Source organism: Capsicum annuum, chromosome 4 (assembly GCF_002878395.1).
Source record: "Capsicum annuum cultivar UCD-10X-F1 chromosome 4, UCD10Xv1.1, whole genome shotgun sequence".
NCBI classification, from domain to species: domain Eukaryota; kingdom Viridiplantae; phylum Streptophyta; class Magnoliopsida; order Solanales; family Solanaceae; genus Capsicum; species Capsicum annuum.
In genome coordinates, this window is record NC_061114.1 from 216,848,831 (window position 1) to 216,920,919 (window position 72,089).

The window sequence follows — 72,089 nt, forward strand, 5'->3', positions numbered from 1 at the left end:
ATCAAGAGGCTAGGATTGATAAGATACTGGATAGGGTGGAAGGCTTGATAGACGGAGAATCTAGCCATGTGCTGGTAAAAGCTCCAGAGGTTCATGAGATAAAAAATCCTGTGAAACAAACACCATCGACTAAACAGGTGCAAGTTTCTGCTGAGGGAATGATCCCGATTGGGCAATTGAGGGAATTTATTGAAGGGACCCTCAAAGACAAGTATGATGTTGTCACCAAGCCTTCCCTTGCATATGTCAAGCCTTACACTGCAAGAATAGATAGCCTCAAAATGCCTGCCGGTTATCAACCCCCCAAATTTTAACAATTTGAGGGCAAAGGTAATCCGAAACAACATGTCGCACACTTTGTCGAGACATATAATAATGCTGGAACTTACGGTGACTATCTTGTCAAACAGTTTGTTCGTTCCCTAAAGGGAAATGCCTTTGATTGGTATACGGACCTTGAGCCTAATTCCATCGATAATTGGGAGCAATTGGAACATGAGTTCCTGAATCGCTTTTATAGCACAAGGCGTATAGTGTGCATGGTAGAGCTCACAAATACTAGGCAAAGAAAGGACGAACCAGTCATTGACTGAATTAATCGATGGAGAAATGCTAGCCTAAACTGTAAAGATATACTCAGCGAAGCTTCTGCGATAGAGATGTGCATCCAAGGAATGCACTAGGGGCTTATCTATATCTTGCAAGGCATTAAGCCAAAATCTTTTGAAGAGTTAGCTACTCGTGCTCACGACATGGAGTTGAGCATGTCTTCTGCTGGAAAGGAAGGAGCGCTTATCCATGACCCTCGAAGGGGAAAGGATAAGCAAGAACCTAAGAGATAGGGTAAGTTTGTCACCAAAAATGATAATAAAGAATCCATAAATGTTGATGTGTCTCCTGTGAAAGTCATCACAAAGGTGAGCAAGAAGCAAAGTGTAAAGATAACTTCTGAAGCACATCCAAATCAGAAAATGTTAAAGGAGATGCAAGAAAAGGAATATCCCTTCCTTGATTCTGATGTTGCTGAGATTTTTTATGAACTCCTTCAGCATAAGCTCATCGAACTCCCAGAGATGAAGCGTCCCAATGAAGCCGGAAGGACCAATGACCCTAATTATTGCAAATATCATAGGCTCATAAGTCACCCTCTGGAGAAATGCTTTGTCTTTAAAGATAAAGTTATGCAACTGGCAAAAGAGAAGAAAATCTTCTTCGACGATGAGACAGCCAGTTCTCATCAAATTTCTATCACTTTTGGCTCACTCGACCCGATTAAAATTTGTGTCAAGGAGCATAATAAAGAGATATTAGAGCCTGATAGGTCTTCGGTTGATGAAGACGATGATAAAGGTTGGACTCTAGTGGCTAGACGCAAACGCAAGAAGATAAGTCTGTGAAAGGAGACGTACGAGCAGCCAACCAGAAGGAAAGTGGTGAAGAAACTAAGGAAACAGAAGTTGGTTGCACTTCCAAAAAAACACAAGGGTGAAGGAGCTTCACCGTCAGAAACCTCGGCATCCGGTAACTTTAGAGGAATTCTTACCGAGTTGGTTCCACAATAAGACTGCCCAAGTCAATCTTGAAGCATCTTGTTTTAATACCGCCAAAGAGGGGGAAAAAGGTGAGAATCTACCCATGGAAGTTCCTTCATCTTCCGAAAGATTGGCTAAAACTCTTGGCGAAGAGGCACATGTGTGTGATACAAAAATCACATTCACAAATAACTATCTTATGCTTGGTGAGACCCCACATAACTATCCCTTATATATGGTGGGTCAAATTATAGGAAAGAAGATCAATAGAATCTTGATAGATGAAGGATCTGGAGTCAATATCCTACCTATCATACAATGAAGGAGCTTGGTATCGCTACTAGCGGACTGGACAAAAGTCATATAATGATCCAAGGCTTCAACCAAGGGGGGTAAAGGGCCATGGGATGTATCAAGTTGGATATTAGTATGGATGATTTTCAATCAAACCCATTGATGCATGTGATCGATGCCAAAACTTCATACAATGTATTGCTTGGTAGGCCTTGGGTGCACGGGAATAAAATTATCTCGTCCTCTTACTATCAATGCTGGAAGTATCTCAAAATGGAGTGGAAAAAATGATAGTCGTCGATGACAAGCCATTCACTGAAGTTGAGTCACATTTTGCTGATGTAAAATTATACTTAAAGAATCATATTATAGATGAGAAAAGGATTGAAGATGTCACCAAGACCAAGTGTGACGATCTTGCATCTAAGAAAGCCGCGGTGACTATCAAAAAATTCATCAACAGGAAGCCTTTCTTCACTTTAAATAAAGAAAGCATCGCTCATACGAAGAAAAAAGTAGCTCATGTTCTTCGTTACGTGCCAAAGCTAAAGAAAGAAGAAGATCACTCACCTGATGCCCAAGATAATATGCTAAAGGGGATAACTTTACCTGTCAGGAAGATTGACGCAATAAATCCATCCTCAAGGCCACTTGGGAATCTGTGGCTCAAAATCTGCCACCAGTTATGGCACTCCCTACGAAGCTTACAAAAGAGGGCTTTGATCCAAATGCATACAAGCTATTTGTAAAAGCTGGATACAATCCTAATGAGCCATCAAGGTTGGGTAAACTTCCATCGGAGGGTAACACCAGGCAAGCACGTGAAGGACTAGGATACACACAGCCACCTCGAATTCGTATCTTCATAAGAAGGGCAGTCAGTAATTACATCAACGTGGAAGAAGAATCCACTGCAGCTAATAAAAGACCCTCCGTATTTGATCAACTTGGAGAATCAACCACAAAAACTTCTGTGTTCGAAAGGTTGGGTCCTATAAATAAGAAAAAAAACAACAAACGTCAAAGAAGTCGTCAAAGCACGATGCTGCACTCTTCATTTAAAATCCAGAAGGATTTTTAAAGTTTGATACCTTCTAAAATGAAGCGCCAGACGGAACTGGTAGTTTCATACAATGAGGTGTTAAAAGCAAAGACGCATACTATGGTTGATACTACGCAACGCGAAGAAGATAAAGAGAGTGTTGGCTCCTCATATCATATTGCGACCCAAAATGAGAAAGATGTCTTGTCTCAAATAAAGATTGATGATGAGATAGAAGATGCCTTCTAGTGTTATCATATATCCGCCAATGACGATGATCCCCAAGAGGAAGAAGATACTGAAGATGATCCATCGCAACTTGAAGAAGGAGTAAAGGCCACAATAGATCTCTTGAAGGAAGTTAATCTTGGAACCGATGAAGAACCAAGACCAACTTACCTGAGTACGTTTCTAAAAGTAGAGGAGGAAATCGCTTATATGAACATACTCAAAGAATATATGGATGTCTTCTCCTAGAGCTATAAGGAAATGCCTGGCTTAGATCCAAAAGTAGCGGTCCATCAGTTGGCGGTCAAGAATGGTGCTCAATCCTGTTAAGAAAGCCCAAAGACGCTTTAGGCCAGAGTTGGTTCCATTAATTAAAAATGAAGTTAGAAAACTCATTGAAGCTGGCTTTATTCGCGAAGTCAAATATCCCACGTGGATTTCAAGTATTGTTCCAGTAAGAAAGAAGAATGGCCAAATTCGAGTTTGTGTCGACTTTTGAGACCTCAACAATGCCTGCCCTAAGGATGACTTTCCAATTCCCATAACAGAGTTGATGGTTGATGCCACTACTGGTTATGAGGCAATGACCTTTATGGATGGTTCATCCGGCTATAATTAAATACGCATGGCACTAAAGAATAAAGAACTCACTGTATTTTATACGCTCAAAGGTATTTATTACTATAAGGTGAAGAACGTTGGCGCCACTTATCAAAGGGCTATGCAGAACATCTTTGATGGCGTGATCCATAAAAATGTTGAATGTTATATAGATGATCTAGTAGTGAAGTCAATAAAGAGATGCGACCACATAAAAGACCTAAGAATGGTATTCGAGTTGCTTCGAAGATATCAAGAAGGGAAGGGAAGGGACGACCCGGTTCATACCTACTCCGTAGGTGTCGGGGAGGGGGGGACCACTTCGGGCCTAACCTACGTGCCCTCACCCCAACTTCGCTGGAGGGGCGTTTCGAACCCCCAACCCTGGCACACCACGGTAAGCAAGATATCAACTTAGGATAAATCCTTTGAAGTGTGCCTTTGGAGTTACTTCGGGAAAATTTCTTAGCTTCATTGTGTGACACCGAGGAATTGAAATTGATCAAGCTAAGGTTGATGCAATTTTAAAGATCCCCGAGCCTTGAGATATTCATGAGTTAAAAAGCCTTCAAGGAAGGTTAGCATATTTAAGGAGGTTCATCTCAAAACTGGTCGAAAAATGTCAACCATTTAGTCGACTCATGAAGAAGGACACTCCCTTAGAATGGGACCAAGCTTGTAGTAATGCCTTTGATAGTATCAAATCATACTTAATGAAGTCACCAGTTCTTGTGGCACCCATACCTGGGAAACCATTGATACTCTACATCGTGGCATAAGAGAGGTCAGTTGGAGCACTACTGTCTCAAGAAAATAGTAAAGGCCAGGAAAACTCTCTTTACTATTTGAGCAGAATGATGACGCGAATGAGCTAAAGTATTCTCCAGTTGAAAAGTTATGTTTGGCATTAGCCTTCTCGATTCAAAAGATGAAGCACTACTTTAAGGCTCATGTTGTTCGGCTTATCTTTAGGCCAAATCCTATCAAGTTTGTAATGTCGAAACCAGTCCTTAGTGACCGACTTGCAAGATGGTACCTTCAATTTCAATAGTTTGAGATTGTGTATGTTCCCCAAAAGGTTTTAAAGGGACAAGCATTGGCTGACTTTTTGGCAGACCACCCGATACCTGATGATTGGGAACTAAGCGATGAACTTCCTGATGAAGATGCAATGTTCATTGAAGCTAGACCCCCATGGAAGATGTACTTTGATGGTGCCGCATATCGAGATGGAGCTGGTGCCGGTTTGGTGTTCGTTACTCCACAAGAAGAGGTCATCTCATACTCTTTTACCCTAACAAATCATTGCTCTAATAATGCTGCTGAATATCAAGCTTTAATACTTGGACTTGAGATGGCAGTTGACACAAAACAACCGCAATTACGAGTCTTTGGTGATTTCCAATTGGTGATCAAGCAGCTTTTGGGAAGCTATGAAGTCAGAAAGCCTGAGCTACGACTATATCATGATTATGCACAAAATTTAATGAGGTGGATTAGAGGAGTAACCCTCCAACATGTGCCAATGAGAGAAAATAAGCAAGTTGATGCCCTAGCTACTCTGGCCTCAACCCTGACTCTTCCAAATCAGACCCAAGTTATTGTCCGCCAAGAATGGGTAGTACCACCGTCAGATGAGGATGTGGAAAACAAAGTTGAATACCTCGTTGTCATGTCTGAAGCTGTAAAAGAAGATTGGCGACAACCTATCATTGATTACTTATGTTATGGGATAATTCCAGAAAATCCAAAGAGAAAGACTGACATTCGTCATCGTTCACCTTGCTTCCTTTACTACAAAGACACACTGTATAGAAGATCATTTGAAGGAGTACTCTTACGGTGTTTGGGAGAGAAAGAATCAATTCAAACTTTGCAAGAAGCACACTCGGGAGTTTGTGGATCACATCGGTCTGGACCGAAGCTCCATTTTCATATTAAAAGGATGAGATATTATTGGCCAACGATGGTGAAAGATTTCTTGGACTATGATAAAAAATACAAGGCTTGTCAATTCCATGCAAATTTCATACATCAACCTCCAGAAGTACTACATCTAACTGTAGCGTCTTGGCCATTCAATGCTTGGGGAATGGATGTTGTTGGTCCACTACCAAAGTCTTCAGGTGGACACTTATACATCTTGGTCGTGACAAATTACTTCTCAAAATGGGCCGAAGCTGTTGCTCTCAAGGAAATAAAGAAAGAAAATGTTGCAAACTTCATCCGAGTGAATATCGTCTACCGATTTATAATTTCTCAATATATAATAACTGACAATGGCAAACCGTTTGATAACAAACTGATGAATAAGATTTGTGATCTCTTTGGCTTCAAGAAGCGCAAGTCTTCTATGTACCATGCTGCTGCCAACGGTCTAGCTGAATCCTTCAATAAGACTTTATGCAACTTGTTGAAAAAAGTCGTCTCCAAATCCAAACGAGACTGGCATGAGCGAATGGAAGAAGCTTTATGGGCGTATAGGACAACTTACCATACACCGATGCAAGCAACTCCATACTCACTTGCTTTTGGAGTTGAAGCAGTCCTGCCACTTGAGCGTCAAATACCTTTTTTGAGACTGACTATTCAAGAAGGGCTCACCGATGAAAAAAATGCTAAGTTGCATCTTGCGGAGTTATAAGCTCTTAATGAGAAGAGGCTGGAGTCTCAACAAAATCTTGAATGCTATCAAGCCCGGCTATCTCGTTCTTTCAACAAAAGGGTTCGCTTAAGGTACTTCCAAGCTGGAGATCAAGTCCTTGCAGTAAGAAGGCCCATTATCACTTCTCATAAGTCTAGGGGGAAATTCAGCTCAAAGTGGGATGGACCATATGTCGTACAAGAGGCATATTCAAATGGTGCTTAAAGCTTGTCGATGCAGATGGCATGGAGGTTAGCCCCATCAACGCCAAGTTCTTGAAGAAGTACTATCCTTGAAGGAAGATGACACTCCTTAAGGCACGAGTATAAACTGCATATACACTCATGTAGGCTCGAGAGTATAATGTTGATCACTAAAAATATTCAATGCAGGCTCTCTTGTAGAGTAGGGAGGCACAACTTGTGGATGAACATCAAAAGTAGGAGCTTCAGGTGGGGGTGGCGCCGTAAAAGCATAAACAGCAGCTGGAGCCGAATATGTGGTAGTCTTGGATTGGGGAGTGAGGAAATGAACATTGAAAGTGGTTGGATATTGTTGCCCTGGAGTTGATCCTGATGCATGTTGTGGCATATCAACAAAAATGGGAAATTGTGCATGTGACACGGGAGGCAAGCTAGAAAGATTTTCTAGATTATCAGTGAGAATTGGAGGAGGCGGCAACCCATTAGCCCAAGCTCGATGCATTTCTATTATTTGCCGTCTTAATTTCCAAATCTCTTCATTATCTCCTACATTCTCATTCTCCGAACTCCCTATCTGATTAGTGACAACTAACTCGGTATCCTTGTTGGCCATAACTTTCTCTGTGACTTGGAGCAATATGGAAGACCAACCAAAATGCCACAAACCAACCACCTTAAACTAACTGGACAAGAGATAGTAAATGGTTAGAGTTCAACAGTTTTTCAAAACCTCTTTTTTTTTCTTGAAAAGATCACCGAACCCAAGAAGGGCGCCTACATATCTCACTCCCGAAAGAGGAGAATCAGGTGTGCGTAGTTCGTGAATTCTTGCCAAAATGGCCGATTAAACTCTTTTTCTTTCTTTTTTTCCTTTTTCTTGAAACTTTAAAAAGAAAAGAAAAATAAAAAATTTTCAAAAGAAATGACGAAAATATTTTTGAATTCTTCGGCTTTAACATCCCTATACAAAATGAAACCTATGATTACCAAAGAAAATCTTTTTGGATTTTTGATTTTGAATTTCATATGAAAACGAAACTTGAACCTATTAAATGAAAAATCTTTTTGTAGTTTTCTCTTAAAGACGTATATGAAATGCCTACTCTAAATGGAGAGTGAAGAAATATTTTTGAATTTTTCAAATAAGATCCCCGAACCAACAATAGACTGCCTACGTATCTCACTCCCGAAAGAGGAGAATTAGGGGTGCGTAGTTCGTCCAGATTGGACAATTAATGATTAACTAATAGATTGACCCTAACTTAAGAGACACAACCAAAGATAAACAAATAAAATCTTCTTTTGGATTTTTAATTAGACACTTCAACTAAAACTGACACCAACAATTACGAAGGAAAATCTTTTTGGCATTTTCACTATATAAGAATGTACAAAGCTCCTATTGAAAGGAAAAAATATTTTTGGATTTTTTGAATTATGAATGCTTACTAAAGAAAATAAAAGGAAAATTTTTTAACGTTTTTGATTTTGTGGGAAATGAGTGCAAAAAGTAAAAAAATATTATTTTTTAAAAATTTTTGAATTGTGAAGAACAAAAGTCGTAAAGAACCCTAAAAACTACCAAATCTTTTTTTTTCTTCACTCTTTTTTTCTTCTTTTTTTTCAACAATTTCTTGCCTACACACTTTGCTTCTAACTCATGTTTTTTCCCAAACCAGTCAGTCAAATAACCTCGTTACCCTCAAAGATGCAACATTTAGCACGTAGAAATGCCTTAGAGGTGAGTCTCCTACAAAGGGCCAAGTGGGCCCTGCTAGGTCTTCAATATGATGCATATAAGTATAACCTAAAGGCTGACCTACGTTGGGGTTCACTAACAAGGCTGTTCGGGGGAGCATATGGTCGATAGTGGATGCTTAGCTTTCCACCTAATCCATACATCCAACGGCTCCCCCCTAAAATAAAGGTGACTCAACTAGAGTTTGGGCACTCCGAGACTTGTTGCAAAAAGAATAACTTGGGTTATGCACATGATGTCAGATATAAAAGCGGTAACACATAGGATAAATACTGTAAACAAAGAGCACAAAATACAAAAAAAATGAAAACACAAACAAAATCACAAACAATGCTTATACACTCGTAATGCCAAACAAAGCCAATACGACTCCAAAAAAGCTCGGATTTTGAAATTCTCCCCAGCAGAGTCGCCAGAGCTATCACACCCCTTTTTGACCAAAAAAAAAGATATGTATTTTAAGTTCGAAAGGATTTTATTATTAAGGTGACAAAAATGAAAAAAAAATTGCTTCAAAAAAAAAAGATTATTTACATTATTTTTTTTTATTCAGAGTCGTCACTTGGCATAATCCGGTGTGCTAAGTCACCTTTGAAAAATCCTTTTTGAAACGATTTGACTCTAAAAACTGATCCGCGAACAAAGATTCCAGCTAAGGAATTCTGTTGACCGAGGGGAAGGTGTTAGGCACCCCTCGATCCCGTGGTTCGACCACGGTCGCTTGGTGGAGCGTATCGGCTAATTTGACATTACAAATGTACAAACCACATAAACACACAAAACAAGAAAACAAATAAATCACACGAAATTCAAAACAAACCAAAATAATGTTCAGTCCAAATTATACAATCCAAAATAAAAGAGGTGCTGAAATATAAAACATATTCTATTCTAAACTAATCCTAAACTAAACTCCACCCGATATTCTGGGCCTTGACACGAGCCTCCTTTGCGTACATGCTACTTCGGGGCATTCCCCGAATAAATCAATACAAATCCTTCGGGGCATTCCCCGGCCAAATGAGTACAATTTAAATTTTTCGTGCAATAAAGTAGAAAGTACCATTCACGCACATATTCAAACACTCCAACAAATCGTTATTCCTAAATTTGCCTACCTGGCCTACGTTTGCCTACCAAGTTCAACGTATCACAATTCTATCATGTTCAACATTATCAATACATCAAACTTAATCAATATTCATTTTCCTCCATTTTTAATCTCCACCCTAATTCATTCTCAACCACGTGATTAACCCATTTCAATACACAATCCACCAATCGAGAATAGCGAAAATTTACCAATCATGCTTAGCACATCACACACCCAAATGTCACCAACAGTTCACATCAACAAACAAACCATGGTATCGAATCACACACAATCACAATCACATAAGAATTAAATGAAAGAGAAGAAAGAATTGGACCTTAAATTTGAAGCTTTCAAACTCAATGTTATTCGAATAAAGAGAGTCCGCACCCGAAAACCTCGAGCCGAACCTTAACACCAACAATCCAACTCAACAAATAATGACCCGTTCACCGTCACTTTTCACGCCGTTACTGTTCACCGGTACTGTTCACTGGTACTGTTCACCAGTTACTGTTCATCGGTATTATTCACCGGTTACTGTTCACCGGCGCCCTTTTTTTTTTTTTTTTTTGTTGTTGTTGTGAGGAAGATTATTTTGTGATTGTTGTTATTGTGGAGAAGATGATGATCAAAGAATGAGCTCCTTTTTTCCCTCTTAGAATTTTTCTTTTATAATGGGCATGGATTTGTTATAATGTGGGAATTTTGGTAGGTCCCCCATATATTCTTTCTTTGTGGACAAGAAAAAGGAGGGGGGGATCACATGGATAGTTAGGATGGTGATGGTGATGTGTCATTTTTAATAGGGAGGGGTTGTTAGAATAAGATAAAATTAGTTAGGAATTGTTATTTTTGTCTTTTTGTGAAGGGGTTATCACACGGGTGAGGGCACACACTAAGACGAGGATAAAATGGTAAGAATGCTTTTGGGGAAGGACAAAATTATGTGTCTACAACATCTTGCTTATCGGGACAACAAATAAGAGAGAATTGATTGATAAGGCATTATTGAGAAATGCTTTCAATTTACCTCTCAAACTGTTAGTTTGAAGTGGAAAAGTAACTTCTTGACTTTAGTTAATCCTCTACTTTTCTATATATCAATGTGTTTTTAGTTTAATTTTAATACATGATTGTAGGCTGGAAAAATTTGAGTTACACTTGAATAAGTTTTCTAAATCTAGAGGGACGTAAATCTAGAGGGACGATATCAATGTGTTTTAGTTTAACTTTAATACACTAATGTGATTGTAGGCCGGGAAGATTTGAGTTACACCTGAATAAGTTTTCTAAATCTAGAGAACGATTGGAAATTAGATTAATGCGAGAAGAATGCAATGGAGGGCACAATAAGTTGAACTTGTATCTTAACTATTGTTCTATAAGTATATTTTTTTTTAAGTGTTTAGATTCTTAACTACTGTTCTATAAGTATATTTTTAAGTGTTAAGATGGTAACATATGTTTGATGTGCAGTTAGATTAACAAAAAGATTTAGTGAAGTTGAGACATTGATTCACACAGCTCGTTTCAATAAAATTAATGGTCTAAAGGCAAACTTAAATAAGAGGCCTTGGATATATAAATATACATACAAAAATAATATTATAATAATTTAGAATTATTTTTTTGTTATTATATATTAATTTTTTTTGGTGTAATATTTTAAAAGACAATCTTTAACTTCACATATAACATGATTTATAATAAAAGAAAGATTCATTCTAGTTAATAAGATGTTAGCCATTTGTTTGAAATACATTAACTTGGATGTTGTTGTTTAAACATTAATTATTAATTTAAAGTTTGAATTGTTTAATTCGAAATTCTAAAATATTTTTAGTAAAAATTAGGTATCTCTTTCTTTTTGTATTTTTTAGGATATTTTTTTAAACGTATTTCACATTCTTTATTATTATTTCAAGTGAAATTGAAATCATGAAATTTACTATTAATTTTTTTGAGGCTTTAAAATTTTGAGGTCTAAAGCAAACGCTTCACTAGTCTTACCCTTGAGCCATTCTTGCGTTCAATAATACTTGTCCTCTATTCTAAAAGTAGATGTCCGATAATAGTTGTCCAATTTGAAACATCAATGAATAATTTATCATTTTCTACCCATTCTATCCATGCTATTAAATACTAATAATCACTCAATGCATTTCCTACAATATTAAATTTATTATATTTTAAAGGGTGTTATAATAATATTATCTCGATTATTTAGTACTTCTAAATATGTGTGTCAAGTCAATAATAGACAATATTGTTGGACGGAAGGATAAGTAATGTTGTAATTATTTTTAATAAAGCCTTGTATAGTATACACCTGTTTGTTTGGTAAATTGTGAGTATTAGTTTTGTGTTACTAGTACGTTATCTTATTTAGTATACTTTTCAATGTATTTGATATAGTTATACATTCTATTAGGTATTAATGAAGGTGGTTTAATATAATTGATGGCCTAAAACCAAACTTCAAAACGAAATCTTAATTTTGTTTTTCAAGGAAAAAAAGATTATATAGTATATATTGTTATAAATATATTACACTTTACCATATATAGCGAATGTCTACTTTACCATATAGTAAATGTCTATTTATGGAAAAGTTAGAAACCAAAGGTTAGTTTTCCCCTATAAATAAAGGAGTTTCTTTCATTGTAATTAACCCATCAACAATCCTCATGAGAAATAATAATATCTCGCTATTCTTTCTCTTTTCTTCTTGTACTTACTTTATATTTCATAACACGTTATCAGTACGAGTCTCTAATCACCATCTCTAAGGTAAGCAATATTACATCTAAGGTAAGTCAATTGTCGATGGATGTTTGGTTTCTACTAGGTGAGCTATATTAAATCTGCTTTTTATAACGAATGCCTCGATTTTCTCCTGGAGTAGCAATATCATGAAAGAGGTTATAAGCTAACAAAATTTGATAGACTTAAGGTGCGATTATATTCTATTTCTGGGGGATGAGAATTTTGATTGTTTCAATACAAACGTGCACTTGATTGTGGTAGTATCATAACTCACCTTCAAAAGAAGCAAAATAATTGAGAAGAGTTATTTTGAAATCTACTTCTGAAGTAGTAAATTTGAAAATTGATTCATGTAATGGTAAATCTGAAATTTGCTAAAGTAAAAAGACACATGTCATGGTAAACTTGAAGTTTACTAGTATAAAGGTTCATAAATTGACATGAACGATTGCTACATTCCAAAAATGTGCATATTGAGTATTAGACATTTGTTGAAGAAATAGAAGAATACTGTAGTCGGAAATATTTTTCCGACAAGCTATATTCTGACTACCATCAAGTAGTCGGAAAGTAGTCGGAAAGTAGTCGGAACTACCTTATCTTTCGACCACATTCCGACTTCATTGGCCGTCGGAAATTTAATATTTTCTAGTAGTGTGTTTATGTTGCTTGTTCTCATGACAAGTTGATTGGACCAACTAATGTTGGGATTTGATCCCTCAAAATCTGAAAAATATAAAAGGTGAATATAGGCCCGTTCATCTTTCATGTGATCTATTAAGATGCATCGATATAAGAGGATCACATGTAAGTTTATTGTCAACCTATAGTTTGGCATTCATAAAGTTGCTTGCTCAATAAAATTGAGTTAAGAGCATAATTTTCAGATTGTGTAATCAAGACAATTCATCTTGACGATGATGGTTTGGCATTGAATACCTTTGATAAATAGTTAAACCATTGTTAATGAAAGTAAAATTTTATGTGTTGGTCCAAAATATGATATGTTGCATACAATAGCACTTGTATGCATTAGACCAATAAATTATAATTATTTTTTTCCTCTCAATTGGTTCAAGGTCAGGAACCAACTATTCCATCTAATAATTTGATGTGCGGTATACGATTCATGAATATATCATGATGTACAAAGATGGATTTCTCAAAAAAAATGTAGGATGAATGTTAGTTTTCCTAATATAAGGGGGAGATTATAAGTAGCTATGAAATATGTTAGGAATTATCATCAGATCCTCATTCAAAAAATGATTCAATTCAAATATCGAAAGCATCTGTTGACTCAAATTTAGTATCATATTTAAGCTACAAGTGCTCCTATTTTGCATTCTTAAAGAACAAAGTTTAAGCATGCATGAAGCGTGGTAGACTAATCGGTTTCAAATTAAATAATCTTGAAAAATAAGGAGCAAATAATCATAATAAGAAGGCAATGTGCTCTTGAAGAGCCTAAGACATAACACTTCATGAAACCTTAGGAGAGGTTCAGGTACCTGAAAATAATGAAGTGATGAGATCTCAAAATGTTGTATCACATTGTGAACCGATACAAAATGATATATCATCGATAATTTCTTTGATACAATATTGGCGCAATAGTGTAAAAAATTACGAGGATCTAAATTCTATGTTTATTTAAGCATGTTGACATAGAAATATTTATCAAGTACTATGAAAGGATGCATCTTGCTAAGCATAAATCTTATTTGATTTGTAGTCCAGACACTTGAAGATGTCACTCATGTAATGTTGAATATTATCACTTGATAAAATTTACATGAAATTTTTTTAAGGATTCAAAATGTTTGAAGCATTTAAAAGTTTCTGGAAAACTTATTTATAATCCTTATATTGTAGAAACTTATAGCCTGAAAATTGTTGAAACTCTTGAGAGTTTTCAAAAGCAATAAATGATTTGCTGAAATGAGAAATATATCTTAATGCAATTGGTGCACAACACAAATGTATTTTGCAAATATTACAAGGCCCGATATAGCCTTGTCAATCAATTTATTATTAAGGTATATTTCTACTCCTACAAGGAGACATCGAAATGGGACAAAAGACATGAGCTTAGTTTATTCTAAAGCTTGCGGTTCCGATCTTGTTGATTATGCTAATGATGGGTATTTATTTAACCCGCATAAGTCTCGGTCTCAAATATGTAATGTGTTCACATGTGGGATACTGTCATATCTTGGAGATATACAAAGTAGTCTATCCAGCCACTTTATCGAATCATGCTGAGATAATAGCTATTCATGAAGCAAGCCGAGAATGAGTATGGTTGAGATTCATGATACATCTCATTTGAGAAAAATGTGGTGTGAAATGTGATAATGTACCCACAAATTTATACGGAGATAATGCAGTATGCATAGCACAACTTAAGGGAGGATTCATAAAAGTAGATAGAACGAAGCACACTTCATCAAAGCTTTTCTACATACTTGAGCTCAAAAAGAACGGTGATAACAGATTCATTCAAGTGACAATGTGGCTAATTTATTCACCAAGTCTCCTTCAATTATAACTTTTAAGAAGATGGTGCACAAGGTCGAGATGCAAAAGTTCAAGGATGTTCTCATTGGGGGGGTTAATACGCGTTGTACTTTTTTTCCCTTACGAGGTTCTGTCCCACTAAATTTTCTTTATAAGATTTTTAATGAGGCAGCCTAAACGCGTATTGTTAGAGATGTGTACTCTTTTTTCTTTACTAGATTTTTTTCACTGAATGTTTTCTAGGAAGATTTAACGAGGCACATTTTCTATCAATTAGACATTCAAGGGGGGTGTTATAAATATATTACCATATATAGTGAATGTCTACTTTACCATATCTAGTGAATTGTCTACTTTACCATATATAGTGAATTGTCTACTTTACCATATATAGTGAATGTCTATTTATGAAAAAGTTAGAAACTCTAAGATTAATTTTCCCCTATAAATAAAGGGGTTTCCTTTATTGTAATTAACCCATCAAGAATCCTCATAAGAAATAATAATATCTCTCTCTTTTTTTCTTGTACTTACGTTATATTTCATAACATATAGATGTTTTATTTGAAGTCTAGTTTTATAATTTTTTGAGATAAAAAGTGATAATTAATTTTATTTTATAATCGATTTTTTTCAATAATTTCATTCAGTTTTTCTTGAGACTTTGTTGATCTTAGTTAAGATTTCATCAATTGTAATTTCAAAAACTTTTGCCAACTGAGACAATTGTTATAAGAACTCTATAAGCAATATATGCATTTAAAAAAAAAAAGTTTCTTCGACTGAAATATTTCTTACTTTTCGACTCCCTCCTTTTCACTTTAATTACTATTTTAATTATTTCATATTCATTAAGAAAAATAATAAATACAAGGTATAGTTTACTAGTAAGTCATTCCTACTGATTAGATATTTTTTTAGGGTTAGATCACTATTAAAAAGAAATCTTCGTTAATACTAATGGTATAATTAAAAATAATTGTCAAAATTCTTTTTGAATTTTTCAAATAATAATTTTTTTTTGAGCTAACACCATTAATTTGAGACGAAGAAAATATTCAAAAGTATTACTCAGTATTTTCTAAAAGAAAAATTTTAACTCTAAACCTATAATTACTATTAAAAAAAATGAGTCCCAAATAATCGAATGCCTAAAGCCTTTGCTTTAGAGGCTTCATCTTAAAATCGGTGATGAGTGCTCCCCATAGATAAAAAAATTTCCTCAAACACATAACAATTGGTGAATCGCGATCGACTATAAACATCAAAATTCACTTGATACTAACTCTGATACCATGAAAACAAGTATTGTTCATTGATTCACTCCTGTTCCATTGCTATGGAACCTTTAGAGAGTAGGAGAAAATAGAGAGAAAGCAGGAAAAAGATGAATAAGAAAAAGAAATTGTTGATTTACAAAACTAAAAATATCTCGTCTACTCTAAGATATATATACTAATAAGAGGAAAAGAGGAAAGAAAGAGAAGCACACAACTGATCGTCAACATGTGTACTTCAGTTATATACTTATACAATGTAGTAGTTGCTTTGCCTGATGGTCTGACGCTTGACATTACATGTATAAGGTCTCGTGATTGAGCCACAATTGCAGCAACTTTTTATACTCCTTTAAATTTTGCACTCTTCTAAAAATTGAATCCATTAAATTTTATTTTTTTTAGTTTTAATTTATTTATGCATATTATGACTCTCTAAAGTTTTTATTTTTATAAATATTTCAATAGTCAAAAATCTTTTTCAAATAGTTTATAAATTTGAAAATACTGTAAAAATTACTCTAAATCATAATAATTAATAATTTAAAAAATTCCAATTAAAAAAAAGTTGTTTGACTGTCAAGATTTCACTTGTTTCACGTAAATTAATGTACAAAGTAACGTAATTTCTTTGTTCTAATTTTTGTGGCACAGTTTAAACCTCAAAGTTAAATAAGTGTATTTTCACTTGAAATTTGAACATGAAATCTTTTAATTTTTTAAAATAACATCTCTATATTTGAAACTACATAAAAAAAAAATACAACAAGAATAATTAACAATTCAAACTATTAAAAGATATATAAAAAATTATGATCGAAGAGAAACTTGATAAAATCACAAAATTTGAAAGGTGTCACATAAATTGGACAAATCCCAACTAAACACTTATACTTTGCACTATTTTAAAGTGAAATATTTACCACCCTAAAAGTTCATGTCCAGACATTGTTTCAAGCAGTGAGCTGCACTCGCTGCCACGTCATCGTCACATCATTTTTTCTTGCCACGTTATTTTTTCTTTTTTTACTCTAAAAAATTAATTATTTAACTTTTTTCATTTCCTTTTCTCTTTCATTGCACCACTTCTATGGCTATTCTTTCTCAAAAAGTTCTTTTCTTTAATTTTCATTTCACTTTGTTTTACTCTTTTCTTTAATTTTCATTTCACTTTGTTTTCCACCCATTTCTTCACTTTCCACTCTTGCTAGTTTCAGAACTTCAAAATGGACCACTCAGTCATGGTGACCTCATCTGACGAAAATTAGAAAAATGTTAATCTGCAGTGGATGATGCTGGGCAAATTGCTTCTTTTTGGAAATTTTTTCGTGCTTTTCCTTTCCAGTGATCAATTGAAAAGGAAAGAGAAGGTTTTACGTTGTTTTGGTCAATTTTACGGGGAAGAAGGAAAATTGCAAAGTTCATTATAGATTTTTCTTTTCAGCCAAATTCTCGTAAACGCATAGCTCGTGTTGATATCTTCTTATCTATTGTTTTTTCTTTAATTTTTGGCTATGATTTTAACTTTACTAAAATTAATATTTTCAACTGCAATCCATTCAGTTGTTGAAGCAGCAGTTTTAATAGATGCAGTAGCTAGTAAATTGCGGTGACCTGGATAGGAAAAGATGGCTTTTGGGAGGATTTACTGCATGTATCATATCTGTGTTGCTCGACTGGTAGAGCATTCTTTTTTTTTTTTTTTAATTTCTCAATTATGAAAATTGATGTTGAATTTATGATTGTGAAAAAAATTTGGTGTTGATTTTGATTATGGTGTTGATTTGATTGTTTCAATTTCAAGAAATGTGGATTTGAATGATGGTTTATAGTTTGAAATTGAAAATTTAATCGATGTAAAGTTAACAGATTTTAAGATTCCACAAAATGTGTATAGAGCATTATTGAAAGTTTATGTTTCATTTCATGAGAACGATGATTTTTGGTATGGTAATTCGCTTAATGAGTATGTAAGTTTGATAAATTAATTTTGAATTGGATGTCATTGTTGAATTCTTGAAGATGTCATTGTTGAATTCTTGAAGAAGAAGTCATTATTGAGTTCTTGAAGAAGAAGAAGAAGAAGAAGAAGAATTAAAAATTCTTGAAGATGCCATTATTGAGTTCTTGAAGAAGAAGAAGGAGGAGGAGGAGGAGGAGGAGAAGAAGAAGAAAATGAATAAAGAAGAATAATAATTAAAAATGAATAAAGAAAATAAAAAAATATTTGATCATGTCAGCGTTCTCACTCTCTTTAAAGAGAGTGAAACACACTCTCTTGCCATGTCAGCGTTCAGGGAGGTAAATATTTCACTTTAAAATAATTCAGGAAGGAGTCATAAAACCCCCACAAAGTATAAGTGTGTAGTTGGTATTTGAAGTAAAGGTTGGGGGGTATTTGGCCATTTTCTCTTTACAAATACTATTAACATTGTACTCTTAAAAAAACATTTCTCCTATCCGATTTCATATTATTGGATTCATGTCTTGCATGGGCATCTCGCAACTAGTATACACACATAATGCTAAGCTGACTCAGTAATCAAAGCTACCTCTAACTCCACTAATTGACTATAACAATTTAATAACTAACAGCTAACAACTCCATTAACTACTTGACAGCTATCACTAGCTGTGATTAAGTGCACCTACATTATCCTCAAGAAATATAAGATTGAACATCTAGAATTAGCATATGCAATTCAAAAGTAGAGACCGTACACCCTTTTTATGCAAATCATCACAACTATTAGAGCAGAGAATCACTACTCCAACTCAACAAAATTGGCTAATTAATTAGTTGTGGGATATGATTATCAGGGGTGAACCTACGTGGGTGCCAGGGAGTTCATTCGAATCCCTTCGACAAAAAATTACGTTATAGAGTAAAAAATCTATATATTTGTACATATATTAATTTTGAACCACCTGAAGCAAATATATGAGCCGACCTATTAGTACTGGGCCGCCCAACTTCAGCCACAAGTACTAGCCCACTTCCCAGGTTCAATCCTCACTGAGCGTGCACAGATTGCTTATTTTTTTTTGAAAAAATTACCCATTATAGATAAAATAATTTAATAATTACATGATATGGTTAATGTTTTAAAAATTACAATTCATAGTTAATAATTTTTAATACATGGTATGGTTAATGTATATATCAAAGGCAACTAAAACTTTCTCTCTCATAATTAATTTTTGATTTTATCTCTTGGCTGATTGGAGTGTTTAGCGGCAATAGACCATTCTTTTATTGGACGTTTTAGCAGCAGTATGTATTCCTCCTAATCCAACAGATCTCAACGTTTATTCTAACATATATCAAAGAATATTTTTCTTTCTATTTCTTCTTCCAAATTTTCTGATAGTTGTGTTAAACTCTATACATTCGTTATATTTTTCATAGAAAATTTTCTTAATTCAACTAAATTGTTATCAATTGTATATTATATGTCAATTATATATGCATAGATGTATAAGTTGTATATTAATTGTATATATGATGTAATTGTATAAGTTGTATATGTATAAGTCAATTATATAAGTCGTATATGTATAAGTCATACATGTCAATTGTATATGTCAATTATATAAGTCATATATGTATAAGTTGTTAACTGTATATGTACATCTAATTTTTTTTTTTTTTTGTATATTTGAATGTTTGTATATTATCATAGTGTATATTAAATAACTATATATCTGTATATATACATTTTGCAGAATGTATATTGAGTGTATACATATATATTTTGCATAGTGTATATACAAATATACAAATTATTTTATTTAATTCAATCGTTATTTTCTTAATACAACAAAATATTTATCAATTGTATTATTTATTTATTTATTTATATATATATATATATATATATATATATATATATATATATGATGTAATTGTATAAGTCGTATATGTATAAGTCATATACGTCAATTGTATATGTCAATTATATAAGTCATATATGTATAAGTTGTTGATTGTATATGTACATTTAATTTATTTTTTTCAATTATATATTTGAATGTTTGTATATTATCATAGTATATATTAAATAACTATATATCTGTATATATACATTTGCAGAATGTATATTGAGTGTGTACATATGCATTTTGCACAACGTACATATAAAAATACGATTCTTGAAATTATTAAAAAATAAAAGAATGAGAAAGAGGGGGAGCGAGATAGAGGGATGGGAATGGAGGAAGGGGAGAGAGATGGGAGAGAAAAGGAGGAGATAGGCGAGAAAGAGGGAGAGAAAGGGAGGGATTTAAGGTATATCTTAGGTTTTGTAATTATACAAATTTTGATCATGCCTTGTAATTATGGACTAAAATTTACCTATAACTGAATTTTTATCAATTTTTTTAAATTCTCTGCTACAAGTATAGGCGTATAAAACTTAAAACCCTTTTCCTTTTTGCAAACCCCGTAGAAGGAAAAATCTTGAATCTGTCACTAATGATCACATTATGTATAATACAAACGAGGAAGGAGAACCTATTATCAAGGATAAAAGAAGATATTCAGTTATCTAAAATTAATTAACTGTTTAGCGAGTCAGTTCAATTGCAAGTAATAAGCACTATAAAATATGTATCTCTAAATTTCTATGTACATATCATTCGGTAATGCTGGAGTTCCAACGACATTCGTAGACATAAGAATGCAGAAGTTATTTCATGAAAACTGTAGAAATAAATTGAAGAGTTGTTTTAGAGATAATAGTTTCAGAGTTAACACTATAACAGGAAAGCCAATATTCTTTGGCCAAATATATAGAATATTCATAGTGTTTTCATATTCCTGTGATGATTTCTGGAGTTGCCTTCAAAAGTCTAAGAGACATTGTAGGATGGACAAAAATCAAATGCCAAATTTCAGGAGAAATTTGTCGTAGGCTAACTCACGGGTCTTATCTTGATTTCCTCCTATGCTCTATTTAAGTAATATCAAAGATATTTCTTATATGGAAAAAGAAAATATAGCAGGATGTTACAGTCATCAATGTAAAATTAAATATGTGATTAGAGGTGGCAAATAGACGGATTAGATTGAATTTGAATTGATTGAATATGACTTAAATGGATGATTGCATCCATTCATATATTATATGGATAAATATGGATTTTATTAAATATGAATTAGATAGAAATGATGTATAAATAACATAAATTTCAACCCTATTAAACATAATTACCTTCTCTCCCATCTTCTTAATTAATTTGTTCTCTCTCCCGATTAATATATATAACCCAGCCGTTATATGCATAAGACTATGTATATGAAAATCTAATTAGGACGTTTTAATAGGAAATTAACTGATCTTCCTTCTATTTAGCACATAGTTAAGACAACAATATTAATGATGAATTACTGTTTTTCTTAATTTCTGTAACAACTATACTATTTCAAATTTTTAAAACAACAATACATTAAAAAAAAAATCAATCAAATCATAGAAATCACAAACAATGTAATCATTTATTTATGATCTCTTTAAAAAAATGAATTTATTTTTATTCAAGAAGATGAATATTGCGATTCTTTTGAGACACTCTGGTGAATGAAAATTCGAAACAAAATATGTTAAGTACAAAAGTGAAGGAATTGTTGTCGCATAATTAGTAACGTATTTGAGGTTGATTTCGACAGTTCCTGCTGAATTAGACATTGACGAAGCTTGAAAATCAATTGATGTACGTTATGGTGTCGACGATAATGAATCATCTATTCGTATTCAGAATGATAATAGCGCTAATTTGTATGTCGAGTTGAATCATCTATTCATATTAGGTAATGAATCATCCAGTCGTATCCGAAATAATAATTGATATGTATATATTCTATTTTTAAAAAGTTGTATCCGTAATATACATACGTATTAATCTGCTTAACGACTTTACGACATACTTCAAATTTTTGGATATATTAATCATATTACATTTTTATTTTTCAGTTATATACTCCGATGTTATAATGAGGATTGTAAATGAACGTTGGAAGCATCTACTTATATGAAAACTGATGTTTTTATCATTCGGGGGCAAAAAACCTTCATCAATAAAATTGATGTTACAATCAAGCGAAACACTGTCATCAAGCATAAATTGATGTGGATGATGCAGACATGCCGGTCACAATAGGCGTTTTTTTTTAAACTTTTTTTCAAAGGAGAAATGAGCTATAAATGACTCTACATACAATTTTTATTCACTCGTTTATCATTTAGTAATTATTTGTATTTCTTTTTTGAATTGTTTTAGTTGTTTTTTACTACAAACAGTTGAATATCATTTTTATTTAGTTTACCGTTTTATTATTTTTGATATTTTTTTAATGTGTAAATCGCTAATGTTCTACTACGTTATTCTTAATTTAACTAGTGTCTTTAACCGCAAACTTATGTAAATTAAAGAGTTTTGTTTCTCAGTTTCTTTTTCAAGTAGGTATGTATGTGCATGTGTTACACATACATATAACAATATACAATTGCTATGCGTTACTTCAATGTATGTATTCACAAATAGTTTGGATATTCACTCTTATACATAACTTCAATGAATATGAAGTCCTATACTTATGTATATGAAAGTGTATGTATTAGTCTTACCTGATTCAACCTATTAGATAATCTTATGAAATTCTTATATAACTATTATATACCATAAATTTATCAGTATGGTGTTGTTACGTATAATTTCAATCATTATGTATGTGAATACGTATACATTGTCATTCTATGTACATGACTATACATACATTGTAAGTCTATGTTCATGACTACATATACATAGTAATCCTATGTATATATATGACTAGTTAAACATAATAATTCTATGTATATGACGACATCTACATTGTAATTCTATGTATATGACAAGAAATATGTTGAAATTATGACTGCTCATGTGTATTGTTATATGAATTAGTTATTCATGAACAAATATACTTATGTATTGATAATCATACAATAATTATGTTAATCAAAAAGTAGGTATATGATATTTTTAACTTCAAGGTATAAATATATACATAAAATATACAGATTTCTTGTCTTTACGTCTGCTATATGTATGTTGCAATGAACCTAAACATACTGATTTAGGTTGCTCAAGAAGTTGAATTTGCTATTGTCATTATTTGAAATATAAATATGGTGGTGTGATTTTATATTTTTGTGATAAATTCGTGCTTTCATTACATTGAATAGTTAAAATATGAAAATGCATAAGCTAATATAATAGGTTGAATTAGATTAATAACTTGAAAAGAGAATATCCATAAATCAATTATATATATAATTACATAAACATTTTGTATATATTGTTATCATTTCTATAAGATTAACATATACTAACTTTTATAACACATATACGTACGTTATAACAAAAAGTAATAGGCACAACACACAAGATTATGCAGAAAAACAGTTTAACTAATAATCCAAAAACATAAGTTAATATGTTCTAATAACTTTGTACATACAAAACACCTAAATTAGTTTAATAATCCAAAATTCTAACAAATCCACAGAAGAAAAAAAATCTTCACCATAAGCATCTTTAAGACTATTCAATGCTAACTGTTCTTGTTTCATCGGGTATGGGGACAAATTTTGTCCTTGGTCTTGGTAACATAATATTTTTTCACTTTTTATAAATCGTAGTTTTGAAGAAGTGACGCGTATCACATACGATGTTATTCTGCTTCAAAATTAAGTGAAGGCACAATAATTCCTTCTCTTAAGTATTCTGCATACCCAACAACAAACACTCCACAGTCCCATGCATGCAAACAATATACATACATATTTAATGTTATGTATATAGACTGACCACTATTAAAGCACAGTCACATTAATGAAAAAACACAAATAACGTTGTCCAACAATCATATTCAAACATAAAAATAAAAAAAATAAAAAACTTCACATTACTGAAAAAACGTTAATATGCATATTGCGTCAAAAAAAATCAGTCAAAGCATACTCCAAAACAACTTAATTCCATAGACCTTTTTGTCATAAATTATTGAATATGCATATCAATATCATATATGCATAACTTCTGATATGTATATTGGTATAACAAAATCAAATAATTCCTACAAAAATTATAAAAACACAATACATAAAGTTTGTGATGTATATGAACAACATATCATTATATTTCAAATACGTACCAGTAGTTATGTATATAAGTACTGATATGTATATATACTGACAACTACTAATGCATCATCAAATTCATGAAAAACCCAACATAATAATGCAAAACTAACAACCATATTCAAAAATTGAAAATCAAAAAACCTTAAGTTGATGGAAAAACACTATATCCCAGTACAATAAACAATCATCTCATTATATTTTAAATACGTATCAGCAGTTAAGAATATGTCTATCATATACATAAGTATTGATAAGTACATACACTGACAACTACTAATGCACCCTCAAAATCATGAAAAAACCCACATAATACTGCAAAACTAACAATCATATTCAAAACTGAAAAATACAAAAAAAAACTCACATTGATGAAAAAAATAAAAAAGTCAATAAATTAAAAAAAATCAAATAATACTCCTCCGATTTAATTTTTGAATTTCGATCAGCAGCTTTCTCGAGCTTCTTCATGTTAATGGGGTCTTTACGATATTTTGATGTGTTTTCAACAAAACTAGGATCCTCGTAATCAAATTCTCCGAAAACGAACCCAATAACCCAATTTGTTGGTTCACAATGGTCTAACTGAGTTAATTCTAAACTAAATGACGAGTATCATTCATTTACTAAATAATAATGAGTAAATGGAGTACATGAAAGAACTTATTCTATATATAGAATTTTAAATTTTGGTAAAATAGAAAAAGAAAATCTTACTCAAAATCGAAAAAAAAAGTTTGACTTATTCTATTGAATGAACAACATGGAAGAAATTGTTCAATCAGAATCTATTATTTTTTGGTAAAGTCGAAAAAAATAACCAACCTCAGATCTTAAAAATTACAGAATGATGAAAATAACGTTTTTGTTAGCATTGAATGCAATTGAGTAAAAGTTTGAATCAAACATGGTAATGAATTCAAAAATGAAAATCGCTACATAATGAATTCTTGATTTTAGGTTTCTTCCAAAAAAAACAAGTTGTACAAAAATTAGTAAAATGTATATGTACTTTTAGAGAGAGAAATTGAAAAAGTGAGAATTTTGTAATATGTTTTGAGAGTTGAATTTTATGTAATAAGTGATACTTAACTTGTGGCTTTGTGTAATTTTTAGAAAAATGATTAAAATTCAGTTTAACTCGTAAAGCCTTAAAATTTCAGAACTTCTACATGCATATCAACTGAGTTTTTTTACCCTCCGCCCACCTCCAATTTTTTTTTTTTAAATCATCACCCCACTCCCAACCCTCCCCCCTCCCCCCTCCCCCCAAAAAAAATCTTATGCACTACCACCTTTACTCCAACCCTAACTCTCTACCAGCTATCCTCCCATCCTACCCCCACCCTCCAAAATTTTTTTACAAAAATTATTTTTTGAAAATTTTCAAAAATTTTATCTTACCTCACCCCTCCGACTCCTAACCCCACTCCCTACTAAGCCCAATTTCTCCAATTTTTTTTTTAAACTATAGTAATAAGAAGAAGAATTAGTTACGTGGAGCGATCAATGTTAGGGTTGAAAGATATTATAGCAAGTTTGCATAAGGCAGAGAACATTGTTGCGTCGCAAAGATTTATAGGTAAGGACTAAAGTATATTCAGCTTCATTGAGGCAGTTGCAGATATTCTGGCAGTCCAGCTTATCAGACGCTATGAATTGTCTGTCAAAATATTGTGCTGCAGTGCGACAGGCAACATTAGGGGATACGGCTTATCCGACCACCAAAGCACTCCTACACGGACCCCCACTCCCATATGTCATACTCACAAGATTGTCTCGAAAAAATATTTGTAATCCAATATTAAAAAGTAAATTTGAAAATCTAGAAAACACTAGGAGTAGGTACATTTGGGATGCTAATAGGTGATGAATAAGTGAATAATGTTTTAATTTACTTGAAGGCGTCTCAACAAATTTGATGGTTTGGAGTCAATTTTCTTAATAAAAAAGTTTAAAGTATATTCAATAATGTTAGTTTCTGTGTGCATCACACGTGTATCTTGTGTGTTATACGTGCATTTCATGCGATATACGTGCATCTTATGTGTATTTCTTGTGTCATATGTGCATCTGGTGTGATGTACGTGCATCTTATGTGCATTTCACGCCCCATACTTACATCCTATTATCAATATGTAAAAATAAATTAGAATCATATTATCTTGGGATAATACCCACGAAAATACCTGAACTTTGACCGGATTTTCAGTTGAGCATACTGAACTTTGCGGGGGTCCTATTACCCCCCTAAACTTTTTTTTTGTATTGTAATGGCATATATCTGCCAACTTTTACATGTGCTTGTAATCACCGACTTTGGGCGCGCGATAGTGATAAAAAAAAAATTTATAAACTTTATTTTTTGGTCAGACATCCCCTCAATTTATTTTCTATTTTTTTCATTAAATTCTTTACCTCCTTTCTTCTACTCTTCTCCCATTTTCATCTCCATTGTTGAAGGTTTCATCTCCAATGTCGAAGGTAGGATTTTTTTTCGTTTTCTCAACAATTTTCTTCGAAATTAAATAAAATTAAGGCAATGATCGGTGCAATTTTTGATGAGCTATGATAAAGTGAAGGACATCAAAAATTGTTCAATCAGAATCTATGATAAAGAGCACACCGCCACACAAACCTCAGCGGGACTTTGGATTAAAAAGGGCTTCCAAATTGTTCAATTAAGTGGAGTCCTCCAAGTTTTTTAAATTAGGTGGGAGGGATAATTTTTTTTTTATATATTTTTTTAAAGTTTTTTCATCTCAACAACTTGTTTCAGTTGTAGAACAACTTTGCGAAATTATTCAACAACTATCAAAGTTGTTCATAACTGCGTAAATTGTTCAACAACTAGACGCAGTTGTTCGACAACTGCAACAAGTTGTTCAACAACTACACGAAATTGTTCAGACAATTAATGTAATTATCCAACAACTATTCCAATTATTAAAAAAAACTTAATTTTTTTTAACAAATTTGTTGAACCCATTATCTCCTTTTCTTAATTGAAAACTTGAGGCTCTTTTGACTCATTTTTCTCTACCTCAACCCCCACTCCTTAGTCGTATCTTCTTCGCAAGAAAAAGAAGAGCAAACCACCAATCCTCCCCCCACCCCCACCTCCTTAGTCGTCCTCTTCTTCGTAAGAAAAATAACTGCCCCCCTCCATCATCTTCTTCCTTCAAAATTCCGTAAAAAAAAAAAAGAAAAGTTCCTTTAAATTTCATTCTTAGGGAAGCCTTGTTTCTTTTGTTCAGATACAATTTTCAGTTGAACATTTCTTGCGATTTCATGTGTTGATTCAAATGTTTCATCATTTTAAATTTAGAAATAAGTTTGTTCTTTTTTGGGCACTTGAACAATTTTCATAGCTTGTATTGGTTGTTCTACGGGGTGCATTCTTGAGGAATTTTTCAAGGAATGCATTTTTCGGCGAGATTCATCGAAAAATCAGAACTGAGGAAATATATTGTTACTGCTAAATTAAAAAAAAAAATTACCAAGAAGGAGCGATTATTGTTGTTGCTAAACTTTCTACAGTGGTTTGTGAAGGAGGAATTATTGAATTTTAAATGGGGGAAGAAAAAAAAAAGGAAAAAGAAGGAGAATCTGGGAAAAGATGGATAGGAAAAATGGAGGTGTGTAATTACAGGGATTTCCAAGGAGGAATAAAGGGGATTGGGAGTAGGTGGGTTCGAGCGGGTTGGCGTGGGAAGCTGGGTGTGGGTGGGCATAAAATTAAGATTTTTTTAATTAAAATTAGGTAAATATATTTAAAAGATATTTTCTAAGAAAAAATAGCTTAAAATTTATTTTTAATAATTATTTGGGTCTACACGCCACATGTCATAAGTTTATTTATTATTTTTGTTATAAGACCTGCGTGTGAGTCTTACTCATTATAGTTTTTGGTTTCATGGTCATTTTGCATTTAATAGGCAAACATTTCTTATTATTGAAGTGTCTAATAGAAAAATAAATCAGTTGAAGAATCCAAGTGAAATTTTGAAATAAGTTTAAGGGGCTAAAATTTTGAAATAAGTTTAAGGGGCTATCGATGACGTAAGCCAAATTAATAATACATGAAAAAAATAAAAATACCATGTATAACGTATTTTGAGAAAAAATAGGGCCCCAAAGAAATTGACCCCAAGCAATTGCTTTAGTGGCTTTATGATTGAACCAAATACATAAAAATTCATAGTATTAATAATGCAAGGGATTTTAATGCATGCATTAGCATGGCTAAAACACAATTGCCCCTCAAAATTTTTCCACATCCACAACCTATAATATTGAATAAGTGTATGATTTTCTTTTTAATTTTATGACAGATCAAAAGGAGTAAAAAGAAATGGAATATCCTTAAACCTCAAGAATTACAAAGCTCGAGTGTAGAACACTCGTATAATTTGATCTAAGCACAAAATAAACTAGGAGAATCTCTTCTTTTAACAACTAAGCTCACAAAAAGAGAGGCTACTAAGCCCCCTTAGTAGTAAACTAAGTACTCAGCCTGAATCAAAGATGAAAGAGCCTTTCTTGACTCAAATATAGTGTATAACTAACAATACCGTAACTAATACATATATTATTTCATCTTATACATCCTACCAAACTACCCCTCATCAAGTTCTTTAGGTTGAAGTCAGTGTTGTGATACAAGTTTGGAAGTCTGAAGTTGAAAAAGATATTAACTCTGTAATGGCAATTGTAACCTATAAGCAGAACTGATAGAGCCATTTAACATAATCATCACTGAACAGTACTTTGATACAAACACAAGTTGCTTCAATAAGAATTGATTCCACTTTATGAGGGACAGAAAATTTCAAAAGGGCAACACATTATTTTCACTACTACTAAAGATACAGTTTGATTAACTTCCACTTTACATATAACACCCGTAACCAGTTCAACTCATCTCAGAAGAAATGGATTCACATATTAACTACTTGTACAGACAGAAATTTTAGGCATATAATTATTGCTTATGGTAAGTTCTTTGACAGTGAGAAAATTTAGTGATTTGATATATCAGTTGATAGATGAAAGGTAAAGCCTGCCGACGGCGTTCTCGGTATTAGTGCACTTGAGTCTGCTAGACTTTCCTCTGGAAAAGAAGTGAGCCTAATAAAACAGCAATGCCTGTTATCGCGATTGTAAACAGAAGCCGCTTTTTGGAAAATTCTTGTGGCTGCCTTCTGGGAGGACCACGTTCTCTTTCAGTCGCACGTGCGTTCCTAAAGAGAAACCAAAGAGCAAAGAAATGAAAAATAAAAAAGACATACAACAAATAAGTTATGATACCGATAGTTCACTTGAGTGTTCAAGATTTGGCTCCCCGTGATGGAAATTCATTTCAACAAATGAACTACAAACTAATTGCACTATTCTGAGCAAATACGAAACAGACACATGCTAAGGCCTTGGAACTTTCACATACTGTTTCAGAACTTTCAGCATAGACCATTGCATGATTCCACAACTGCTTCTTGTTTTATTCACTATTTTACACTAACACCAGGTTTCTTATTTAATACACTAATAAGACCAGTGACGAAGAATCTGAAGCCCCTATGTCTTAAACTTGAATTCTGAATACACAGCATTGTCAAGCTTGAGAGTGCCGAATCTAAACGTGTGAGCCATCTTTTGTATAAGAAAGAAATGGAAAGACTCCCTCCTGATGAGTTCATAAGTTATTCAAAGAGAGGATAAGGTTGATTAAGGGTAGAAAACATTTATCTTGTTGATTTTATGGGGCTTTGGCGGGTTAATGCCATGGATCATTTTAAGGGCTATCCACATACTAACAAAGGTTGAAATAGTTATTTGAGAGTTGAAATATGGCAATGGGTGACACTCCGAAATATATTGGAAAGATAATTTCTAGTTTAGCTGGAAAAAAGAAAAACAAGACTTCTTTAACCAACATAGAGAGGAAAGATGAAAGACTGATATCACCGTGAAAGATTAATTCGTTATTAATCAGAAAAAAAGTTGGAAGCTCAATTGCAAGCTTTGGATACTTTGGAGTTTATCTATGCGGGCAGTTAAGTAAACAGAGTCTATACATTTTTATATCTTCTGTCATTAACCTTGCAGCATCAGGGATGAGATGGACATACTGGCTATTGTATCAATAAGAGAGGAAAATAAGACATTAGTTAAGATGACAGAAGATGCACATTTAGGCCAAAAAAAAAAAAAAAAGAAGACAAAAGAATGCCAGGTAATAAGTGGAACTTGATCTAAAGAATAATACAAACAATTGGATCTTCCACATCTATATTAAAAACGACCTTGATGAGAGAATATCTGTGAAAAGCCAATTTAACAAATACTTTGTCGTTAATACCTGGAAGATTCCGCAATACTACTTATGATTCCATTGCATGTACCCTCATGAGCATCTCTTTCTCGCAGTCTAATATATCTGCTACAAAGATGGCATAATTCTGTTCGGTTGCCACATACTTCCTGATCAAGGCAGAGCAAATATCACATCAAAGAGCAAGATGCTAAAATCCAATCACTCTCTATATAAAACACAAAAAGATATCAGATCTTTGATAATTTTTATTACCTGATGCTCGAATAAGTCAATCGCAGGCAAAGGAAACTCGCAATAATCGCATGTCACTATCCTTTTTGGGCATTTTTCACCTTTATGAACAGCTAGAATCTCACGATCCATTGTCTCGCTACACAGAGAACAGGCAACCTAAAAATAAACAAGCAAAGTAATAACGTCAAATAGGTTGAATTGGACTAAGGTGTTACCATCTAAACTACAAAAAAAGAGGAAACAGAATATTATTCCTGCCCCACGGTAACCCCACCCCGCTCTCTCAATAAAAATTGAATGGAGGAAAGGTGATAAAACATTTAATCGGTATCTTCTACATATGTAAATCCTTGAGAAGAAAGAAAAGCTTTAACCAAAATCCAGTACTCTTAAAGATTGTTCTCCTATTCTATCCCTATTACTTATCCACCGCCTATTGGTAATTCTTGAAAAGCACAAAGAACGAGCGGAGACATCCTGGATTCTCTAAAGCCTTACTACCTCTTATTTGCTCAATAGTTGCTAGCAGTTTGTTCTTAAAGCAAAATTTCAGAAGATATATTCAGCTAAAAATTAAATCTAACATCACAGGTTGTAAGCAAGAAAACAAAATTATACTTGTTCAGTTGCTCTGCAGGCCTTACTACCTCTAAATAGTGTGATGGATCATAGCAGTCCATACTTAAAGCAAATTTCCGAAGATATATTCAACTAGTTAAAGCTTATCTTCACTTGTTGTAAGCGAGAAGACAACAAAATAATACTTGCTATGCAGGCTTAACACTGTAGACTATTAACAGTCTCAGTATGTTTGATATAAACCCAATGTGAGGAATCACTTTGGTTTCAGCAATGGCACAGCATGCTAAAGCTTGAGATTTTGATGTGGCTAGGGGCAGCTTAGGTGTTCAACCGCATATGCAGTTTACCCCTACCTCTTCATGTTGTTTATCACTAATAAAAACCTCCTACACCATTTATAAATAAACCTAGAAAGGATCACTTGCAACACACTTTCACGTCCATGCTCTATACAACGAAATCAGTTACAAAGACTATCACAACAACAAAAATGAGAAAGGGTCAAAGAAACCTACGCACTCCGTTGATTTAAAAAACAGCAATTGAAGTCAACAGGAAAATCCACTTTTTAAAATTTTATTAAAAAAAATATTTATTTTGATAAATAGGCAAATGCACATAGATGACTTGAAAAGTAATGATTAATTAGAGTAAGACTAATTGAGCAGTGGAAAATCCCACTCATTGAGCTTGTCTTTCCAGTCAGTTCGTGAAGACTTCTATAGACCCTCTTTATGCCATTACAACTTGAAACTCGACTATGTGGTGTATGAAAATTAGTGAGTTCTAAGACCATATATCACCTAAGCATAACTACTTATATCCCCAACTAGATATTTCTTGTTTTTCCAACTTATAGGATTATACCACGACTGATGCAAAAGGGAACGAAATGGAACCTGTGGGCTAATGCTAGATAGATACATATATCATGTTTATAACACATATTTCTAGTATTCTTCTTCATTTATTTTCAATTTGTATAGTTCTATATTGTAGTCGCCAAAATAAATCCCCAAGAGTCAGCTGGCTCACGATTTGAAACTAGGTTGATAGTGGCCCTGCTACTCTACCCTTCTCCAATCAAGACCAGGCTTTAGTCTGCTATTAGAATTTGTGCCATGCACTTAACCTACACATTGTGCATTGTACTCTTACCAGCAAAGCAAAGCCCGAGGGAAAAATTATTGATGTAGGAATAAACATAAATATAAAAAGAGAACCTATATTAACACGTGTTTACAAACATATATAAATAAATAAAATGATTTACAAATGCATTCATGTAACAATATCAACATGATGATCAGCACATGGATTGAACATGAACTAATGAATTTAGACATCTATCTTCAAATGAGTAACATCTATTGGAACCACAAAATACAATCATATTCTAGTTGTGCACTCCTTGCATAAAAAAATAGATAATAAGTAAAAGATAACAAGAAAATAATCCTTTTTTGTATAGTAGGAATACTAACCAATCCAATCACTGAAAAGGAGTACAACAGGTCAAACAAATAAGGTCACTTACCGGAGCATGAGTGCTCAAGTAATGTTCCTCTGCAAATTTTCTAGGAACCATATCCTCACAGATTTTACATTTTTCAAGATTCCGGGAGCAGTGAGCAAAATGAAGATCGAGATTGGTGGAAGGAATTGCTCTGTCACTGTAAACATTACCATTGAAATTAGCAGGTTATGAATGCCACAACATCAGAAGAAAACACAAGGATGAGCAGTCAAATAACCGAAACATACATGATAGAAAAAGCATAATGCTAGTAGCCATACATAAATGGCAATATTCCCAGAAAATTATATGTATTAAAGATCCTTTTCCAAAGAGTTTTACACTGATTTCTACTATTACGTAAATTATGTATAGTCTTTTAAAAGCGTGGATTCTTCAGTTCCAATGGAAGAAGCCGAACAAATTCATATATTCTATGTAGCTACACCAACTAAACCAAAGATAAGATTATTCTTCGTTACAGAATCAAATCTAAAGGTAAGATCATAGTAATAATAAGTTACATTAATCCACTACGCTGAAAGAAAACCAATGCTCATTGTTCTCTATTAGAATATAGGGCGGTTCGAAGTAGCCATAGTAGCCATATTAATCTTCGTTGCAGAATCAAAATATAACGAGTAAAATTGTACTAATAATAAGTCACATTAATCCACTAAGCTGAAAGAAAACTGTTCCTCATTGTTCCTATTAATATTAAATATAGAGAAGTTAAAAGTAGTCATACGAACGCTTTCCTATTAGTTGTCATGTTTTCTTCACGGCCTTTTTTCTTTACATTACTACTTTGATTTGCTTCTCTAGAGCTGAAGGATCTTTCTAAAACATCCTCAGTAAGGTCCGCGTTCACTCTACTTTCCCAGGTCTCCATACCCCACTGTGTGTGATTTCACTAGGTATGTTCTTCAACAACAACAACAACAACATACCCAGTGTATTCCCACAAAGTGGTTTGGGGAGGGTAAGATGTACGTAGTCCATACCACTACCTCAGACGAAGTAGAGAGGCTGTTTTCGATAGACCCCCGGCTCAAGACAAATAACAGTATAAGAAAAACATAAAAACAACCAACAAAAAGGGATACCACACCAATAGCAAATAAAAGAAACAGGACACCCATAGAGTAATACGATATACACATAACACTACGACTACATGCATAGCAGCAAACAAAGCATGCCTTCCTACTAGACAGGACACACTCCTACCCACTAACCCTCTACCCTAATCCGCTTCCTCCACAACTTCCTATCTAGATTCATGTCCACAGTAAGTGGTAGCTGCTCCATGTCATGACTAATCCCCTCACTAGAGGTATGCACTTGTTGTGAAAGTACTCATAGGAAAAGCAACTTCCCTTTTTCTTAAAATTAACCGTAGTGCGGGCCAGTCTAATTCCACGGCCACCAACAATATCAACAAAAGATAGCAGGTAACTTTCAAGTAATATAATTTTTGTAATTAAGCTAACAACTACAACGATCAATACATCCTTCTCTCTTCCAAACTATATCTTCAGCAACAATAGTGCATCAAATTATACCCAGAAACAGACATCATTTGAACTAAACTTCCAATAATTCTCATCAAGCAACCATAAAAAAGGCGAAAAAAAAAACGAAAAAATAAAGAAAAATGAAACGAAAATTACCAGTGAGTGCAGATGCTGGTGGCTTGATCAGAAGCTACAGCCATTACTCCACACCAAAAAGATCCACGAAAATCTCTCCCTTCCAATTAAAATCTGTAAAAAAATTGAATTATTAACAATCAATTATCATGAAGAAAATTAAATACATATAACGGAGTTAGGTAAGCGAATCGCGAATCCAAATTAGGTAAACCAATTTACAATTTATAATTAATACAAAAGAATAGATGATTATTAATGGTTAAATTAGAAAAAACAACCTAAGATTCAGAATATTGGAATTATCGAAATGATGATTGATCTGAGAAAAGAGAGAGACTGTTGGTCTCCCTTTATTTTGTTTTAGCTTAGAAAAACAAATAGAGAGAGTCCACTTTGACGACGATTATGTTGTTTCCTTTTCACTTAAACGGGTCGGAGTCCTATCATTGATTGAGAAACTCATATGTTTTCTCACGCTCCCTTGCTGCGCGTGTATGCACTCGAATTGAGACGACAAAGTGCTCAATCTCGATGGAAGGAGCATTTTGACGCTTACAATACCCCCGATGACTTAGTTATCCATTTTCTGGCACTTCCTTGCTGCACGTGAATGTAATCATATTAAATTGAGATGATAAAGGGCTGAATCTCGATGGGATGTATCGTGATGGAAATGATATTTTGATGCGTCATTTGGTTTGATCATGATCATTTACTTCGTTCTAAATTAATTTATAAGTTTTAACTTGATATGAAATTTAATAAAATAATTTTCTTTTAATTTTATTGATTTTAAATTAAATAAATATCAAATGTATCAAAATTTTCATTATTGTGGTCATAAGTATTTCATAAAGTTAAAATAAAATAGATGCTAAAAATGAATGAGTCATTCTTTTTTAAAAATAAATTAAAAAAATAGGTCAATAAAAATATAATAGTCTAGAAAATACCTCTGACACAAAAAGGCCAAAAAAAGGACAAGACGAAATAATTGCACTATACAAGTTATGTTTATCAGGTAAAAAAAAAAAAAATTGCAAGGTAAAATTTACGAGGCACAAGTGATGTATGCCTTACAAGTTAAAAATATGAAAAAATGAAACAGCATAGAAACATAAGTCCGTAATTATTATCAGATCAATATTTAAAACAATTACCATTTAAAGTTATCTATAACTCTAAGTTTAATCATATCTCTCCCTTTTTCTTTTCCTCTTTCTGTCATCTCTCTCTCCTTTTTAATCCATACAATTGTATATTAATTTCATATTCGTATATGCTTCATTTGGCAAAATTGTATATGTATGCATTACGTATATGTATTTGATTTCAATTCAAATATATAATTGGCATATGCAGCAATCGTTATGTTTTCAGTTGTATGTGTTTCAATTAATGTTTGTATATGCATCAATTGTATATTAACTTAATATTTGTATATATTTCAATTGTATTCGTAACAAATATAGTAATCTACAAATGCATGTGCAATGTCAATTTATATGTTTTATAGCTATAAAAGTCAAATAAGTGTATAGCTATATAAATACATTTTATTGAACGTATATTAATATGTGCATATAATTTTGCATAATCTATGTGGATAGGAAACTAGTTTATATAAATCATATCTAAAATCAAATAAAAATATCTATAAATATACAATTAATCCTGAAAGTATCTTTTTTAAAAAAAAAAAAAAAAAAAGGAGAGAGAACGAGAGGGAAGGGGGGGGAGGGGAGGTTAGTGAGACAACAGAGAGGGAGCAGGCGGGCGAGATTGTGAGAGTGGTGAGAGAGATGGAGAGGTATACCCGCTATTTAAAGGCATAACTATCTTTTGTAATTATATTCAAAGTTCAACCATGACTTGATAATTTATAAACTACTACATCTTTATCTATTTATGAATCGATTCGGAGTCCAATGATTGAGGAACTTTCTTGGTTTGCATTTAGTCAAGATGGGCTTGATTGGGCTGTTGGGTGTATAGGGCCAATATTTTTTGAGTTAAATGGGCTTGTTTGTTCTAGTTTGGTCAGCTTTATATTTAGATGTGGTACCATGCCCAAGTTGAGCTAGGGCTGTCAAGTGGTCCGGGCCAACCCGGAATCGGTCCGTTAAAATTAATCGGGTTGTGGGCTGGGTCGGGGTCGGGTTGGGGTTAAGTGAGCCGGACCGGTCCGGGCTCAACAGTAAAAATTTTAAAAACAACCCTAACCCGGCCCACTTAATCCAAACCGATCAAACCCACTTAAATCCGGTCAAATCCAGTCAAAAAAAAACTTTTTTTCAATATACACAATATATACCCACCTATATACATTTTAAATACGTTAACCAATATATATAGTATATACTACATTAGAATTTAAAAAATATATACACATATATACGCACCATTCAATATATACGACTATACGTACTACTTTAAATAAAACATATATTACAACATATATATGCTACAATATATATAAGTATATATACAGAGTTATATACTAATATATAAAACATATACACATGTATACATTAAATATACACGTCTGTAGAAGATATATACACAAATATACGCACCATTCAATATATATGTACTACTTTAAATAAACATATACTACAATATATATATATATATATATATATATATATATATATATATATATATATATATATATATACACACACTACAATATATATATATATAGTTATATACTAATTTATATAACATATACACATGTATACCTTAAATATATACGTCTATAGAAGATATATACACATATATGCTACAATATATATAATTATATACTAATTTATAAAATATATACACATGTATACATTAAATATACACGTCAACAGAAGATATGTACACAAATATACGCACCATTCAATATATATGTACTACTTTAAGTAAAACATATACTACAATATATATAGTTATATACTAATTTATAAAATATATACACATGTATATGTTAAATATACACGTCTATAGAAGATATATACACACATATACGCAACATTCAATGTATATGTACTAGTCTACTTTAAATAAAATATACTACAATATACATACATACATATATATATATATATATATATATATATATATATATATATATAGTTATATACTAATTTATAAAACATATACACATTTCATGAGGAGGGGCACAGATGCCCCAGTTCGTAGATATGAGAGGCTGGCGTTAGATGGTTTCAAACGGGGAAGGGGTAGACCGAAAAAATACTGGAGAGAAGTGATTAGACGTGACATGGAGCAGTTACAGCTCACCGAAGACATGACCCTGGATAGGAAGGTTTGGAGGAAGAACACTAGGATAGAGGGATAAGGTGGCTGTTTGAATCATAGTCAATAGTTAGGTTTTGTTTGGTGTCTTTTGTTTGTTAATGTACTTTATTTTTGTGTTTGTCGTATCTATGTTAGTTTTATCACGTTTCTTGCTTTGGAAGTTCTGGTTTATTGTCCTGTGTCTTGAGCCGGGGGTCTATCGGAAACAGCCTCTCTACTTCTTTAGAGGTAGTGGTATATAATGCGTACATTCTACCCTCCCCAGACCCCACTAGGTGGGAATATACTGGGTTTATTGTTGTTGTTGTTGATACACATGTATACGTTAAATATACACATCTATAGAAGATATACACATATATATATACGCACCATTCAATATATATATTGTACTTTAAATAAAACATATACTACAATATATATATATATATATATATATATATATATATATATATATATATATATATATATATTATATACACTGCAATATATATACAATTTATAAAATATATACACACATATACATTAAATATACACATCTATAGAAGATATATACACAAATATACAAAACATATGCTACTTAATATAATAAATTATTAATAATATGTGATAGTAAATTAATAATATATTAGAAGTAAGTTTTTAATTTAAACTAGAAATTCAATTTAAATCATTAAATGAAAAAAATTACGAAGTAAGGACTAAGGAAGGAGTGAATGAATGTTGAATTTTATTGATTGCGAAATGATCCAAAATTTATAATTTACATGAATGAAAAATCTAAAAATTATACATCATTTTTTCCAACTCATTCATGTTAATATTAACGGGAACTTGCATAGGATAGTCAAAGTCAACGGGGGGAAACCATGCATTGGACTTGATTCTGCTGAGTTCTCCCGTGAAGACATAATTTCTTCAAGTTTTAGCTCTTCGTTCAACTCCGGTTCCATTCCTTGGTTTCTTCTTCTGCTCTAATACTTGGTTTCTTCTTTCGATCTAATCTAATCTCTGAGGCAAACTAGAACATTCATTGCATTACTTCTCAATGAATGTCGGTTGTCTCCAAGCTGCTATCGTCCCTAACTAAAGGCGCTCTCTGATGCAACGGTTGACATTGAAACATTCAAGATATCTCTAGCTAATCTTGAAAGCACAGGATATTGTGTTTCATTACTCTTCCACCAATCCAACATGTTGATCCGTTGTTTGCGATCCTTTGGTAGCGATCGAAGGTAATATTTCAAATCTTCCCGATAACTTGATGTGTAAGTTCTCTCATCAACCTGTTCCAACAAGGTAAATCATAAAAGGAATAAGGAAAACCACTATATGCCAGACTTTTAGAAGATGATGGCTCCCCGAGAGGATGAGGAGCAACAATTGAAGTGATATTTGTAGGTGCAGCTAAGTCAAATAAATCAGCATAGTGATTATATAATTTTTCTATGTATTCATTCGCATCACCCATAGCCGTCCACAAATTAGGTTGTACTTGTTCAGAATCATTGTTAGTATTTATTTTTAAGTTAGTATAAATAATAGTACTAAAGTGGTACATAGTATTATATTTGATGCACGGATTTAGTATAGCACCAACCAAGTAAATAGGGGAATCGGAAAAAAATATTTTTAAAATTTAGTAAACATAACACCAACAGTTTCTTTATAACCTTCTTTATTTTTATATTCTTTGAGCAAACCAGAAATATCGGCTATATATGCCAAAATATTACAAACAGTAGGATAATAAGCACCGAAAAATTCAACCGTAGCTACATAAACTTTTTCTAAAAACTTAAAAAGATCATTAATTACAATCCAATCAGAATCATGTAGCATGCAATCAGCAGAATCAACAAATGAACCGCAATGTTGGTTAAAAGCTAGTGTAATAGAAACTCTATATTTATAACAAGTTTTTAAAAAATCATACGTAGAATTCCATTTAATATCAATTTCCTCAGGCTTCAATATCGGTGCAAGTCCATTTTCTTGACATTTAATTTTAAATTCTCTAATTCTTTTTCTTCGATTTCCTTGAATAAAACCAACAACAAGACGAATCTTTTCAATATAAAGCTCAAAAAAACTCAAGACCATCTTTTACAATTAAATTATATATATGACATGCACACTTAATATGAAAAATTTCAGGCAACGACGGAGATAGCTTAGATTTTAATTTTTTTAATAGCAGTCTTGTTGTTAGAAGCATTGTCAAAAGAAATGCCATAAAATCCGACAACTTTAACAATAGAATCAACAATAAAATCTCCAGTATGTTTACGATCTTCATCATATAAAAAAGCAAGAATACGTTTTTGCATCACAAAATTACTATCCATCCAGTGGCAAGTAACGGTTAAATAATTATTTTTATTTACAACACGACCAAGATCAGAAGTTAGGGACAATCTACATTGAATATTTTTTAACAATGTTGATAAATAAAAATAATATTGTGAATGAACTCTAAAAATATCAGATCGACAAGTACTTCTAGGAGCACCATTAAACATAGGATTATAAATTGCTTGAATATAATGAATAAAATCATCAGAAGAAGGAAAACTAAAAGGCGAACAACCCACAGCTACCATTTTAGCTATTTCTTCCCTGTCCCTCAATTTATTATACTTTTTCGTTACCTGACCGGTTGCTGGGTCTATTCTAGTTTGCGTTAGCCCACCAACATCCCCATCACCTCGTGCAATATTTAACTCTCTTTCGTGAGCATCGCCTATATGTCTCATTAACGTACCCGTACCTCCTTGCTTGCCTCCGCTTTTATGCTTATGTATTTGTTGATAAATATTGCATTGCACCTCAGTATCTGATATACGTTCAAAAAATTATCATGCAATGCTAGTTGTTTTATGAGGTCTTGGGGCACGGGATAGACGGAAAGGGAAATTAACCGATTCAGATGTAACGTTAACATTTTCTACTGCGGGTGTCTCACCAATATTTTTATCATCTTCGTCTAAATTAACCGCATCTACTTCATTTTCTTCTTCTATCCTGTAATTTTCCTGAGGTTCTACATAATCCATATCTTGAGCACCTATACATATTTCTTCCTCAAAAGGTGTACCAAGTGGTACCGGAGGCGAAGACACACGGGTATATCTACTACTTGAAGTACCTCTACCGCTAGTAATTCGCTTTTTACTACCACTACCGCTTTCGGGACAAATTTTTTTAACACCTTTAATAGCGAGGTTTCTAAATTTATCCATAGTATAAATTAAATTAAACTAAACTAATTCAAAATACACAATTATAATAAAATTAAATATTCAACAATTAATACAATAAATAAAAATTAAACGTAAGAGATGGAACGACAATATCAAATTTTGGAAGTATCCGAAGGTTGTGACTTTAGAAAATTCCACTCGTACTTTGTAAACGCAAAATTAAAAAATTAAAGTGAGCACTTTAGAAAATTAAATATATTGAATATTTGAGAATTGAGAATTGAGATTTGAGAGAGAATGAGATTTGAGAGTGTGAAAAATGATTTGAAGGTGTAGGGTATTTATAGAATTTTTTTTGGATTAAAAAATAATTTTAAAAGTAATTTTTTTTTTAATATTTGGGCCCAAACTAGCCGTTTGGACCCAAAAAGGCTATATAGTCGTTGGGCCAATGGCTAGTTTGGCCCAAAATCCATTTTTTTTTAAAAACAAACATTAAACCGGGCCGGGCCGATTAATCAACGGGCCCTAACCGGGTTGGGTCCGAGTTGGTTTAACCGGGCCCAAATTAAAAAAAATGGCCCGGTACCCGATACCCTAAAGCCCTTGGGCTTATTGGGCCGGGTCAAACCAAGCCGGTTTCATTAAGTAGGCCGACCCGACCCACTTGACACCCTTAAGTTGAGGGGAGTGAGCTCTTGTTAGGAAAATACACATTAGAAAAACATTATATGTGAAAAGCATTTTCCTTCATACCAAACACACTCTAAGTTATGTCTTCATAGATATATCAATAAGAAATCCAGTGAGACTTCTCCAAACTTTTCTCTTTCATTCTAATTTCATTGTTCCATTGGCATGACATATTTCAAAAATATAAGAAATATAGTGATCATGACACAATATATACATCGACAGAGATCACTACCGATTTGAACTTTAGAACCCTCTCTTACTTGTTATTGTTAGGGATAATTCAACAAAGCAAACGACTTCTCGCTATGTTGTGTCTCATAGTACCTGAAGCATTGACATTGAAAGAAGTCCCCCAAGCATTTAAAAAAAATAAAGACAAGAGTTATACCTATTACTAGTCTCATCGGTTACTCAAATTCAACTCATAAACAGAAAAGGAAAGAGATTGATACTTATACGAAAAGAAAAATAAACATTGGCCAACACTATAAATTGTAAATTGCAAATGAATTTATGACAACATTTGTTTATAGATTTCCTGTTGGTGTTGATGTTACGTGATATGTTGGTGTTGCTGTTAGTGTAAATAATAGTAGTCAAGTTGGGTTTTATTTTGGGCTTTTGACTGAGTTTATTTAACCCGGCCCAGCTTTATATTTCTCCTTGTATATATATTTATTCACCTGTACACTGTCAGCATAAGTAGAAATATAGAAAATATCTTTTCCATTCTCTCTAGAAGGTTCTCTTCAGTTCTTGTGTAAATCGACCCATCATTCTCGACATGGTATCAGAGCCAGGTTATGCAATGGAGTTATTGAGTTCATACAGTGTTTTTATCATCTTTTCGGGGGTTCTGATGACGGGCTTTTGATGCGAACACTGTCTTCCGGCGATTTTAGTGTTATCAACGATTTTCCAACGGATGCAATAGCTGTTTTTTTGGTGATTTCGGCCATTTCCGATGATATTTTTCCACTCTCTCTATATTGCTAGTGTTTTTTTGGCTATCCTTTGTTATTTATATGAATTCGAGTTATGTTTCTACGAGTACTACTACTAGTGCCCTATCTTCTTCTTCTCCCTTGTACTTACTGCCCTTTGATTTTCTGGAAACTATTTTGGTCAATACGATTTTTAATGGTATCGGTTATGAAAGTTGGAGGAAGGGAATGAAGTTAGGTTTGTCTTGTAAGAACAAATTAGGGCTGATAAATGGTAGTGTGCCCAAACCTCAACCTACTTCGCCGCTTTTTGAGCCTTGGAATCGATGTAATGATATGGTAGTTGCTTGGATTTTAAATAGCCTAGATAAGGAAATTACGGAAACAGTGATGTACACTGAATTTGCTGAAAAATTCTGGAAGGATATAGAACAGAGATTTGTTCAAGTTAGTGGTCTTAAAATTTTCCAAATCCGAAAAGATATTTCTTCCATTACCCAGGACAACTCTAATATCGCCTCATACTTCAATCGAATTAAGAGGCTTTGGAATGAGTTGTGTTTTTCCATTTCATATCCTGAGTGTGAGTGTGGTTGCAAAGAGGCTTTTCAGAAACTTGATGAAGAACAGAGGGAACATCAATTTTTAAGTGGCCTGAACGACTCTTACTCTACCATTAGGAGGAATATCCTTTTGATGAAGCCTCTACCTGATGTGGACAATGTCTTCCATGCTCATAAATGATGAGAGTCAGTCTGAATTTCAAAATGCTCCTGTAGCATCATTCAGTGCTGAATCTGTCTCCTTCTCCACAGGCATCCAAAAGCCTTACAATCACAAGATCAACTTTGAGTCTTCTAATAAAGGCACTTTCGATTTGTCCAAAAGAAATAACTTGACCTCTAGATATTGTAAGCCATTGAACAATGCTACAAACTGCATTGGTTTCCACCAAATACTAGACCTCCCAAGTTCAAAAGGACTGCTGCATTTGTTCAGGTTGCAGATTAGTCCCTTGGAGTGTCCGAGTCTTGCACTTCAAATGCCAAACCTATGTCTTTTGAATCCGGAGGCACTAATATTTCTCAAGAGCAATTTACTCAGTTGTTGAATTTAATTCAGCAATATAAATTGGTACCTCTTGCTCATGAAATTCCTGGAGGTTCATCTAACTTTGCAGGTCTTCTTAACTCTCCCACTTTTAACAAGCATGAATTCATGGCATATCATTTTTCTAAAGTAGAGAATAGTCCCTGGATAATTGACTCAGGTGCAACAAATCACATGAATCCACACTCCTCTTTTCTCACTAATATTAAACCTCTTATATTTCCTTACCTTAACAATTTACCTAATGGTTACAAGGCAAAAGTCACTAACACATGAGTTTTTGTTGTATCTAATAGCGATATTACTTTTTCATTTACAGGGGAGATATGAAGAGACAGTCAAGGACTGCACTAAAGCATTAGAACTAAATCCTACATATATTAAGGCTCTGGTTAGAAGAGCCAGAGGCACATGAAAAGCTTGAACACTTTGATGAGGTTATTACTGGTAGTGGTAAATATCGGGTTCTAAATTTGTACCATGTTTATTTGGTACAATGTCATTGTGACTGGTACTTCTTAGCTGCATCATTAAATAACTAGTATCCATACTCGCATTTACGGAGCGACTTTGTGGAAATCTTGTGTTTTCCAGTCAGGCTCTCCTACACCTTCTCCTTGTTCCCACTCTCTTACCTGAAAAAAGAATTTAAAAAAAGAGTGCTTGTATGTTACTCATTGCCTCTCGTAATAATTCCACACCACTCAAATGGTTTATGTTATTAGTGAATAATTAAATTACTGAAGTTCTACTTTGTATATCGGAAACAACCTCTCTACCTTGTAGGGGTAAAGTTTGTGTACACACTACCCTTCCAAGACCCAACTTGTAAGATTACACTGGGTATGTTGTTATTGTTTGGAGTTCTACTTCGGGTTTTTATGCTCTTATTCCCTTTGGTTTTTAAAAATCTTGCAGACATGACAAAAATCTTGGAATTGGAACCCTCACATGACCAAGCTAGGAGAAGTGTGATACGTTTAAAGCCATTAGCTGATGAGAAACGAGAAAGATGATTGGTGAGCTTAAAATCTCCTGTCTTTGCATAGACTAATCATCCATATTTTCTTTTCTAATGTATCTCTGTAAATAACAGAAATTCTTTCCTATGCAACTATTGATGGTTTGGCATTTTGTCCTCACTTATTTATGTTAGTCAGCAAGAAGGGTATCTAGTCCATGTCACTCACATGGTTGTGGACGACTATCTTTTTGCACTCAGATATTCTATGTTGCTTCTCCGGCTAGTCGTTTAGGAAAGTCTGAACATGCTGATATGTTTTGATATCAAATTAACCTGCCAGCTTTCGGTACATCAGATTACTTAGCATATTTTGTGCAGTCATAGATTTACCTACAACCGTCTTAATGCGTCTAACAGATTAAAGTACTTTTCTCTTTATTTTTATTCTATATTTCTATTGATAAGATTGCAAAAGTAAGAATCTTTACTGATTTTGACAATGAATGATTTTCTTGATTTTCTTCAGGGGGAGCATAGCCGAAACTATTGCCATTCTCTGTGGCTCTCGGAATCACCTTGGGGGTATTTTTCATTTGTGGTATGTTCTGTTAAGATGAAATTAGTTCTTGTAATCCTTGTTTATGTAAATTTTGATCTACGAAAGCATTCCTTATTTACTTAGTTTATTAAGCTTGTGGTGTAATGTCTAACTACGCACCTAAAATCCATAGACTTCTTAGATGTAATTTCATGACAAAGTTGAAGGCTTTCTTGACTGTAATTTAGTTATTTAATCATGTGTTAAGAAAAGTGAGAGTGTTAATTGCAAGGAGATGGAAATAAATAACTGAACAATATATAATCATTCTCTCTATTTTGCAGACGAACATCATTAAGATTTATTAGTGAGCAAATTAGGAGCTGCTATGACCACGGCTGCAAAGTATTGTTTGTTTTCTGGGTTGTGAAGCTTCATATTTGAGATGATATTCTACATATCTTCACCAGCACATTGTGTGTACCGACTCTCCAAATCTAAGGTAAGCTCCTCTCTTTGTTCTTTCTTTCTTTATATGTACGTCTGTCTGAAATTCCGATTTCCTGAGATGTAGCACAAACTTTCTGATGTGTACTTTCCTACTCTATTTGATGATCTTTGTTTGTGTTTCTGAGTCCACCAGGGAAACGTCTTTAGGTGATTGTTGGAGCTTTTAGGACCTCATAAGTGTTGTTTCTGCATTTCTCTAAAAAAGACGTGCAAGTTTTAAGAAATAACAGAAATTAAACACTCATATAGTAAAGCTTAATAACATATTACTTTAAAAGGGAAAGCAAAATATATCCAAGTAGATTAAATGTAGAAGAAAATAGTTACCTATAAATTAGAGAAGACTTCTTTATACACTACATTTGTAGTTTCATTTGTTATTTTCTCATCTTCATTATAACATAAGATCTTCAGCCTTTTTCTAGATGTTACTCGAGAAAGGGCAACATATAATTGTCCATGAGTAAACACAGACTTCTTCAAAAATAATTCCACATTACATAATGATTGACCTTTACTTTTATTGATGGTCATGGCAAATGATACGATCATTGAAAACTGCCTTCGTTGGAATTTAAAAGGAATTCGTGAATCAGATGGAGTAAGTGACATTCTCGGAATAAAAACCTTATTGCCAGATTCTTTTCCTGATAACACTTTCACTTCAATTACCCGATTTTCGAGTCTTGTGATGATTAATCTTGTGCCATTACACAAACCTGCTGATTGATCTATATTTCTTAACAACATCACAGGAACACCTACCTTAAAAGTGATAGAGTGATTTGGAATACCTGAGCTTTTAATACTATTTAGGAATTCAGGTGTATGCACATGTCCTAAAGATGTAAATGAATGATCAGACATGCAAACTGTATCGGAACTTAAATATGACTTCTCCTGTCCATAGTTGAGAGAAACCATGTAATCATTCACCAATTCCACCATTTGAAGAGTAGGTGCAAGAATTGCTCTTTCTTGAAGGTATTTCATTTCAGTAGAATGTTCCAAATAATTGAAATATGTACTTTCTACATTTTAAGATATTGGATCATCACAATTATCTATGAGAATATTGTCGGGTATTTTTACTTTCTCAGTGCTATCCGTGGAAAATCCCATCCTTCCATCACCTATTGCCAAAAGCCAATCAGAAAATTGTTTTAACTCAGTCACATCTGCATCAAATCGACTATCTTGCAATTTCATATTCTTTGTCAGCTTTAGAATATGACAGTGCGTCCACAAATAGGAAGAATTTATTGTTGCATTAACAATATCTTGCCTAGTACCTTTAGTAATTACCAGCAATATTTGTCTAAAATCCCCTCCAAAAACAATCGTCTTTCCTCCAAATGGCCAATCTAAATTTGATGGATCTTTAAATCTTAGAATATATCTTAAAGTTTGATTAAGAGCTTCACAACAGTACCTATGCATCATTGGTGCCTCATCCCAAATGATAAACTTTGCCTAAACCATCAACTTAGCTAATGGTCTTCCTTGCTTAATGTTGCATATTGAATCTTCAGTTATATTCAGAGGAATCACAAATCTTGAATGAGCTGTCCGTCCTCCTAGTAACAACAAAGATGCAATACCACTTGATGCAACGTTTAGTACTATATCACCTTTAGAGCGTATGCTAGTAGACAATGTTTTCCAGAGAAAAGTTTTGCCTGTTCCTCCGTGACCCTATAAAAATAATAATCCCCCTTTGTCTTCGTTCACTGCAGTCATGATTTTATCATATGCATACTTCTGCTAAACTGTTAATTGCATTAATAGTTGTTGATGTTCTTGTGCCAAATTGCGTCTATTATAGCGCAATTCCTCATTGATGAGTGTATTGGTACGATCAACTTCTTCATGACCATAACATGGTTTTGACACTGTTGGAAATTCGTTAAAACTTTTTCCACAACTTCTTAAAATCTTGTCCAACTTTTGCAAGCAGCGATTTTTCAGTTCATCATCTGTTAGATCTGCTTCTGAATGACAAAAATATTATAATAATAAAAAATAAAGCACATAATCATGTATATAAGTCAATTAAATAGTTTTATTTATATGTAATTTATGGATGTTTGCTAAAGTTTATTAATTTTTTATAGAATACTACTATATATTATGGATAAGTAAACTACACAAATTATTCTAAATCCGAAGTGAAATATACATTTCTAGATGCATGTTAAAATATATGATTCTAATATTATTAAAATAATTTATTGTTTGGAAGTGAGACAACTCAATGAGATGTAGTAATAAAGTTGTTTCAGGTATTAATATGAATTTCTTGTTTAATCTGTATAGCAATTAAATAAATATACTTGAATTATAAATAGAAATAATTTTAAAATATTTTTGTTTTATTCAATTATATTATTTGTACCTGGGTTATCCAGTAATGTTCTTTCTTCACAAAGGATATCTTCTTAAAGTAGCTGCCATGATGTTTGCCAAACAACTTTAGGTCGTGACATTAAATTAGCTATCAATAACATGACAAACAATTGTCGAAGATAAGATGGCATTCCCCAAGTACTTGCCTCCTTTATAGCATCGATGTATTCTTTGTCATCATCCAACAAACCAAGTGCATAACATGCATCTCTAAAAGTAGCATGGTCATTGTTATTGATTCTTCTAAGTTCTGCATAGGAAGTTGACCCTTTAACTACATTCAATAACAACCTGAGATAATATATCTCTCCACTCCCTGAAGTAACAAAGAAGATCCTCCCAATAGAAAATGCCGAATTTTTTCTCTTTTCCCATTTTTTTGAACTTCTGTCCCACCAAAATTTAAGAGAGAATTTTGCGTAAGTCAAATCTCTTGCTTCCGAAAACTTCTTGTTAGCCTCAAACCAACATAAAAATTGAGATTCCCTAACAGTTGGTTTATTGGTAACATTTTCAATTGGATCCTCATCAGAAAAAAAGACACATTGTTCATCTTCAAGATGGAATGATAGTCTTTTCACTGGTGGTTCTCTATGGTGAATTGGAAATTTAAATATTCTTCAAGAAGCTTTAAATGGTGATATGTAGCGACAATCATAATACATGTTGATTTTATCAACAGTTGATGAACTATCAGCATGTGTATTTTGTGAAAAAACAGCAGTCGCACGGTCATATCCTTTATTAACATACTTGAATAAATATTTAATAGATCTTGATTGGTTGCACCATTCCACGGTAATATGAGCACCATATATTAACAACAACTTGCGATTGTGTGGAACCACATATTTGCTATCCAAATAAATACCATTTTTCTCAATGGTTCTATCATTATCCCTTCTTCTGTAAATAAGATACCCTTCTTCATCAACTGTTGTTATGTGAACAAACTTTTTAGGGAAGTGCTTTGTACATTTACAATTCTGTATTCACGGTGAAAATTTGCTAGTAGAACCACACAGGCCATGCATCATCATATTTTTCACAGCATCATAATAATGAGGATCATTGAATTTATCTGGTATTTCTGCTGAAATTATTCAGTCAATATCTGATGCACAAGGAAATTTATTGCTCTCATGAAGAAAAAATAATATATGGCATGAGGCAATCCTCTTTTTTGGAACTCAATGGTATATATCACTGCATTATAAATCAAGTAAGTTTATTAGAAATAAATTGTTAGAATAATATATATATATATATATATATATATATATATATATATGTATATGTATATGATTTATGAGTGTCCTAATGTATATTCAAATAAAATAGTAAATATGACAAACCTGTTTTTACTTTTTCAAATACTTGTTTGGACTTCAAATTCTTTATCAAGTGGTCCAATTTAATTTTAAATATCCTACGTAGAATATCTGGACAATCTTTAGGATTCAACCTCTTTCGTCCTACAAATCTAGTGATCTCTGACCACTTAGGATTGCAAGTAAATGTGATAAAAAGGTCAGGATATCCAACCCATTTGCATATTACCATAGCATCTTGATAATTCTGAAGCATATATCGTGCACCTTCCATGAAACTTGATGGTAAAAATACTCTTTTACCTTAGGATGAAGGATCAGTGTCTCCATGTAAAATTGCATCTGATAGGACCTTATAAAACTCAACTCTAAATTGTTCTTGATGAGTCCGAATAAAATTCAGCCGAGAAGATTCTATCATTGTATAGGCATCAACTAAAAATTGCTGTAATAATCTTCTTGAAGCCACAATGGTAGGAACTTCACCTTTTCTTTCTTGAATTCTGTAAGAAAAAAATTCACGCATACTAACACGTTGCCTTCCCTTATCACCTGAATTTAAAAGAATGTCCTCTCTATACCCATTTTCACCATAAGGAAAAAAGTAAAGGATATTGTAGGCCTAAGTATGCAACATTCAGTTTATTGATCCTTTGCATCTGTCCATATTGTGTTTCTATAATGATATCACGGTCAGATCTAGAAATATCAATATCTCCAACCACCAAAGCAGCTACTTCTGGTATTGTTGGTAGGTTGTATCTTCTACCATCAGTACCTCTTTTTCCTATTAGTTTTAACTTCACATTGGAGCAGTCATTTTCTTGGAATCTATCTCTCACCATTCTTAAAAGTCTTGGCCAACAAATTATTGTCATCAAGCATTTGTTTTAGATCAACAACAATTTCAACATGAATCTTATTAACATCCTGTCCATGACTACAAAAGACATATAATATTAAAACTTTATCTTCTAAAAAAATATATTATATTAGTAAGATCTTTAATGTAATTTTTAATTTCATAGGATTATATAATGATGTTACAATACTTACCCGACTGCATTCCATTTGAAACTCCATTTTTTGTATCATAAATACACAGCTTTGCAAATTTTGGAGTAGATCCTTCAGGAGGTAGTAAGCTACCAATTTGATGATAATTTTATCCAAATAATCTAAATGTTCTTGACCCTCGTGTCTGATTGATTGAGGCATCCATCTTTCCTCCCATTGATGTAAATGAGAACATAGAATTATAACTTCTTATTTTTTATCGAAAATGACTACATTTAGGACCTATAGTAAAAAAAAATTGCATAATGAAGAAGGTTAATCGCAAAGTCCTCTTCCAGTTTGAGCCTTAGAGCGTATTCAGTAAAGCAGAAATCTGAGTCTAAAAGTTTCAGAAATATCTTCCTAAGTATGAAATACTTTGAATCGTGTGGAATTTTCCTAATTTATACTCTTTGTCATGTAGAGCATTGAAATTGTCATGTAGTGAGACAGTGTGCCATCTAGCACTTTAGCACATCACGGAGCTAGCTAAAATGGAAATTGTCAAAATTCAGTGAGCCTCCGTAATTATGGTGCGTCGCGCCAAGGCTTAATTTTAGAATTTGTCAATTTCTAGGGAGCCTCCGCGATTCCACCGCGTTGCGGTATAGTTTCAGTTCGTAATCAAGGGGGTAATACGATTTCCACGCCGTCGCACCATCGTGCACTTTCCCAATTGTCCAAATTCCTGTGAGCTGGCGTGATTATGGCACGTTGCGCCAGCATGTAAAATCAGAAATTTTCAGTTTAAGTCCAAGGGCGAAAAGGGGCTTTTTCCAACCCCTATATATACTCTCTTACATGAGAGTTGGCCTCATTTTCTCTCCTTTAACTCCAAAAAAAAACTAGGGTTTTCAAAATCAAAACCCTCTCTCTTTCTTCAACAAAAATCAAGAGAGAATCAAGAGGATTCAAGAAATCTTTCCAAAAACCTTCAAGAAAAGAGTTTCCCCACGTATGTAGATGTTGATTCTTGGATCCCTTTCATCCAAGAAGCTCAAGTACCCTTTTATAAAACTCAAAGATTTTATGTTTATGAGTTGTTAATGATTCATGTGAGTTGAAATTGATGTTCCATGTGTTATTGAATTTTGATTCATGTTTGTCTACAAGATTTATGAACTTGAATCCTAGTATGTGAAATTCTTGTATTGGTGGTGATGAACCCTAGTATGTGGAATTCTTGTGTTGGTGGTGATGAACCCTAGTATGTGGAATTCTTGTGTTGGTGGTGATGAACTATAGTATGTGGAATTCTTGTAAGGGTGGTGATGAACTTTCTTAATGATGCTTCGTATATGAAGTGTTTATGTTAAATAGGAGTAGAAATGGTTGAATAAGAGAAGCATGTCCCACATAAGTTTGATAAAGAGCTTAGGTGAAGCATAAGGGCCATTATAGTATCTTGAACAAGAAATCCCCCAAATTGGGAGCTAGTCCATGCATGCCTAGTGTTTGATAAAATACCTTAGTGAGTGAAATGTTCCATGATAGTACAAAATCCCCAAGCAGGTGTAAACCCGTACTTGCTTAGTATTGTTGAAAGACCTTAGTGAACAAGTCGAGACATGATAGTATGAAGTTTTCCCCAAATCATGTGATGTCCAAATACATGTCAAGACTGATTTAGGTGTGAAGTACTTTAGGTAAGACCTTGTTGAGGGAAGTATAATCTAGTAGCATGTTTCCCTACGCTAGTATATGTTGATGTTTCCTAAATGCTTGACGAGATGCCTTAATGATTGTAAAGATGAAGGTATGTTATGTTTCCTAAATACTCGAAGAGATGCTTTAATGATAATAATAATGAATGAATGACTGTGATGATGAATGAATGATTGTGATGATGATGATGAATGAATGGTTGTGATGATGGAGGAATGATTATCCTTTATTTTATGTTATCGAGTCTTGAAGGTATTTATACCCGACAATTTAGCTGTTGTCTAGAGTCCGTGTTAGTTTTACAATAATTCCAATCGAGACATGACTCTCAGAACTCAGTAAACTATAGAACTCTATATCCTCAGACAGTTATGGAACTCAAGAAAACTCAGTAATCTCTATAATCTTCGTATCGCTAGTAATCTAGCCTTAGCTCTGTACTCAGCTCAGATCTAACAGTATGCAAGTGTTCAATTCTAATCTCGGTAGTGATTGAATAATATATTCAATCTCTATCATCAGTCAGATACTGTGATTCAATACCATTTCCATTAGATACGAAACTAAGTGATCTTAGCGTAGCGTAGTCAGATCTTTTGATAAACATGATCAATATCAGATTCAGTTCAGTTGTGTTTAGTTTAGAATTCAGTTAGAGTCTTTCAGTTGGGAGTAGAAGCTAGCATCGAGCGAGGGAAGAGATAGCGACTCCTTTCATCAGTGAGAGAGAGGTCGGAGTCGTTAGTAGCAATCTCTAACCTCCAGAACTACGTAGCCAGTGCAGGATACAGGAGTCACCGTCAGGAAAAAGGCTGTCACCTCCAGAGAGAGAGTATTTGACTATTATATTACCTTAGGTTGACTTCCCGGTAAGGGTCATCCGCTAGAGAGGATTGACCAGAGAGAGGTTTTTACCCGTGGCACGGTATTGACACCCTTTCAGCTGGGGTTACAGGTTGGACCCCACCTGTGGTAGGTTGGGGCATGTCGGTTAAGTAACTACTTCCTACAGTTTTATTTTTAGTTTCAGATTCAGTCTCAGTATCAATCTTCAGAAATCAGGACTGTCAGATACAGTCATCTATCTCTATGAAGAAGTCAGATAGTTTCATCAATTCATGGACCATCCGTCAGATAGGCTTGGTCTCATATATAGTTATTTGATATCATATTCAGAGATATGCCACCAGACAAGCTTGATCACAGTCTCAGATTCTATTGAGTATTCTTGTTGTCAGATTCAGATATGATCATTTTCTTACCATTGATAATAGCTTCCTTAATCATCCGTTAGAGAGGTTGATCTTTAATCTTGTCATTCAAGAGAAGTAAGCTCAGAATTCAGTCATCAATATTAGATGAGTCAGTGTCTCAGTATCTCAGTGTCAGTAGTGAGTTCAGTCTACAGTAAGGCAGTATCCGAGTTTCAGTCTCTAGAGTTGTGATAATTGTGACTATGGTCTATGCATTCATGTATGTGTATGTGTTATCGTGTGGCATTTTCATGATTATTTAGTTTAGATATTATGCATGCATGAGCCCTTGCATTTAACCTACCTCGTCTACATACTCGGTACATTTATGTACTGACACATTTACGCTATGGTGTTCTATTTGACACCATATGTTCAGAGGTACAGGATCCAGAGTTTCCTCAGCAGTTCAGTTCCAGCCAGCAGTAGTAGCCATAGCCGTGAGTCCTCTTCTTTTGAGGACGAATCTCAGTTTACTATTATTGCATCAGATTTTGTTTACTTTCAGTTGATAGAGTTAGTTGGGGACATGTCCCATCAACTCCACAGTTCAGATAGTTTAGAGGCTTTTCAGATGGATGTATTAGTATTCAGTTTTCAGTTTTGTGTATTCATAGATGTGTTGAACCTTATGGCTAGTTTCCGTATTTATTTCAGACATTATGCAGTGCACAAGTACATATATCAGTAAAAGGGTTAGCTTGTGGTCCTTCGGGTCATAAGCACCGTGTGACATCTCGGGATGGGATCTTGGGGCGTTACATTAATATAGATAGACATGAATATGGTGATATTAAAACTGATGATTCTCTAACCTGATCCAAACAATAGTTGTTCCAAAATTTGAGGAGGGTTGTTGAGGTATGGAAGCTTTATTTTTCCTTGTTGACAGCACAACGTGAAAATTATTTTTTTTTGATTTGTAATGCTTGTGTGTTCTTTCTTCATACCAAAAAATAGCTCTACAGTGTCCACATTCATATGTAGCATCTCCTATATCCCAATATTCTATAATTTCAAGTGTATATAGTTAAAGACATAACATTATAGGTTTAATTGATCAAATTATTTTATCTTAAATGAAGAGTTTTTCAGAAGAACCTTCAATGCAAATGTCGCCACATTCAATATCAACATCTATAGAAAGTGGTGGCAAAACTAATTAATATGTTTGAATTTTTGATATTTATCAAGATAGTTTTATATCTAATTAGTAAGAGAAGTAAGAAAAGTATGATTGTCATACCTGGATACTCTTCTTCTTCTTCATCTTCTATGTTATGTTGAAGTTGTTCTGTTATGTATATAAATTTATGATTGTATATAGATGTAAATGTAATAATCTTTTTGTAAATTAAAAATTGTTGATTCAAAAACTCACTTCTAATATAATATAATTTTTAAAGATAAATAAATATTTTTTAGGAACATACCTTGTACGACAGTATTTTTTATTGTTACCTTGATTTTTAGTAAGAATGATACACTAATTAGCTGTATGTATTGCAGTGTATATTATTTTTAACTGATAACTTATGAGAACTTAAAATACTTACCTTCCATTATTGGAGTTTCATTTAAATCTGGCAGAGAATTATGTGTTTGTACATCTACAAATTAAATAAAATATATTACTATATTATTTGCAAAATCATATTGAAGTAACAAAGTTTTAACTTAGGATCTAGTTCAGATGAAAAATTTTAAGCACTAATAAAGTTGTATTACCTTCAGGTAATACATATAGATCAGACAATATGTTATCACCATGCATACCTATATAAGAAGAGTATTAGAAAGTAAGTTTTAAATTATATTAAATCAGGAATTTTATCACTCACCATTTGTTATATCAGCCAATGGTGCTAGTATTTCTTCACTCTCAGCAGAATGATTTCTGTACTTTGAGGATTCACCTTTTCCTGTACAAGATATTTGTATGTTATTTTAGTTCATCCCTTAAGAAAAAATCAATTATTTCGAGCAATATTAAAATAATTTCTGATGATGCATATAAATTAGAGATGTGAGTGGTAATCAAAGATGATACCTTTGTTAAAATTGCTTTGTCTGCATCGTTTTTTATTCTGTATGTTGCATTTGATTAGTGCTGAAACAGATTTTATTTTATCCATGTATAAGGACTTCAGAATTTTGATTTAATGTGCAAATTGGAAAGATTTTAAAAGAAAGATGAAATATGGTGATAATTTTGATAAAGGAACCATAAGTAATCTGAAATATCAACTGTTATTGACACTTCCAAAATAGGTTATTACTAAGTAACTGCCATTTTTAAACTTTTAATGAATAAAGTTTGATTTTGTACTATCGGTATATCAGTTTCATAAGAGTTCACTTAGAGGATAATAATAATAAGTTTAATACAGTAATTAAAATTTATGAAAAAATATAAGTACATGAAAAAAAACAACATGTCATTGCTCTTACATATGGTAATGTCTACATAGTTATAACGGTAATTATTTAGAGTGGGCCTGGAATGTATTAGTTACACCGTTGCTAATATTACTGATGTATCCATATCACAATGACAAATATCTATGACAAAAAGCTTAGTAGTTGCTTAGTCCAAAGTAGAAAATATGGCAGTGGGTATAGCATCTTAGAGGTTGGTGTTTATTGAGGTTGCAATCAACAACATTTATTTGTGGAAAATAACAATAGGATAATTTAAGATATTTCCAAATTCCAAGTAAGAATAAAAATGATAAGTTGAGTTTCAAAGTTTAACCTTTATCTGTAGATAAATAACTTTTACATGATCAGTAAAATTCAGTCGACTGGCTCTTATTATGGATGATTATCATCAATTATGTACCTTTTAGATGATCCTGGAGCTGCGGCTAACCATGGATGTTGTGATACTAAATGATTAGGAATGACCCCCTCATCCATACCCACACCCACACCCACACCTACACCCACACCCACATGCACACCCCCTCCACACCCTCATATAGAAAATAAAAAAGAGAAGAAAAATGCATTGTTCTTATTCTCCTTTGATTGTCCTTGTTTCTATGCCCACAACATTCTATTTTCTAGGGTTCCACCAGTTGGATCATGTACATGGTATGCCTATTGCTTCTTCACCTTGCTTGGGATGACAACCTACCTTCCACCCGGATAAATTACGATTCTGCACCCATATGTAATGCATCTTCCTCCTTTACCATCACATGCTCCTCAGTCTCATGTTGGACATTTTCACTCAGTACATACTTCTGCCAAATCAATAGGTAAAGTAGAGAATTTTGGTCTAGTTCTCCTCGTTACTTTTTCTTAGTAAAGGTTAATTGCTAATTCTATGATTTTCAAGGCTGCACCAGAGGGTTCACAGATCTCTAGAAACAATCAGTACTCCATGTAATCTCAGTCAACCTTGCAAATATCGGATTCTCAGTATGATCATGAAACAGTTATCAATGGACAAACTCTTCGTTCAGATTACAGTGATGTTAATGTAAACCAAGGAATTGAAATATAGAATGCAGGGTTCTAGCTTCAAGTAAGGAGGGACAAGTTAAGCAACCAAATTTATTGCTTATAGTTAACTGCAATTCTTCTCCTATTTTGTATCCCTAGATTTTTTATCCACCATAATTTTGTAGGAACTTCAATTTTTGAATAAGAATTACCTCTCGGATGTGCAGACACAGTAGTCTTTGTATCAGATTTCTTCGCAAGTCAATGGTGCTTTTAGATTGGATTCTCCTGGACATAATAATGAGACAGAGTACTCCTCTGAAAGGAAAATTGTTCCTTTTTTTCTTGGTTGCTACTTGTGTTTGCATTTTTTTAGGGAGTGGGTCGATAAACGATATGAATAAGTAGACTCATGTTGAACAAATTGCCAATACTGTAGGTGAACAATGTCAACTCTTCAGCTAATTACATGTTAGAAGCTCAAGAGCTGCATATGGGAGAATTTAGTTTGAATGCTGATAAATCATCAATCAAAGTTCCAAATAATAGGCGTAATTCAACTGAGTCAGTGATGGGTACTGTGTCAGACATTGTTTTGATAGAAAGTTATGTTGCTGAAAGACATAATGCATATGCAGTTGGTAAATCAGTAGAGGTTATCTCCTGGATGAAAAGGCATTACTGGTTTGCAAAGTCCACACAATTCCACCTGGAGGATTAGTTCTACGGTTAGTAATACTTGAATAGTGTGTAAGCTGTTTTTGGATTCTGTCACTTCCTCCTCCTAATCTATAGTCATTTTTTTAATTTGGTCTATTAATTACAGTTCCTAATGCGCCTCAGAATCATTCCATCTATCATTTATCTCATCCATAACACTGTACAGTTTGCTACATTGACTTATGTGGATACATCAACTTATCAGATAATGGCAACTTAAACATTGTCACTCTGATGAGTGTGGTTTTATTGTATTGCTATAATGGTTTAGTGATTTTGAATTATCATGATGCAGGTTTGGTTGTTCTGCTGGATGTGAATTTTAGTCCCAGAATGTGAATTCAAAGTTTGGTTATTTTGCTGGATGCAGGTTTAGATATGAATTCACCTATAACCTTTTTAATGCATCCAACAAATTAGAATGCATTTAATATAGAATGCTTCTCTCTTAATCTCCAGATTAATGAAATGAACTATTATATGGCTATCCTCTTATTTCCTTTTCAAAAAATTCTCATAATGATCATTAATTAGAAAATCTCTTCAAAATTATGGATGATCCAAACTGAATATCTACTTTCTGAAGGAACTTCTGAAGAGGGCATTGAGTGGGTATATTTTTTGTGTAGTAACACCTCTTGCATGATAGTTACTTCTCCATTTTATCTGAGATTTTCCTCATTCAATCATTTGTCATCCTACGGCTTATAGTATCCAAAGTCTTGCGTTAGAGAGAGATGCAAAACTCACCGTATCCTGAGATAATGATGGATTGGAAGAGAGTTCATTTATACTCAATTCCATCTATCATTTATCTCATCCACAATAGTGTAGTTCGCTACATTAACTTATGTAGATACATTGACTTATCAGATAATGGGCAACTTAAAGATTGTCACTAAGGGAATAATATCCAGGTGATTGGTGTTGTCTTTTCTACCTAGTTGTCCTACCCTTTTTTTACTTCTTTTCATTTAACATCAGTTCTTTATTTACTGTATTGAAGTAGGTAAAGTAAATTAAGAATCATTTTTTGATATTTTAGGTTGTTTCTTAAGAGTTAACCTTACAAACTTGTAGTGGATGGCAATTGTACTTTTGGCTGTTGGAACAACCACAAGCCAGGTGCTTATGAAATCTCTTTGTCTATTTATTATGATTTGTAAAGTAGTAACTTAGCGTGCCAAATCATGTCATACATATAAATTGGAGATCCGACCTGAAACCTAACCATGTATGGTGTTAGAACTGGCATGCAAAATTAATGTGATCTATGGAGTTATTTAACTGAAAACATTACCTGTTCATCCTAAAAGATGGTTATGCCACTGTGGTTGTGTTGTGTTCATAGAAAGGAGAGATGACTGGCATCTCCCCTGACAGGGATGGGAACAGCCTTCGGGTTTTACTTGTTATCAGACACTATGATTGCTCATATAGATGTTGTTCTATGAGTATGTAACAAATTGGTTCAGTTATAGGATTAAGATTGGCAGTGAACTACCTGATGGATATACCAGTTTAGTTTGTGCTGGATAATTTGTGTCATTCTACGTAATATCTCAGAAAGGAGTTCTTTAAAAAATATGCCAAAAAAATTAGTTATGCGAACAACCTCTGCACTATTTTCCTGGGGCAATCATATATCAAATTTGAGAGCCATCTTGACGAAATATTTTTGATACTGCCTGTCTGCATTATATTTCAAGCTTAATTTAACGACTACTTTCCTCTCCAATACACTTATCTTCAAGTATGCATATATAGTAGAAATTATAATTTTGCTTCTTTTGACACCTTTTCAAAGAAATAAAGTGTATTCTCCATTCCAACGTATGGAACACTCCATTTTGAGATAACAAAAGATTTGACCCTAATATGTTTCTGAAAACAAAGTCACAACTTTCAAGAACTCAAATTCTTTGGACTGTTGAAATTACTTTTAAACTTTGATGTGATGTTGTCTCTATCACGGTAGTGTGATGTAAATACTATGATGATTTATTTAAATATTTTGTTCAGTCACTAATACTAATATGTATAGGTTAAATTTAAATCTTTTGCCTGTGTTGAACACCAGGCAAATGTGAACACACTACAAGTGAAAGGCTAAAGGGTGTGGAGAGGCTTCTTGTGACTCATTCTTTTCATCAACCATTCAAGGATATTTGCTTGGTGTTGTTTTTGTTTGTTTTTTAGCACTAATAGGCGTTAATACTGAGTTCTTGATGAAGAAGAATAATGACAGTCCGTACTGGCAAAATGTCTAGTTATACATGTGAGTTCTCCTAACCTAGCAGGTTTCTAGTTGAATGCTTATTTGAAGGTGCAAGTAGGGATGTTTATAGTTTGTGATTCTCTAGTTTGTATAGAGATCCTTATATATATGTTATTTGTGTAAGTACAACATCTATTTTTTCGTGGTTAAAAAATGGGGTTCTTAAAAAATAATTTCACATAACACAATAGTTGAACTTGTTTTTTTTATAATTATATATTTGATTGATGCTAAGAATATATTCAAAAGCACATAATTCTACAATGGGAGCAAGATTTACAAAAGATATTCTTGAGAACTGACTGTGTTAGTTTCTTGCATAAAAAGAATGCATGGTGAAATAATAGATTGAAATTTTTATATTTGAAAAGAAGGAAGTGATATAGTTATAAAATATATTACAGTGTCATTGATCTTGATACTTCCTACACCTAGTTGCTATTTAAGTTTGCAATCACCAATGCACCATGTATTAAAGTTCGTTTGTGAAATTTTTCATTGTGGATCCTCATTCTTCTGTCTATAAGATTTCATCCTATATGGTTAGTATGTAGAGGACAATGTTTTTAGTTAGATTGAAATGAAAATAGATTTCATCATAATGATTACTGTTTTTCAGGAAATTGTTGCATCCGCCATGAACTATGGACTTATGACATGGTCCAGTAAGGGTTCTTAGCATTGCTTTAGTTGCTTTATACAATCCGCTCCAACCTGCTGCATCAACAATTTTGTCTAGTGTTTTTCTTGGAAGTCCTATTTATCTGGAAAGGTTAGTATTCTGATTATTTTGGGTACACATCATACTTGTAAAGCAAAGTCCACTTTTATATCCGTGTGTTCTCATTTTTTTATTTTATACTCGGCATGAGGGTGACACAAAGCTCGCCTGCTAACAAATTATAATTTTTTTGTTGACTATGAAATATTTCACTTGCTGAGGGTATATGATCTTTTGAAATATCAACTGTTATTCATAATTAGATACATATCTTATTCTGTAGTTTACATATTATTTATAGAAAGGCATAAATTATCAGATTCATATAGTTAATTGATTAATATTAAAAAATATCCTTAACATAAGAAACGAAAAACCTACATATGATAGTCATGATTCTTAAAAGAAATAAAACAAAATACAAAACTAAATTACTTTAGGATCATACCTAAGTTTAAGATTGCTAGAAAGTTAAAAAAATGTATCTAAGTTTTGAAAGAAAAATTTAATGGGATTCTTCTTATAGGGATTCTTCTCCTTCTTAATCACCTTCTTGGCCTTGTTACTGGATAGTTGGTCAAAATCATCATTAACTTCTGATACAGATCCTCCATTTTTCGGTCTACCTCTCTTTTCAATATAAATCTTTTTAAGAGACATCTTCTCATTATCATATGCAGAAACCTAAGAAAAAAAGACGAATAGTGAAGGTTTAATTTTTAGCAAAAAACATAAATATTGAAATATTCGTTATCAATTTTTATTTTTAAATCATTAAAAGAGGAATACCTTGTTAGCATCTGTGGCTTCTTCAACATTGAAATGAGGTTTTTCAACATTGAAATGAGGTTGTTCAACATTGAAATGAGGTTTCTATTTTTAAAAAATAAACAGAATTAAAATATCCCTTTTAATGGTAGAATTAACATGCTAATAAAAATTACTCTATTTGCCAATAAAATCATACATACAGTGACTGTATTTTCTTTTATTGATTTGTTGTACTTCTTTATCAATTCAATGTTGTCACTGATCTTCCCAACTCCATAAACTCGATCACGTGATTCAATATTTTCTTGTTTAACATTCACTCTAAACATGATGATTCTATCAAGAAGAATATCCAGCTCGATCGGATTGGAACACTCGTAAGGTGAATCAAAAATCTAATATCATATTAGTTTTATTAGTGTTAGGATTCATAAAACAAAGTAAAAACAAAATAACATACCTCCAAAGGGCATTCTTTTAATTCAGAAGCGGATTTTTCAATGAGTGTGGTTGCTTCGTTGTCCCAAAGCAATAAAAAGACAACCCCAGTATCATCCATCGCCTTAATTTGAACCCTATACCTAATATCGTACTTTTAAAATATAAAATCGTGATAAGATTTCTAATGTTAATCAAACAATAGTAATGTCAAACCTATGAGTAGCTGTTTGATAATCATGACAATATTTTTTGCAGTGAAACACATTCTTGACAACTTCATCAACACCTTTCTGGCACTTTGTGCACCCCAGATATGACCAACTATTTTTAAGTTTTAAATTCACTATTTTTGCTACAATCCACAAAGATCCGATCTATAAAAATGAAATAAAGTAATGTACAAAAATTTGATGTAGGCAACATATAGTTTAAAATTAATATAGAAAATATTTCACCTGAACAAAATCAAGCAATTCTTTAGTTGTTTTAAGTTGTACAGTTCCTGTAGCCAATTCTTCAGAAATAGAAAGACTACATTGAGAATTTGCTTGACTTAGCATTTCAGGAGTAGCTTCAGACACACTTCCTAACCTGCACTTTGTTTTATTAGTGATGCACATGATTTTTATTCTAGTATCAACATAAATATATTATACTATAAAAAAACCTGAATTTGAAATCATTTGCTTGGGGGAGATCTGGATTAATCCAAAGCTTGGAGGAGTTTCATGTATTCTGTACAGAATATACCCCTATAAATGTTAAGATAGTGTTAGAGTAATAATTTTTTTTTAATCGAATACGATATCTGAATTGTAAGCTAGACAATTGAAAAACCTTGAAATTTATGCGCTCTAACAAGCAGCATAACTACGATGACAGGCTCATCAGTCAAATTGTGCAAGTGGGGCATGATCTTATCAACAAACTCGCTCCAAAAAGTTGCTGCAATTGTGTTTCTTCTGCATTAGTAAACAAATATTAGAAATTAAAGTGGTAGAAAAATATTAAAAATTATTAATTGAATTACAATCTTACTCATGATCTTTGATAACAACATTCAAAAATTGACTTGTTGTTCCATTTCTGAGATGATGAGTTTGTTTTTCAGCATGATAAATAATTTGTCCAATCACACCTGCAGAATAATCAGAAAAAAAATTAAAATAGTGATATCTTGTTAACAAAAAGATTCAATTAGAGTAAAGAAAAAAAAATTACCAAATAGTTGAGTTTCATCAATGTCAATGTGATTTTTCAAATTCATAAAAAATTAAAAATTAAAAATATTTAACCCAAAATCTGAATCAATTGTCTCAACAGCATTAGTTTTGGGTGTAAACTCCAACTTAAAGTTATGTGCAGTTTTTTTGTAATGCATGTTGTTAGGCTCAACAACGAATGTATTCATAATATACAATCCCATTTCTTTCATTGCATTTTTTTCTCCTCTAAAACGATGAACAACGAATCGTAGAATTGTTACACGAATTTTTTCTCCCTGCAAATAAATAAGTGAGAACCTAAATTCATGATTAATAAGTCAGTATTGATGCTGAAGACAGTAGAATATTAAATAATGTTAAATACCTTTGCATCTTGAAGAACTAATTCAATTGATAGAAGAAAATTTGATTTGTCCCTTGGTGTAGCATGCCACACACACACAACTCTTACCTTCAAGTTTCAATCCATTTTCTTATTTGATATTTCACTGATAAAATCAACTCTTATCATATTTTTGAATTTGTATTTGCAGAAAATCATATGCTTTGAGAAAAGTTTGTAGTGTTGGATATGTATTTATAGAAAAATAATTCTAAACATTAATTAAGAATAATAGGAATTTAGATGTTTTAAAATCTATCTATATAAAAAACTGCTTGAAAAATTATCTTGCAGTTTGCTTGACAATAGGAATGTGATTTATTTTAAAAAGGTTATTAACAACATATTTGTTGTGAAAGTGAATGTGTGTGATAGGTCACTTAAAAAGGTGGATATAAGTATCACATACTTACGTGTAAAATGTAAAGTATCTTTTTAATTTCTGAATGTAATTTTTTTTAAATTAAATTATTGTAAATGTTAAATAGATTTTTTTATTTTCACAACTAACTATTGATATTTTTATTAATAATTTATGTATCTATATAGATCTTTTTCTATTGAATTTTGTGAGATGATTATTGAGAATTTGGATATGTAAAGTAAATATACAGACTTTTTAGTCACAATTATATTCTTATAAATTTTTGTATTTATAATAAAAAATCATTAATTACTTAATAAAGAATTAAATAATAAATAAAATATGTAATTTACTATTATTATTTTGCAGACATAAAAGACTTTGTTTTCTTTAAATATAGAAAAATAGAATTTTAGATTTTTTAAAATCTTAATTTGAAAAAGTGCATAGATAATTATCTTGCAATTTGATTGAAAATAGGAAATGTGATTTATTTATAAAATTAAAATTGTATTAAAAAAAGTTACAAACTGTTTGTTGTGGAAGTGATTGTGTGGCAGGTTAGTAGGAGACGTGGATATGTTAGTGGGAGACGTGGTATGAATATCACATAATTATGTGTAAAATTCTGTTATCTTTTTAATTTCTTAGTATAATATTTTAAGTATATATTTTTGTTTTCACAACAAACTCTTAGTGCTTTGTATTAATTTATGTATTTATGTGAATTTTTTTTTAAACAGAAGGTAAATTTTGTGAGATGATTGTTGAAAATTTGGATATCTAAAATGAATATTAAAGGATTCATTTCAGTCACAATTATGTTCTTATAAATTATTTTATTTATATTAGAAGAGTATTAATTAGTTAATAAATAATTAAATAATAATTGAAACATGTAATTTAATATTAACATTATGCCGATGACAAAGACTTTGTTTGTTTTAAATATAAAAAGGTAAGAAAATAAGGATGTAAATATTAAAAGATAAAAATATAAAACCTCTAGTAGTCATTTTCGTGGAATTTGCCTGAAAATAGAAATGTAATTTTGCTTTAAAATAAAAATTAAATTTAAAAATTGTTAACTATAAAGAAAATGTGTTGCTTTTTTTGGGTTGTGTGGGAGAAAGTGAAAATCGTGGGGTATATTTGCTCCACTTTATCGAAAATGTGTTGCTTTTTTTTATTGTGTGGGAGAAAGTGAAAAACGTGGATATAAATTTATATAAAAGACAAAAAAATATTTTAAGATATTGTAAACTGTCATTTTCAAATTAATTAATGCTTCTTAATATTTGCTTCACTTTGCCAAAAATGTGTTGCTTTTTCTGATTGTGTGGGAGAAAGTGAAAAACGTGGGTATAAATAAATTCATATAAGAGACAAAAAATTATTTTAAGATACTGTAAACTCTTCTTTTCAAACTAGTTAATGATTCTTAAAATTTACTTCACTTTGTCTCCTTTCAAAAATCAAAATGTATATTACTACTGCTATGCATTTTAAATATTTTTAAGAAAATATGTTAATTTTCAAACCACAGGTATATTCTTAATCTAATTTTTAAAAAAATTTCTAAAATGTAAAATGTATATATGAAAAATACATGGAAACTTATCTGAGAATTTACTTGAGAATAGGAAATGTAATTTATTTGTAAAATTAAAATTGTATTAAAAATTATAAAATGCCAAGTATATTTATTGTAAGAGTGATTGTGTGGGAGATTAGTGGAAAACGTGGATATGATGTGCTATATATCATGTGTTTTAAATTTCTAAATGTAATTTTTAAAAAATAAATAATTATAAATGTTAAATAAATAATTCTTACAACTTACTCCTGGTAATTTGTATTGATAGATGTATTTATTTGAATTTTGCTTTTAAAAAGGTCATAGTTGTGAGATGATTGTTGGAATTGTGGGTTCTAATGTGAAAAAATGTGACTTTTCAATCACATTTATGTTCTTATTAATTTTATTTTTATAAGGAAATTTACTTAAAAAAGAGTTGAAAAATAATTGAAACATATAATTTAGTGATAAGTTTTTGCAGATAGCAAAAAGTTATGTTTGTTTTAAATATACAAAAATAAAAAAATAGAAATGTAAATATTAAGAAATAAAAAGTTAAATTCCTTACAGAATTTTCGTAGAATTAACTCGAAAATAGAAATCATGATTCTCCATTAAAATAGGAATTGTATCTAAAAAGACTTATAAACTATAAAGTAAATGTGTTGCTTTTCATTATATTATGTGGGAGATTAATGAAAAATATTGACATAAAATAATAAGAGGAGATGAAAAAGTATTTAAATATATTAAGTTATTTTTTAATTTAATGCTCCTAAATATTTGATCCTGTTTTGTGTTGGTGTATGTATTTGATAGCCTTTAGTTACAATTATGTATGATATAAGTAATTGCTGAAATTTTACTTCGATTATTAAAATAGACCTTTAAATTTTGTCTTTGCATACTTAATGGGAGAGTATTAAAAAGTATGAGTACAAACAAAAATTTTAATTAAAATAATGTAAACGTACAATCAAGCTTTGAAAACAGTTTAACATTATAACTAAATGATAAATTTATATTAAATATATAATCTAAAATTTACATAACATTAAATATTTTATGGTTTAACGTTAAATATTTATTTTCTGCAATGTTTTATGATGAAAATAACTAATTGAACAGGATAAAAATATTTCTCTGTATTTTTCAGGCAAACATCATTTAAATTCATTGGTGAGCTAATATGTAGCTTTTATGTACATGGCTCCAGTTCATAGATTTGAAGCGAATCAGACATCATTCATCAATTTGCTGAAGATGTGAATTTATTTTCGTAGCATAAATGGGTAACTTTGCACCAACTTCTGCTCCCATATCTGCAACAATATTTTAAAAAAATCAAATAATTGAAATAAAAAATGTCAATTTGAAAAGAGGATAGTCCGTTGGTAGTTCATTAGATTGAAACATGTAAGTCGGGAATGAACCGTGGTTATGATTAAGAAGAAAATCATAACAAAAATAAGATCTCGGGATTAGACGATGGAGATTTATCCTAATTTGACACCATTATAGCATGGGTATTTTATACTACCAAATGTACAAAAGCATCAAGAGTAGATGTGTGTAATATCATTGTTGGAAGCCATGTGAATTTCATTCCTCCGTTAGATATTAAGATGTTTGGAGGGGAATCGATAATTGAAAAAAATATGTTAAAGTGATTTGTTTAAAGCTCGATTTTCTCGTAAACTTTGGCAGAAGTTGAGCAAAATGTAATGAAGAGTATCTATTATGTATTGATTTTAATATTTGATTACATTTAAGAATTTAGAATGTTAGTAAATTTTATAATTTTAAATGATTGTTAGCCGCATTCATGGATAGAGTAGAATTCCAACATTGTACCAACAAAATTAATACTTAATACGTAAATGTAATCACATATTATTATAAGATTCATTATGTTTGAGTCTAAGTACTGTAAAAAATTAATGAAAAAGTTGCTATCTAATTTTAAATTACAAAAACTGAAAAAAATATTATAATAATTACGAAAAATTTAATTTTCATGCATCGGCACATTACTGCATTTATGTCTATGTTTTGCGAACGAAAAATAGAATAAATAAAGAGGTGTATAATTTTTGTGCTAAAAAATATGATACACAAAAAAATTATGAGACATTTCAATGATGTGATTGTGGATAAAGCATACAGTTACTACTACCTTTGCCATGCATATCAAGAAGAATACTGACAAACAAATTATTTCAAACTGATATCTGAAAAGTAGAGAACAACGTAAATGATTATGTTAATGGGAAGGTCTTAATCCATGTAAAAATCTTCAAATTTGATAAACGCATTCAGACATTGCCTGCAATCTTTTTTCATTGAAAAAATATAAATATTTTTATGAAAACATATTCAGAATATGAAATTTTCTCTGGTATTTTTTGCCTCTTTCTGTTTTTTGTGATTATGCCTCTGCGGAGTAATTTATATGTGTACAGGTTTTGTGGTAGTGTGTGATAGGGTGAAACATGTATGAGTAAAATAGGGAATAGAATAGGAAGACGTGGAGCGTGGGGTGTTGTAATTGTCTCTTTTTGTAAGATTTTCTCTTTTTTCTCTTACTTTATTCTTTTCATTTTAATTATCTTTTGAGGAGAAAAATAAATATATAAAGATATTAGCTAGTTATTTGTACATTAAGATGATATAGGAAAGCTAAAACAATTAGTCTTTATAATGTACCATTGATATAATAAAAATTAAAAAATATTAAATTAACTATTTAACATGATAAAGTTTCAAAGTCACCAATTTAAATAAAATACGTTTAATATAAATGCAATTTTTTTTTCTATTTATCATAAATTTTATTGATATTTTAAAATAACTCAAAATAAATATTAAAATTATATTTCAAATAAATTTTGTTGAATACTTTATTGTGTAATTCAAAGTTATGTTAACATTGTCTATTCATTGAATTGATCTGTTCAATACATATCGGATAATTCAAATGCATCTAACATGATTCATATTTAAAAGGAATTTTTTTTTCCTTAGGAGTTGCTCAAAAACAGGATACGTGTAACAATATATATATATATATATATATATATATATATATATATATATATATATTCAATTTTAATTTGAAAATCATAAACTAACTTTACCAAACTTTAACTATTTTGTCCAAAACCTAATAAATGACTCAATCATAGAATGATACTTGGCAACTTTATAGGCAAGACTTTCTTGCTATTTAGTATATATAGATAATACACGATGTTTGATTGAGTAAAGCATAGCAGTGGATAAAATAGTAATTCTGACATGTATGATGTAGTATCAAATAGATCCTGAAAACTTCTATTGGTAAATATATCAATATTTTTATGATCATAATGCATAAAAACATATATATCAAAATAGTAAAAATGAAACCGCTGAAGTAATGTATTGTTTAACGCTGCAACACTTTATAACCACATAAATAACTTCATAAGCTAAACAAAAAAGAGCAGCTTTGATCCCAGTAGGCGTTTGGTCAAGAAAATAAAAAAAAATAGAATTAAAATTATGTTTAACCATATTGCTTCTAAATATTTTTTTTTAGACTTTTAAAAAAGATAAAAAGTAAAATATTAAGATGAAAAAAATGAAAACAAATAATTTAAAATTTTATGATTATAACATCACTTTTTTTATAAAATGGGGTACGATAATAGGAAGGGGAAATCACTTTCTTTTGTCGTGATGTCTGTGTCCATATGATTAATTGGTTGATGATTGACACTTGTCCATCCTTTTTAGTTGGAGGTGGAAGAAACTTAATTATTATAATTAAGCTCCCATAATTTTCTATTAAGGTTTTCATTGGATGATTCAAATGCAAGAAGTATCTTGATTGGTCCAAGAAATCTTGTTCACGTGGGAATCAACCAACTAGACACTAGTACTAGTAGTTGCTAATAAAACGCTATGTTGATGCTAACATCAGCAATGACCACAAACACGGTGGGATGATCGGGAACTTTTCACTTTTAATGAGTAGTCTCACGTTTGAATCTCGAATATGAAAAAATTCTGTTGAAAGTATGTCTGAAATGGATCTTGATCGAGTGGGAAATGAAAAAAATATCATCACATGTGACTTGTGAGCATTTAAGCACTTACAAAAGCAAAATTAAACCATTGTTTGAAAAGAAAAAAAGAAACAACAACAAAAAAAAAATGAATATCTAAACGTAGCTATTAAAATGCACATTCACATTAATTTGTATATCTTAATGTAAATATAGGTACAAAACATCAAAAATGCTTCATATATATGTACTCATCAAAATTTTGTAACTAGTTGAGACCTTCAGGATAATCTTGATCCATTCATCTATGACATTTTTAAAAAAAATTTTAAAAAAATATATTTAACTATTCTTAAGCGAACATTTTGCTCATAAATTAATCCAAATATTACATGTCAGAGAGGAACCGTGGGGCCTAACATCGTCGTAAATTACCAATGTAAATTCTTAATTTGTTAATAACTCAGACTTATGATCAACTACAAATATTACAAATCTTTCGAGAAGAAATGACCACCAATTCAAATGTGGTACCTTAGGTAGGAAAAAAGTAAAAAGCAAAAGAATAATGAAACCTAGGAAAAAGTTGGACCATAAAATAATTAGGCATGCTTGCTTTTGACAGGTTGATGGCATAAAAAATATATTGTGATGATTTGACTCAGCAGATGATAATTTTTTTTTTATGTGAAATCAGATCTCCAAACCTCGTTAATCACCTTTATTACTATTTTTATAATCTTACTGTTATCGTGTCAGCCACTTTTTTGGAGTGATATTTTTGTTTTTATTGCATTTCCCTCTTAGTTTTTGTTCTTCTTTAATCCCACTAGAGAAAGAAGAGAAACATGAGGCTGAGGGAGACAAATAAATGACATTTGCCTTGGAAATTAGGAGTTTAATTTCCATATTTGGTAACCTTTCTTAATCCAAATATAGACCACAAGTTGGACAATTATATTGACAAGTGGGATCTCACTTTAATCGTTTTATGAAGTTATTCCCCAAAATATACCCCATTTGCTCAGATATTCCCTTTGATGAATGAACATATTATAGAGATAATATACAAAAAAGGAAAGCACGACAAAAAGGAAAATAGTAATGTTATTATCTTGTGTTCAAGGCAATAGACCAAAAAGTTGATGAAATTGAAATTTATTCCGAGACCACAATTTGCATTTGTTAATGTGTCCTTAGAAAATTTGATATTTTTATTGATGTTTAAGGTATAGGGATTAATTCCTCCTAGAATAAAACGAAAAATTATTCCGTGGAAGTAATACTTTCAATTAATAGAACTTTATCGAATTTAAGTGGCGTAGTAAATTAAATATCACACTGAATACTTACGTTTTTCTTTGTTAAAATGTACGATGCAAATTGCATAATAGAGGAGGGAGTTTCAATAAGTTTCTGCGTTGAAAAACAGAGGCGACACCTCAAAATTTATTGTCATGAGATTATGAATCACCATATGCGGAAATATCTACTAAAGAAAAGAAATGTATGTTCTAGACACACATGAATGGTAAAATTTACCATTCAGAATATATCGTGAATTTTTAAATTAAATTAAGCATGAAAAATATCAAAACTTAGAAAAAGAACTAACGGTAGTGGAAATAATTTTTGCCCAAAAATTAAATGGTTACATACAGAGACGATTTTTTTTTTTTTTTGGTGAAATACAAAGACGAATTTATTATTTAAAGTATTGTTACTGGGTTCACAACTTATGAATTATTATATATACATATTTAATGAATTTTTCAATCTACACACAATATTGATTTTAGCACATTTAAATTTTGATCAGGAAAGGAAAAATTGGAGTGGAAATTACAAAATAGAAATTCTAACATCACCCATCAAGTAAAAGTTCATATAATCAATCAATCGAGCTATTAAAATTTCTCGACCACGGTTAGTTATTAGCTGTCAATAGGATAAAATAGAAATAGTCACCCAAATCAAGAAAGGGCAAAATCGTCAATAAGCAAACTCGACTCCTAAAAGAGAAATTCCTAAAACGGGAAAAATAGCACTTCAATTTCGACAAAAACTACAAAAACCGCTTTTGGTTTCAATTAAACCGGTTTTAACGATCTCACCACTAATTAACTTTAGTACTTTCCTCCTATAGGCTATTGATTCAATCAAAAGATGACTGACTGAAAAAGAAAATAAATATAATACTCCATCTGTTCTTAATTAATTATCATTTCTTATAAAACAATAAAGAATAAAGAAGAAGAGTAGAGAGAGAATAGAGGAGAATAGAGAGTAATTTTTATTTCTCTTTAGGAATTATTGAGGAGTGAATTACAATGAAAGGAACCTTTATTTATAGGGGAAAACTAACCTTAAGGTTTTAGCTTTTCCATAAATAGATATTTATTATATATGGTAAAGTAGATATTCACTATGTATGATAAAGTAGACATTCACTATATATGGTAATATATTTATAACACTCCCCCTTGAATGTCTAATTGATGGATAATGTGCCTCGTAAAAGCGTTACTAAAAAAACCCAGTGAAAAAAAAAATAGTGAAGGAAAAAGAGTACACATCTCTAACAATACGTATATCGGCTGCCTCATAAAAACCTTAAAAGAAAAATCCAGTGAGACAAAACCTCATAGGGAAAAAAGA

General features: G+C 32.1%; 3 protein-coding genes, 1 long non-coding RNA gene and 1 pseudogene across 4 annotated transcripts; 3 read left to right on the forward strand and 2 right to left on the reverse strand.

The window, feature by feature from the left end:
- Positions 1–28,913: 28,913 nt before the first annotated feature.
- Positions 28,914–35,060, reverse strand: LOC107856161 (XIAP-associated factor 1). The gene is made up of 6 exons (XM_016701154.2): positions 34,747–35,060; positions 34,487–34,579; positions 32,835–32,970; positions 30,734–30,871; positions 30,506–30,627; positions 28,914–29,387 (listed from the first exon to the last, which is right to left on the reverse strand). The coding sequence occupies exons 2-6, from the start codon at positions 34,528–34,530 to the stop codon at positions 29,246–29,248; spliced, it is 582 nt and encodes a 193-aa protein (XP_016556640.1). The 5' UTR covers positions 34,531–34,579; positions 34,747–35,060; the 3' UTR covers positions 28,914–29,245.
- Positions 35,061–42,698: 7,638 nt separating this feature from the next.
- LOC124898074 lies at positions 42,699–43,361 on the forward strand. The gene has a single exon (XM_047411696.1). The coding sequence runs from the start codon at positions 42,699–42,701 to the stop codon at positions 43,359–43,361; it is 663 nt and encodes a 220-aa protein (XP_047267652.1).
- Positions 43,362–44,126: 765 nt separating this feature from the next.
- On the forward strand, positions 44,127–44,738 carry LOC124897739. Its single transcript, XR_007054651.1, has 2 exons — positions 44,127–44,174; positions 44,646–44,738. It is a non-coding gene; the product is annotated as an uncharacterized LOC124897739 (long non-coding RNA).
- A 1,328-nt stretch (positions 44,739–46,066) lies between these two features.
- LOC107848979 (ATP-dependent DNA helicase PIF1-like) lies at positions 46,067–46,732 on the reverse strand. The gene has a single exon (XM_047411697.1). It carries the CDS (start codon positions 46,730–46,732, stop codon positions 46,067–46,069), a length of 666 nt encoding a protein of 221 aa, XP_047267653.1.
- A 12,229-nt stretch (positions 46,733–58,961) lies between these two features.
- On the forward strand, positions 58,962–59,072 carry LOC124898352 (annotated as a pseudogene).
- The last annotated feature ends 13,017 nt before the right edge of the window (positions 59,073–72,089 follow it).

Bases quoted from the DNA above. Each gene is read 5' to 3' on its own strand.
- LOC107856161 (XM_016701154.2), bottom strand. From the start codon at position 34,530: ATGGCTGTAGCTTCTGATCAAGCCACCAGCATCTGCACTCACTG. The intron at 30,872-32,834 runs GTAAGTGACCTT...GTTTATTTTTAG, and splicing joins ACTTGAGCACTCATGCTCCG to GTTGCCTGTTCTCTGTGTAG. The intron at 30,628-30,733 runs GTAATAAAAATT...TGCCTTGATCAG, and splicing joins TTGACTTATTCGAGCATCAG to GAAGTATGTGGCAACCGAAC.
- LOC124898074 (XM_047411696.1), top strand. From the start codon at position 42,699: ATGAATTCGAGTTATGTTTCTACGAGTACTACTACTAGTGCCCTATCT.
- LOC107848979 (XM_047411697.1), bottom strand. From the start codon at position 46,732: ATGAAATACCTTCAAGAAAGAGCAATTCTTGCACCTACTCTTCAAATG.